This window comes from Aptenodytes patagonicus, chromosome 3 (assembly GCF_965638725.1).
Source record: "Aptenodytes patagonicus chromosome 3, bAptPat1.pri.cur, whole genome shotgun sequence".
In the NCBI taxonomy this organism is placed as follows: domain Eukaryota; kingdom Metazoa; phylum Chordata; class Aves; order Sphenisciformes; family Spheniscidae; genus Aptenodytes; species Aptenodytes patagonicus.
In genome coordinates, this window is record NC_134951.1 from 81534108 (window position 1) to 81606196 (window position 72089).

General features: G+C 42.3%; 1 protein-coding gene and 1 long non-coding RNA gene across 5 annotated transcripts; both read right to left on the reverse strand.

Moving 5' to 3' along the window:
- Positions 1 to 4691: 4691 nt before the first annotated feature.
- Positions 4692 to 12084, reverse strand: TBXT (T-box transcription factor T). 4 transcript variants are annotated; one of them, XM_076335527.1, is made up of 8 exons: positions 11879 to 12084; positions 11440 to 11704; positions 10667 to 10801; positions 9861 to 9922; positions 9706 to 9767; positions 8581 to 8754; positions 6859 to 6988; positions 4692 to 4959 (listed from the first exon to the last, which is right to left on the reverse strand). In XM_076335527.1, the coding sequence occupies exons 1-8, from the start codon at positions 12082 to 12084 to the stop codon at positions 4692 to 4694; spliced, it is 1302 nt and encodes a 433-aa protein (XP_076191642.1). The 4 variants fall into 4 exon arrangements, with proteins under 4 accessions (XP_076191642.1, XP_076191641.1, XP_076191640.1 ...); XM_076335526.1 differs by having other exon boundaries at positions 8581 to 8757; XM_076335525.1 differs by having other exon boundaries at positions 6859 to 6991; positions 8581 to 8757.
- A 20114-nt stretch (positions 12085 to 32198) lies between these two features.
- LOC143159052 (uncharacterized) lies at positions 32199 to 56879 on the reverse strand. Its single transcript, XR_012995096.1, has 5 exons — positions 56814 to 56879; positions 50266 to 50365; positions 33755 to 33933; positions 32844 to 32943; positions 32199 to 32303 (listed from the first exon to the last, which is right to left on the reverse strand). It is a non-coding gene; the product is annotated as an uncharacterized LOC143159052 (long non-coding RNA).
- Between the last annotated feature and the right edge of the window lie 15210 nt (positions 56880 to 72089).

A 72089-nucleotide genomic window follows, 5' to 3' on the forward strand; every position in this document is an offset into this window, starting at 1 on the left:
TTTAGAAAAGCAACTGCTCTAGCCAGTCATATAACCTTGGGCTTTAAAGCCCGCAATGTCCCGATCCTTGATATCACAGTGATGTGTGCAGTGGGAGAACCTGGGTTTGGGTTTATTCTTATCTTCTCAAGGAATTTTTGATGTCAGAAATAAAGGCATCTGTAAGATGCTATTAGACACTATGAGAAATACTGGAACTGCACCATGCGCCACTCAGATTGGCTCCCTCGTTTTCTTCATCTCAGTTTCCAAAGCAGCTAAAGCCAGATTCCCTGAAGAAGAAATTATTTTCTCTGCAGATCTAAGCCACTGGAATGGGTCTGTGTGTGATTTAAAAAACATACAGGTTTCTGCTTATTGTCTTCCTTACACCTGCCTAAGAATATGTGTGGGGTTTTTAATTTTTTATTTTAGTTAGTTTTAATTACTTTTTACTGCTCAGACTATTGACATCAGTGATGCAGTACCTTAATGTGCATTATCTCACTTACCTAGCAAATCTCATTGACATCTATGGGGAAGAGTCAGGCTGGAGACAAGTGTGGGAATACCCAGTCTCACGTTCTACTCCCGTGTGGGACTGAGTATTCACATGGCTTTTGCAGACAGAGCAAGACATCTCTGTGCAATTGGGCTGAGGGGTCTACATAGATTTTTTGCAACCGGCAACTATTCATTACCCAAAGGAAAATTAAAAAAGGAAAAAAAGCATTAACATGCTGAGACAGTAAACAATATAGGTTTCCTAAGAGTCCTGATCATTTGCTGATGGCTTAGTCCCTGAGCATTTAGACCTCCCCCAGCCTCGCAGTCATCTCTAGCCCCAGTGTTTGTCTAGCATGCGGCACGGTGACAGGAGCAGCGAAGAGCCGCGGTGGAGCTGGTGCAGGGAAACCACAGAGCCCCACTCGCTGGTGGGCCAGCCCAAGTGAGCCGCCTCACACAAGCTTTCCTCAGCATTTGGAAACATCGGGTATGTTTGTGCCTCCGCCTCGCCTCCGCCATCAGCCCCAGGGGTGCACCGGTAGGCGGCCAGGGTGGGAGCACAGCACGGTGCTGCTGTCACGAGCCCATGGGTGAGAAAAGCAGACTCCAGATGAGTCACACGGAATTCAGCTTGAGTATTTGTAGAGTTGTCTGGGTCTGATGGCCCAGCTCCTCCAGCAACTACAACCCCAACGGTATTTGTAAGGTGAGTCTGAGGTGCCTTTGATGGCTGCTTGGCCACATGAACCCAGTAAGAGAAAAAGCACAGTTCAGGAAGAAGATGGTGGCAGAGCAGGTGTGAAAAGACAGATGTTGAAATGCTCAGTCTGCTTTAAAGCGGCGTGCAACTTGCATTCAATGGCATGAAAGGTTTCGGTTTCTTTATTTTGAAAGGATGGGAGAGAAAAAAAAACCCACACCAAAAAAGCCAATTAGGTAAGATCCATCTGATACCAGCATTAAGCTGCCTGAAGATGTACAATGCTGCATCTACGAGGGCCTTGTGTGTGTGCATGTGTGTGCGCGTGTGTTTTCTTATTCTTCAGGCTCAGAAATCTTTTAATGGTAATTAATTTATTTTAATGGCAAACTGCTTTTGACTCAAGACCTAAAACAAGCATGCAAGTATTGACCAGCAGAGAAGTTACCTGTGTGACATTGCCAAGGTTGCTCACCAGGCAGAACAGTTCTCACGCTAAGAACTGAACTCTTTCAGAACCCAGATTTCAGCTCCCAGGTTAGCATCACATGGTTTTCCAGGCATCGGAAAGTTCCTGCCAGCTTTAAGTGCACATCAAAAGTGTCACGGAGGCCTCCAAGGCCACGCAATGCATCAGGCTACAGCAGGAAATGGGGACAGGGCTCCTCCACTTCACAGCCAGAAGGCCCTAGCTGCAGGCAGGTTAGTTCAGCAAGCCCCAGCTAAATCAACAGGTGGCGAAACTGTTTTTGTCCACATGGACATGGCAATTGTTTCTTCAGTACAAGCCCTGCAAGAACCTGAGAAACCGCTGACCTCTGTGCTGAGCAGCAGTTGTGGGCTGTCCTCCATGCAAGCCTCTGGAGCATAGACAGCCCCACAGTGGGCTGCCTGCCAGGGGCCATGCAAAGGGACATCTTGCAGCCCTGGACCTAGCACCTCTCTCACACTTTACAGGTCCCTGTCCCTTTCCCTTTCAGTGCATGGCAGATTGATCATGCTCTTCCCCTGACATGTCTGCTTTGAGGGCTTAGCTCTGGGGCAAAGGATAAAGCTGGCTCCCTCCACGACATGAGCTGGGCTCCCCCACTGACCGTGTCAGGTCTCAGAAGTGACAGTTGCATGCTCAGCTACATGCACAGTCACTGTAGTGCTAGATCAGCCTACAACATAGACGCCTTCAGTAGCCGAGTATACCAGGCAGCAGTTAGGCATTTGCCTGTATTACTGGAGGGTGTGTGTGTGTGTGTTTTTGTTCAGAAACACACTTGAAAATCTGGTTATCAAGGTAGAACACAGCAGCTGCCAGGCTTGCATCCAGCTCCAGCATTTAGCCTACAAATTGGTCACTGTGGGAAAAGAGCTTTCACCCAACACCAGTTGCAGCTACCACCTCTGACCACCAGTCAGTCAAGGATTTACCAAAAGGAGGGAGAAACAAGGGCGGGGATGGGAGAAGCAGATGAGGAGAATGTAGCATCTCAAGAGATCTTTAAGTTCTTTGTGACTAAATAATCATTAATTTGGTTATGAAGAACTCTGACTCTTCGCCCACGGCTGGAAGCTGCTGTGCAGCAGGAACTATTTGTGAAACCTCCGTGGAAGATCAACATACTGTAGGTTCAATATGTCTGAGGTGCATTTGTTTCATCTTTCCCACCACCCCCAACAAACTGAAAATTAAGCATTGAGTTTATTTAAGAATCTTTACTCTTTTTTTTTCCCCAATTTAAATTATACTTCCGAAATACAAGTAAAAACCTCACAATGAAATGTTGCTAACTTCTACAAAATAGTCTAAATAATAATGCACTTACATCATTTACACAATTTACCTTCACAATAAAATAGGAGCACTTAGATCAATATTTACATATTGACAGAGAACACGGTCGTGCAGCCACCTTCTTCTGGTGCTGTCTCCTGCTGGAGTACCTCTGGGAGACCACAGCCTGCAGTTGCACGCAAATCCTTCTGCAGGGAGAAAGCCCTGCCAAAGTCTTTCTAGGTGCAGGGACCTGCCCATAGGGTGCCAAAGAGACCAAAATGGTGGCAAATACTTGCTTTTTCATCTTAAAGCTGCCACTGTAGCACATGAGCACACATCGATGTGTTATTTAAGGAATTCCCTGATACAGAATCTCGCTTCGCTATATTAGGCACTTCATTATAACAGTTATTTATTATGGCTTATGCAAAACAATTCACTTTCCTCAGGATACATACTTGCCAGAGTCAGTGGGAGAAAGACATGTCCAAGGGCACACTTTGAACCAATATTTTGGGTTAGCCTGCATTAGAAATTTGGATCATATTACTTATAATACCAGTCCTGAGGAAGTACTTTATCAAGGCCTGATCTTTCCAGCAAGTCAAGCAGTCAGTGTATTTTAAAGCTTAGTATATCTGCACTTTTTCCCCCAAGTTACTGGTAACTAGAGCTTTCCCTCTTACAATAAGTTAACTACTTACATCCATGCTGTTCAATGTGCCATTGGGTGACATATCCCACGTATGATTGTCTTAAAAGAGTACACCATAGGTTGAGGGATTATTTACATATCTTAACATGCAGAAAATAAAGTTGTAACTTACCAAATAATAAATATAGATCAACAGAGTACAATATTGAAATAAAATAAATTAGAATGATTCTCCAGGTGTTGAATTCCCTCCCTTAAGGCCTGAGCCAGAGACCATAAAAAAAAAAACCCAGTGTTGTTTTTTCAATGGCTCAAAAAGGTTTTGGATAGGGCTCCCTATTAGACACTGGCTGTTTGAAATTAGATGTTTAGCTAAGCTGACAGGTATTTGAAATCTGTATGATCAAACAGCAAAACTTATCTCTAAAAGGAGTCTTTTGGGTAAAACAATTTAGACCAAACATTAATACTGCATTTATTAGTAAGAATATAGTTCTTGCAGATTGTCTCAACATTAATTCAGCAGCAAGGAAATAAGCATACAGTTAAGAACACAACGTATTTGTGAGGCAAATACGTGTTAGTGCACATGATTTTCCAAAAACTTCACTCCTCAGCTACATTTGTGCATATTTCAGAATGCTTCTAACTAGACAGTTAATAAAAGTCTTCTCATGACTATAGCTAAGTTTGCCATTAAAAAAATTAACTGAAAAACAGTTAGGAGTAACTTAGTCAAGAATGATGCCAAACTTCAGGTCCAAATATATCAGGACACTGAGAAATTTGGAATCTAAGTAAAAATCTTAAAACTTAGGTCTATCAAACTTAAGAAAAAAAAAAAGAAAGATTAAAAGCAGTGAATCTGCTCTCAGAATTGCACGCTCACCAGGTTTGTAAACTCTACATGAAGTCAATGATGCACTGTTCACTATAAGAGGTATAATGTAGATGCTCTGTGCAAAGCAGTGCAGATGCTTTGTCTGTAATTTACTTCATGTCTCCTTGTTCTCTTCCTTGAGGATTAAGCATTTAAAGTAATTCAGTAGCTAAGAGTCTGTCTTATAGGAAAAGGTCTGGGTTTACATGGAAGGGGGGGTGACTGGCGTCCATGTGGATGCTAGCCTGGCATGTGCGGAGGCATCGTACTGGCTGTCGGGCAGGTCCGTGGGTGCCCCGCCGTCATACAGGGGGGAGGCGGAGGAGGCGGCAGTGACCGGGTGCGGAAGCGCAGTGTAGTGCGCTGGAGAGCCACGTAAAAACTGGGAGCTCAGGCCGTTGGACATCCCGCTTGACTGAGACACCGGTGTGATGGTGCTGTTGCTCACAGACCATAAGTTAGGATACTGACTGAAAGAGGGAAAGTGGTAAATAAAATAGGTTATTAGTGACTCTAGTGCCTGCTGGCAGTAGCTCGGGTTACAACACAGCTCCCAAGCTGGGTTCATTTGCTGGAGACAGTGAATTTAGCTCCCAGCCACTGCAAGGTAGGAAGGACTCCCAGGCAGGAGGTCATGTTCATGGCACCCCACCAATAAATCTAACCTCCCTGTTTTCCCAACAGCAGGTCCAGCAGTGCGTATGCTAGCAAATCTTAAGCAAAGCTGAGGAATGAACAGGCTGGCCTGAAAAATGCAGAGGTTTGAGAGCCGATTCCTGAGCCATGCCATACCCTTTCCTCAGGGGAAAGCCACATGATGGAGGTGGCTGGACACAGCAGCTGTTGGCCCCGGACAGGTTTGAATCCATTGCCATGAGTCTGTCAAAGCCCTAACCCCCCTTGAGTGCCTCTGTAGTCAGAGAGGGGCAGATGCCTCCAGACAGCAATTCAGCCCTCCTAGGACCTTGTTTGACACCTCATGTTAGAAGGGGAGGAGCTAGATTGATGGCTGCAGATTGCACGGATACTACAGAAAGGGCTGCTTAAAAGGAAAAAAGCCTTGTCAGGACACTACAGCCTCCATTCTCTCTCTTCTGGGTATGTATCTACACACATGTGTCAACACGCAGATGAATTAAAAGAAACAAGCTGATTCAAGATAAACACTATGAGAGAAAGTTCAGTCCTGCTGTGTAATACTACACAGTGCTTTCTACCTATCCATCCCAAGCAGTTTAGCAAAAGAGGTAAGTATTATTCTTGCTTTACAAATAGGGGCTTAGACAAAAGGGATGGCAGAAATGCCTTCCTTGAGGTCCCACAGTTCCAGTTCTACTGGTTTTATCTACTGGACAACTCTTAGTGCAGCAACTGATACTCAGTGGACTTTGAAACTTTCCAAACATGTATCCTGGGGGCCAGACATGGAAAGAAGTGCGAGGAGGACCTGTTTACTTCATTAACATACGTTCAGAACTAAACTTAGATTCAGTAATACAGTTATTTTACACTGGGTAGTAGTACATACTCTGATTAATAGCTAAGTGTCTACGTGCATGATTCAAATAAAAATGCTTTCCACAGTGGTAGATCTGAATTGCCAAGAAAGATGCCCAAACCTCAGCCCTCTGTGGTTAATAGCAAATATTTTACCACCTTATCTGCATTTCTTTGAATTTGCAAATTTAGCTCCAAGAGACTGACTGTAAGCTAAATCTCTGCTAAAGGATTCAAAAGTTTAATTAAGATAAAAAGTATGAAGAGGAGAAAAGATACATTTATATGATCACAAAATGGCAAAGGTTTTCACCAAGTGTATTATCCCACGCTATGCTGACTTCTGTGGCAACGCTCAAGTAAAGAATTACTGCCCCAACCGCTTGCTCCTTCTCCACAGTATGGTTCACTGCCCCTTTGTTTGTAGCAGAACAAGGCTTTGTGGAGATGGATGGGAAAGCGGTGGCTGGCTAAAATGAAACAGATCAAAAAAACTTTTTAAAACACCATTTTGCTTAAAAGCAAAGTGGAGATGAAGCTTAAAAGAGCATCCTCAAATTCAATGGACGTTTGTCTAAGTGATTTGCAATCCTTCATCTACCAAATATTGCTGTCACAAGTATCTACATTTCCAAAACCAAAACATTAAAAAAAATAGTTTATCTGTTTATTCAATCTTTTCCCTGTAAATAGCCCTTCTCAGTGTGCCCGCCCCCCCCCCCCCCCCCCAAGCCCTCCCAGATGGCCAATGAGTCACACGTGGCCATAAGGATTTCTAGTTTGCTGGTGACTCTCTACCTCCTTTTTCAGCCTTCTCTTCCTAGAAAGTATCAATACAGTGATTTGAGGGCTGCTGAGGGATGGACTCCTACCTGGAGCTGGTAGCTGTGCCAGTGCTGTGACTCATGGGCAGCATCGTCGTGTGTGTGGGAACTCCTAGAGAAGACCAGTTGTCATGGGACTGCAGCATAGAAAGGCAGGCAGAGGAGTTATCGGCATAGGCTGCTGAGAAAACAAGCAAGCACTTAAACACACTAGAATCAGACCAAATAACAATCTTGTATTCAAATGCAATGTATACCTTTAAACCACCCTCCCCATTACTGCCTTGCAAAAAGCCAGACTTCACACACACGCAGAAAAATGAAGTCAGCTACCAGTTGTGTCAAGTTTACACCCTCACTGGCATGCCCCTGCTGAGGTGTTGTTTTACTCAACTTACAACTGCAAAGTCTTATTTCTATGAAGGATCTACAGCCAAAAAGCTGTCTTCAAACCACCTGCTGCTAGTTCAGCCCATGCTTCCTTAGTCTGTCAGTGGGAAGAGGCGGGCTCCCTACTTACACTATCCCAATCACTCTTCCAGGGCACCTTCTTTATCTTCGTCATCTACATTGGCAATAACAGTCTGGCAGCCCTGGATAACAAGCATATCGCTGGATCACACATCCCAGTTTTGGAGCTGAGCATGCCACCACGGGCTCTGAAGTCTGCCTTAGGCACCAACAGGAGTGTGGCTTAAACTACTCAGCTTGTGACCAAAACTGGCTGGCCAACACAGCAGAGGCACTAGGAAGCTATAAAGGGAATCCTATACAGCCCTCTATAGCGAGAAAGAGGTTCCTGTGGCAGCTGGCTGAGGAAAGGAGAAGAGGTTCCTTGCTGAGGACCAGGGAACAAGAAGGAACACCGGAGGTGGTTTGTTCTTTTATTCTGTTTCAAGTCACAAAACTTGCATAAAATTTCCAAGATGCAAGAAAAGTCCACAGAAAGCTAGTTTTCCACTTTAAAATGAACTACAAAGCTACATACAAGATTGGTCAGGCTGCATCTAGAAGCCTGTGTATTGCTTCACAATTCAAAATATTCAATGTTTTTTTTTAAATGGAAACCTTCACTATCCATACAGGCTGAAGGGCAAAAATCATTAACAGACCTTTGCCAGACAAAAAAATGCCCCCCTTTTTTTTTCAACAGCGATTTTTTTTTTATCTCCTCTCCCTTAAGTACCTGTGGCTTAAGGCACTAAGCCTTAAGCTATTTGGCTATTTCTGAGCACAACTTTTAAATAGCTCTGCAGTTTACTCAGCTCCATATTGTTTCTGCATATCCAGTTGTGACACATTCATTGAGAACAACTTTAATGCACTGAATAAAACTGACAGAATCAGGCCCTCAATTATGTGTTAATAACAAGTGACGCTAACAGAACCAGACATACTTCTTCATTTCATTGTATTACCTATAACTAATGATTAAAGTCCTCACTTTCAAACTTAACTTAAAAAAAGTCAAAGTAAGTTTAAGCTCACTGGTTACAAGAATTTAAGAGCACAAGGCAAAGCCAGCACGATATAATCTAATCTATTAGCAGGAGACAGTTCTGCACACCTTCAGTTTTTCCGTCATAAAGAGGCTGGGGACACATACTCATCACCCCTATTTCTTTGCAATGCTGGCCCCAAGCCCTCTGCGAAAACTGAGCTAGATAGCGACCTCAATTTCTGCGGCATCGCTCGAGACGCCCACCGCTCAAAGCTCGCATCCCTCGGCTCATTTCCCATCTTTTTAGAGAGCTGCAACGTCAGACTTACTTGGCGAGTTGTTTCTATGGGTGTAGGGGTTGGGGTAGGGGGCAGGACGGTGGTTCCTCAGCGATGAGTACCTTTCACAGCTGTGAGCAGGGGAGAGCGACAGGGGGGCTCCAAACTGAGGGTGAGGATTGGCAGGTGGGCACAGAGTCCCAGACCCAGGAATAAGCCAACTACCTACTGTGGGGAACAAGAGGTTTGTAAGATGGGTACGTAATGCAGCCAGGCAGGGAAAGAATCACAGAGCAACGAGATAAATAATCAGTCAGCGAGGAAATGCACGCTCAGGAAAGGAAACAGAGTTTCAACATGGCTGAAAATTCTGAATCTTTACAACTTTCTTAAATGATCTTCTGAAGGAAATTAGACAACAGCTTAGAAAAAGCCCCGTGTCAAGCTAATGTTTTTTTAAGTTACCATTTAATTACAATCACAGTAAGGAAACACTGAAATGGTTAAACCCTCCCTTACATAGGTAGTGCGTGCTCAGTAATTGTTAGTGTTCAAATTGCTCTTTGGGGGTCTCAATCTATAGCTAAGCTCTCAAGTTTCTCAGACTGCTAAGAAGAACTCTTAAAAATTAAGTATTTTCACAGAAACAAAATAATTCCTACTGCAACTCAACGTCCCCCCTTTATAGGCTGCAGACATTTTCTGGCAATAATCTGTTAAAACAGAAATTATTAAAACACTAATGCTTTTTCTTCATCTGAAAAAACTTAAGCAAGAGCCCCTAATTTTCTTAAAGTACATAAAACATAAGTACCATTTCAATAATTTTCTGCTGTATTTTGAAATAAACTTTTGCCTCCGTATCCATATGAATATCGCTGTCCTTGTATACAAAGGCGGCTGTCTTTCTGCACATGAAGGTAACTGCAAGAGCCTATTAAAGGATTTTGAATGTAATACAGAAGTCTTAGCCACACACACATAGATCATAATGTTTATACATTCTGTTTATACATAAGCCTGCATGAACCGCAACCATAAGGATTGGTAATATTATTCTCCCTATGAACTCACAAGCCAGCCAGCAAACACCGCTCTCGAAGTTTTGCTTAACTTAACAGATGAGATGGAAGAAATCAAAGTTATGTTCATGATGCAGAATGAAAGGAAACGTACGCTGCGAATAGCCAGACTGCTGGTTGTCTCCCACTTCCTCCATCATGTCTTTGTGATCGCTTCTATAGAAGAAACCGTGTTGTGTTAGTTAAGAATATGCTTTTACAAATCTATGTTAAAAATCCACACTTTAGAATTGAGTTAAGAGCTCTCACCTTTCTTTTGCATCAAGAAATGCCTTTGCAAACGGATTGTATTTAATTTTTAAAGCTGTGATCTAAAAACAACAACAAATATCTTTATTTGCAAGTATCACCATTCATTATCACACAGATAGTAGGATTTGAATTGGAACTATCCACTGAAGTTAGTGAAACCACAGATTTTTGAAGAAATAAGATTAGGCCCATAATACCAACCTATGGACATCAAATAAACAGCCCCTAAGGTCTGAAGTATTAGCAGAGGGCTAGGAATTAGTCCCTCTGCCAAATTCTAAGGGACTGAATTGCCTGGGTTTATTGATCAGCTAAGGAAACAGCTAAGAAAGGTAGTATACTAGGGAGTGATAAAAAGCTTCACATTTCAAGCCAGAGCAGAATGGGCATCAAAAAAACCTCAAAAACATTGGCAATTTACAGATTCATTAAACGTGGACATGCATTTTGGCTAACAGAGAAGGAGCAGTTTTGAAAATGGCACGTCCAGTTACTTCACCGTGTAGCTGAAAGTGACAACTGTGTTTCTTACCATACTTGTTTGCCCCACAGACTCTTTTAAGAATTACTCTCCTGCAACGAGTTTGCGGTACATATTGAGACAAGCAGTGATCAGAACTTTGTGCTATTATACATTCATAGGACTTTTACATATCTTAATTTCATTTCTTATATTTAGCCTCAAACAAAGCACAGAAAGAACTGAAAGACGTGAAATGAGATCCATTATTTCGCTCTGTAACATGCACTTTGCTACTTGAAACCTCCTGGTACTTGCATCCTTTCCTCCCTGCTGGGCATACCTCCTCGTTCTGGTAGGCCGTCACGGCTATAAACTGGGTCTCTGGGAAGGAATGGCTGGTGATCATCCGCTGTGGGCCACCCACTCGCACTATATGGATCCTTGGCTCATACTTGTGCAGGGAGTTCAACATGATCTGTGAGCAAGCGGATAGAGCAGGTAAGCAGTGACAGAGGGGTGACAGAGGCTGGCAGGCACAGAAGACACTCAGGTTTTAAAGTATCTAATGAGCCATCTTTCCAGCAGAGGAGAAAGAGGCAACAGGTACCGATAAACTCTAAAGCCGAAGCCGTAAGAGAAAGAATGGAACACTGCAGTCAGACACCTCAACTTTTTGCCCGGTTGTCCTCATCCCTGTTACTTGACAGGGCAGCTTGCACAGCCGCAAACACTTGGCGACAAGTAGCCAGAAAGACATCGACTACACCGCTGGCGTTATCAGACATTCGGACCAGAGGGACATTAAATAAAAGAAAGTCAAAATATCAAGGCACCCATCCTCGGCCGCAAGACCAGTTCTGCCAAAAAAAAATGCGGTTCTTGGGGGGGATGGGGGGGGAGGGGGGAGGCAAGAGGGGAAAAAAGCGCGACCCACCCCACGCCAGCACGTTTGGTAACAGCAGTATAAAAACGAGGATTAAGGAGGGCGTGAGCGGTGGCTCGGCCGGACCCCGCCGCCCCGCAGGGACGGGACGGGACGGGACGGGACGGGTCGGTCCAGCCCCGCTCCGCTGAGCGGGGCGAGGGCGGAGCGGTGCCGGTCCCGGCGCTTACCTGCCCGCCGCCGTTGAGCTTGTTGGTGAGTTTGACTTTGCTGAAGGAGACGGGCGCCTTCATCCAGTGCGCGCCGAAGTTGGGCGAGTCGGGGTGGATGTAGACGCAGCTGGGCGCCTGCGGCTCCGGCTTCCCGCCCGGCACCCACTCCCCGTTCACGTACTTCCAGCGGTGCCCGTCGGCCGCCACGAAGTCCAGCAGGAAGGAGTACATGGCGTTGGGGTCCAGCCCCGACACGCTCACCTTCAGCACCGGGAACATCCTCCTGCGGGGCGACACGGAGGCGCGAGGCACGGCGGGGGGCAGCCCCCGGTCCCCCCCGGGCGCAGCCGGGCGGCCGCCGCCGCCGCCGGGACCCCCTCGCCCGCCGCCCCCGCGGAGGCGTGCGCGGGCCGGGGGCGGAGGCGGCGGGAGGGCGCGGGGCCCGCGGCACCCCTACCTGCCGTTTTTGGTGACGATCATCTCGTTGGTGAGCTCCTTGAAGCGCAGCCACAGGTCGTTGTCCTCCAGCGTGACCCGCAGCTCCCGCTCCGTGGGGTCGCCCTTCTCGCTGCCCGCCTGCAGCTCGCTCTCCACGGCGCTCAGCAGGTGGTCCACGCGGTACTGCAGGGGCTTGCCCGCGCCCTCCGAGCCCGGGGAGCTCATCCTGGCCCCGCGCCCGCCTGGCGGGGCAGGCGCCCTGGCAGAGCCCCGAGCGGCGGCGGGGCCGGGGCCGACTCCACTTGACCTCCGCGGCCCCAGCGAGCGGGAGCGGGGAAGGGGCCGCTGTTATACCCCGTCATAAACACCCCCCCCGGTGACATCACAATGCCGGCGGGGGGGCCCCGCTGATTGGCGGACGGCCGCTTTGATCTGTCCGGCCGGCCTTTCCGATTGGCTGCCCGCGGCCATATCACAACGGTGCCCGGGGAAGCCTGTGATGTTAATTGCAGCCCGCGGCATTAAACGCGGCTATTTTATGTAAATCTGCCCCCAAATGTTTGCACCTCTATCAAAGCCGCCGGGGCCGGGGCTCCGGCAGCCGCGGAGGAAATGGCCCATCGCGGCAACAGCCTCATAACCCGCGCGCGGCACCCTCCCGCCTCCCCGCCGCTCTCAGTAACGGGGCCACCGACGCCCGCCACAGCAAGGCCCCGAGGGCTGGTTTCAGGCAGCCGGTCCTGGACGGGAGACTCCCGGGCCGCGGATTCGCGTGTAGGGAAAACACGGGGAAGTCCGTCTCCCCAGGCCCCCGCAGGCTGCCCGCGCCCCCCCCCCCCCCCCCCCCCGCGCCCGCCCCGCCGCTTCCCACGCTCCCTTGCCGCAAGCCGTGGCGCTCCGGCTGAAGTGAAGGTGGCAGTCAGCGGCGACAAACCTGGCTGGAAAGTTCAACCAAAAAGCTGAAACCGCCCCGTAGAGCAGCCGACCAGACACCCGGCACAGTAAGCGCACCCCCCGCCACCCTCTCCCCGTCTCTTGGGGATCGCGAGAGCCCACCCGTGAGAAAAGGCGCGGAGTTTGCCTCCCATCGGTTTGCCGGTACTGAGGCAGCCGAGATGCTCGACCACGGTGGTTTCGAGCCATCCCACCCAAGTTAAAAAATACTTCTAAAAATCGGATCGATGGTTACGAGCCAACCCCCCCCCCCCCAAAAAAAAAAAAAAAAAAAAAAAGCAAGCTTCTAAAAACCAGACCGACAGCTAAAGGCTTCGTTTCGTGTAACAAGGAGAACCCCCCGCGAGTTTCTGCGGGCAGGAGTGGAGCCTGAGCCTCGCGGGGGAAACTTTGCAGCGGGCTGGATTTCTTGTAAAGTCGTTTGGCGCAAAAGCAAGAGATGGGGCGAGGGAGGGGAGGGCTGGTTCGAAACACTCCCGCCCGCCGGTGTTTTAATAGTTTGCATTCTCCGGGGCTGCGGCGGTCTGTGGTGTGAGGGAAACAGTTTATTACCTTTCCGTGAGAATCCCTGGATAGAGGGCGAGGGGGAGAGAGGTGACAATGAGCAGGAAATAGTTCCATGGGGTCTCTTTAAACAATAACAAGTTCTTTAAACGGGAGCACAGGAGAGGGGAAAGGAGCGGCGCCGTGCAAAAATAAGGGTTTCTTTTAAAATAGGCATCTCCCCACTCTCCGAACACCGCGCGGCATCGCTGCCGGGGGTTTTGAGATTTTAGGAGAAAGCGCCCGGGGTACACGGGCAAGCTGCCTGGCGGCAGGAGGAGCTGGAAGTCGGGGCTACCAGGGGAAGGCAGGCTGAAGGGGTCCCTCTTGCAGGGTCCAGACGGCGCTTCAGTCCGGGCACCGGCTCCTTCTGCGGGCGGGCACACCCCGCCCGCAGCCCCCGCCCGCAGCCCCCGCCCGCAGCCCCTGCCTCTCCACGCTCCGCACGCAGCGGAGCAGCAGCCCCAGCGCGTCTGCCTTCATCCAACTTCAAATAAACCCAACGCTTCCGCTATCATTTTCGGTTTCTTTTTGGTTTAGGAGTTAGGACTTACGGCTGTATTTTCATTACACAGCACCGCCGGGCTCACATATCCTTAACTTACTCAACTCCGCAGAGCTTTTTTTCCCCTTCAGCCTGACGTGTTAAATTCCGCATGGCAGCTCGCTTCAGCTGCTGTCCAGAAACACAGGAAAAATTGTTATCCCTTCAGACTAAGTCCCGCGTTAAAGTTTCTTCAAGCTCTTTCTGCCCGAGCATCTACCGCCCGCTTTTTGTCCTCTTCGGAAGGGGAAAGCAGCATTTGCAAAGAAATTATGGGCGAGGCTTACTAAGTTGACACCTAGACGCTACCACAGATATTTTGAGATGGTCTTTTCGCTATCAGGTATTTATTTCACTTGAGGTGCTCCACTCAAAACAAACAAACACGTCCTAGCAGAAGCCGTGAGCATTCGAACCCCGAAAGACCGGGCACGCTGTCCCTCGGTTGGGTTGGCAGCACCACCTTACTTTGGGTCTGTGCTTTGACAGAGACATTTCAAAGACCTTAATCCTGACAAAGCCGAGCACCAGGAGAAGTTAACCCCAGAGAAGGACTCGCACGGACAGTCACTCGCTCCGCGCAGGGGAAGGGGAGAGAAGGGGCTTCCCCCCCCCCTCGCAGAAGTCGCGTCCCTTTTAGGGTACGGTCCCCGGGGGGGGGGGGGGGAGCGGGGGCGAGAGTGGTGGTGGTGGGTCTCGTGTAGGGCAAAATCGTCTCAGTTCTTCCTCAACCCGACCTCACCTGACAAGGAACATCTTGAAGAGCCGAAAGCAGCAGAACCAGCCGGAATTGAAAGCGACGGACGGGGCCGTTTCGATGGAAAATGAACGGTTCCGAAAACGAATAAATAAAATAAACGGAGCCGATCTAAATGTGTATTTAGGCGGTCCCAGTTTTAAAAACATTACTTAATTCTTCCGAATGGATGCTTCAAGGAAGAGCTAATTCTTAATGCGTATATATATATGCGCACAGAAGGAATGGGAAGCAACCTCAAGCTCTTTGGCAGCAGGCACTTATCTATACGGTTACTACTTTTTGCGTCGACCGCTCTCTTCAGGCAAAGGGAGGAGAGTTGAAGTTGAATTTAATTTGATGTATTTCGCGTTTTACTCAATACTTAGCAAATGACCGCGCGGCTCATCCCAGACAAATAATGTAGGCACTCAAATTTAGTTGGTCTTTCAAAAAGAAGTCTATCCAGCTTTACATTTTTAAATGACCGTAACAAAAGTTTCCAGAAGTTACACACAATCTTTGGAACGGGGGGGGGGGGGGGGAACCCAAACCCTGAAGTTTTTCCTCGGCTTGGATTCCTGCCGTCTTTATTTTATTTCCTTCTCCCTCTTTCTGATCTTAATTGCACTTCGGTTCTCAGGAGAGAGGACTCCCCACTTCATAGCCTTTTCACCGGGAGCCGCAGTGCATGACAGTTTACAGCCAAAAAACTTCCTCCAGCCCGACAGCTATAAAGATTCCCGATTTAGAGCAATACTGTCCTTCTCGCATGGGGCGAGTAGTAGCCTCCAGCCGTTACTCCGGGTTCGTAAGACCTGTCCCTCATTCCCCGCCTTATTCCCCCGGGACAGCGCAAGTCCCCAGACACTTTCCCCGCGGGAACTAGCCCCTGGCCGCTCCCGCAGCTCTCGGGCACCAGCTGACCCATGTGCAGCTTTAATCGCCTGGGGACGCCGTGCGAAAATGAGAGTGTGGTTGGGTATTGCAGGTATTTGTTTAATGATCTTTCAACTTGCAGTTCGGGGGGGGGGGACGCACACGCAGTTAACGCCGCCCGTGGTGCCGGAGCCGCGTCCCTGCAGCCCCCGCCTCCCGCCGCCGCCCCGGGGAGCAGCGCCGAGCCGGGCCGGCACCCTCCGAACCCGGGGGTGAAACCCACCTTTCGAAGGTCAGAACGTCCCACCCCTAAAGAATAAACACCTACTTTCCCATGACCTGCCTTTTTCTTTTTTTTCCCCCTTTTTTCCCTCTTAAGAAAAATGAGCGCATTTGATGGGATATATATGTAATAGAGAAGCGTATCTCTATCTCTGCTTGTCAGCTGCTTTCTCCTGGACGCTGGGGCGGAATGTCCTACCGATACTACTGTTGAGGCATTGATTGAGGACGTACGTGCCATTTTCGTAAGAAGCTTCTGGGTTTTGTTTTAATCTGGCACATCGTTTTCCTCATACACAAGGCTGAAACAAGAAAAAGCCTACAGATGGTTCTGGGAGAGCTCTTTATAAGAACTCACCGCTTCGTAACCCCAACGTACTAACATATAACTTCCTACAGAGGAAACGACAATGTGTGAAAAGATGCAGTGGTCTTACCCATTTTAAGTTCATACATTGTCAGCGTTAAGCCTCTGGAATAATTATGTGTCAGGTTTTCTACTTTTAGTATTTAAGAAATAGGACTGTTTTTCTCCAGGGGTTTTAATGCACACACATTTTGAAAAACATTTGCTTTTCAAGTAGTCTGAACGGAGCACAACATGTTGATTTTGATTTGTTTTGCTTCCCCCCCTTAGCATTTGGGCGGGCAAGGCGAAGGCGGAGTGCCATCCTGCATTTTTTGAAGGTGGCAAAACTCCCGTTGATTTAGTCAGATCTTTGCTTGAGTACTGCTAAGTACCCTCTCCGTCTCAAATGCTCAGATCCTGAGGTTTCCCTCATGAAAGTCAATGATCAAACTTCCAATGACTTCAGGCCTGCCGCACTAGACAGCACCGACCGGGGAAAAACAACAAAATAAACTGACGCTCCCATGAAAGCCCTTAAGAGGGAGAGTCTGGCTCAAAGATGGATGAAATCAGCAAACTTGAGAGCAGAGTACTTTTGATCCAAACTCAAAATTTTGAGCTAGAATATCCCTTTCAACATCTTAATGATATTGCTTAGAAGACTAGAGCTATTTAAACCAAGTTGCGGTGAGTGAGCTAGTGGGAGCAAGTAGATGACACAAAAAAAAGCCATCCACCATTCTTAACGGGCCGTTTCTTTAAAAACTGCAAAGAGGGACAGGCACAATGGACCACTGGGGCTGCAAAGAGAAGTGGTAGAATAATAGATACTGTTTACTGCTTTATCCTGGCCTAAAGGATAATCTTAAAAACCCAAACAAACAAAAACCCGAACAACAACAAAACAAAAAAACCCCACGCACCAAAGATGTATTCTGCTTCAAACAGGGACCATAGGAGTCTGATGGCAGAAAGTACTTGCCTCATCATAAACATCCTAGCAGGAGTCCTGTAGAGAGACCCTACCATAAACAAACACCACCTTTTCTTATCCTTCAGGCCACACAGTTCTCAAAGGGCACTAATGTAAATGTGACTTTTCGTGCTGAGATATGTCAGGGTAAGTTAAAAAGTTAATGTTCAAGTCTCAAATACAGAAGTCCTCAGATTTTCTGACATTATCATTAATAACCAAAACAACATACTTTTACTGGGAATATTCATCTTTGCCCTGAGCATCATCGCTCTTTATAAAAGTTTGCGGTGCTAAGAATCAAACAGGCCATATTCCTCTTGCAGTTCTTTTAATATCAATAAAAGCTTTAAGGCAGTCGGGAATCCATAGTCTCTCCTTTCCCCCTCCTTTGAACATTTCATGGAGATTACTGTAAGGCTTAAGACAAACTGGGTGCTTCGCAGCTACGTAATATTATCACCTCTAGAAAAAAAGGTACAAGTCCTAATTTGTAATTGCAGAATTTTTTAAAACAAATCAACTTCTTTTCCGTTGTTTTTTTTCTCCTTCTTTACTGGTTTAACACTTTTCTTCCTCCTCCTCACTGCTCCACAGGAAAGGTAAATATACAGTGTTAATGAGTACTATTTTATATTTTATAGATGAGGGTAGTGTTTTTAGTATTCACCTGGCAACTCGTGCCAAAATCTAGATTATCTCACGTTCTGGAATTAGCAAGTGCCTTGAATGCAGCCTCAAAGCTTACAGCCTCTTCTGAGCTCTCTACTGCCAAGATTATTTCCTGATTTCTTGCTCTAGGTAACTCCCTCATCCGTAGGAAATAAAAGCACTTGGACAGCTGTAGCAACGAGGGGTTACCGAAAGCAAATTCTCTGCCTCTCATCAGCAGGGAACCTACCTGGTAGAAAACTGTTTTCTTCTTTACCTCATTTGAGTTAATATCTCCACTGACTGATAGCAACAGTTTTGCATAACTCTGATGCTGTTTTTCATCATCTTGATGCAGCTGGCTCATAGGAAAGAACTGGAACTTAACTCAATCTAGATATTATTTGCACTCACAGGGAGCCTACTTTTACAGCTACGAGCCACTTTTTAGCCCCCTCCATTGTCTCCTCTCTTACACTGCTCTGAACCCAATTAACTTCTTTCTTCCAAGCTGTATGCGACCTACCTCTACTCTATATACCCAACCCTTCATCTTACCCGCACTTGCTTCACCAGGAAGGACTTCTCCACATCTGATAGAAAGATTTTCATATTACTACTTTTAAGAAAGTGAAAAACTCCCGAACTGATCAAGTCACCCCCATATTTTCCTCTAAGTCTTTTTTCCGTTTTGTACACGCCATGTGTGTTGTGCACCATCCTGGACAGGTCTGCTCAGAGGAACATACACGGTAGAAGGACCACACAGAGCAGAAGAACAGGTCTGTGTTGCCAGCAACTTTAAAACTGGACAAGGAATAAATCAGCAAAGCAACATTCACTGGAAAGCGGCAAACGCAGAGAAAAGAGAAACTACTGACACAACAGCTCCTTAAAGAAGCTCCCGTTGGTCTTCTCAGGGAGACAGTGGGCAAACTAATGCCAGCTTCTTCCTGTCATACAGGGCTCAGACCTGGAGAGCAGCTTCTGGGACGTACAGACATGCTTGTGGTCCTCTGTTTCATGACCAGGAGTGTAAAATGTTTTGCAAACTTCAGCCTTTCTGCGTTAAACATACCCATCAAGCTCTGACAAACACAAATGTTTCCTACAGTTTCCTGTTTTGAATTCAGCAAAGGTTAATTTGGTCTTGGACGCTTTTTCCTGCCTTATGCCACCTAACAAGTTTAGCTGTGGGAAGATGGTTGATATAATGTACAGCACAAGAGACTGGAAGCCAGGAGAGCTGATTCTGAGCCCCACTGACTCACTGTCTCACTTTGGGCAAGTCTTCAGGATCTCCATCTTGGTAAGCTGCTCTACTTCACGGTGCAAATATTACACAGAAATTTTCCTTGGTAGTATCCCATCCTTATTTTCTCTGGAACCATTTGTAATGAAAGTAAGCATCCGATAAGCTAATAATGCATAATGAAAAGTAATTACATGTCAAAAGAAAAATTCACAATCTTTGTTCTCTGGTAATGCAAATCCAGCCTGATTCTCTCACAAGGGTGCATTTTGTCTGCTGGATGCTTTTTGAACACTTGCATTTTTACCAAACTGCTCGTTTTAGTCCCACTTAGTTCCAGCATGCTGCAGACATCAGTTCATTTTGCACTTCCAATTTGTTTAAAAAAAAAAAGTCCGCATAGTAAAAAGGGACTCTTTAAGCCTTATCTTTTTGTCTAGCAGTCCATGCTGCCACTACCACATGCAGATACCACAGAGATGACGACTGAGCAGCAAATGATGAATGTGTGGGGACCGCATCATGTAATAACCACCAGTGCACGTGCCACGGGAGGCAGTGCCAGGAGTGCCTAGGAGACACTGCAGACACCCGAGCCCATCTTTGAAATCTCTGCACATTTGACGCTTTCCCAGGGCCAGAAAATATTTCTTGCCCTCGCTAAGAAAATGTCAGCTGTGACCTAGCACTACTGGTCCATGTAGTTTGATGTCCTGTCTAACAGTGGTTAGTCGTTACGTCGGAAGACGTGATCCTTCACTCCTGATTATGCAGATTATTTTGTAATGTGTCCCATCAGAGAGGCATCACCTTTGTGGTTCTGTTGACTCACTTATTCCCCAAAGCATGATGACTAATAGCTGGATTTTTTGTAAGCCACTTTAACTTTAGATGTTTTTCTTATTCACCTTGCGTCTGACCTTTATCCTAATTAAAGTTGCTCATTCCTATGAAACTACTTTTTATGTCTAGCTCAGATCAGGAGATGTTCACTGCATTCCTGAATTATCATAAATATTCTTGCAGGTTGATAGGAAAAGTTATAGCTCCCTTGCCTAGAAAATCTGCGCTATCTTTTCATGTTAAACACCGGTGGCCTCAATTAGTGGTTAACTAGTTCAAAACACTCTGCAGAGGCACAATTTTGGTAATGTGGTACACGAAGTCTCCTACTTTCGACGCTGATTCCAACAGCCTAACATCAAATTCTCAGATCAGACCAACTAAACAGCAGTGGATCTAACTGGGATAGCTATTTCTTTTTATTCCCTTGGACCTGAGAAAACTTCTTCCCCAAGTTTCCTCTCATCATCTCGTAAGAGCTCGTACATTCCCCTGTATATATAAGATAATTGAAGAAGGTGAATAATTTATTTTAAAAGTTAATGATAGAACCACAGGCTAATTCACCCAGGTCTCTAAAAGACAGAATATGAATTCAGGGATACCCAACTTTATTATTGCTAGGAATTTAGTTGTACAAAATCCTTCAGTGATAATATCTTTGTCCCCTCCTCAGCAAGTACAAACTTACAGTTTGTGATAGCTGGCTAGTCAATGTTGTGCTACACACTTGCACCAAGATAACTGTCCAGCGTGCTCACGTCAGCATTCTTGCTGTAGAAAACGCTGAACCTTCAAGCCTTGTCCTTTTCTTTACAAATCTGTGTGCCTAACTTCTGTGTGGGAACAGAAAGAGAGATTGATCCCAATCCTGTCTACCTGCATTAGTGCTTTTGATAGCTCCTAATTCAAGAGGTATTTTGTCGTTTGTCCTTAATGTTGTTCCACACCATGCTATGGAAATTTTCTCCCAGTGAGCACTGGAAACTTCTGACCCGATTGCAGTGGTATTTCAGAGTATCACACTCAGTATCCCAGATACACGGGTGAGAAAACAACGGCCATCACGTAAGAGGTACCAAGCATTTTAAATCTGAATTACACTTCTGTTCTTTCAGAGGTACTCTCATACCTGGGAACTTCTCAAACCTGAAATCTGCTGATGCTGCCAGCTGTGCTCATTTAAGCTGGCAGGTTACTTTCAATCATGGACTTTCCACTTGCATCCTTGTTAATGTAATACACTAATAGTCTTGCAGGCACATTGCAAGCATTTATTCGCCTTCTTCAGCTTTTTTGAACAAGTTGTTAATCTTCAGTTGAATCAAAACAAATCTCAACCATGTTATATTTATTGCTGTTTTATACTAGTAAAAAACCCACAAACACCACTCATTGAAGCCTTCTCCAATTCTGTCCCTTAGACAGCTTGTTATTTGTGTTTAACACTGGCTTGGCAAAAATTTTGTTTCAGAAACCAGAGGGAAAATTTCAGTATTGTCCAAGTCTGTAATTTAACATGCATTTCACTTTCAGAATCTTGTGGCAGATGCCACGTATCCCCAGGAATTCAATCCTGATTCTGTCTGTCCAGATGTCAAGGACAGGGACAATCTGAGCAGTAGAAAAAGAACTGCTTTACCTTCAAGGCACCTTCCTTTAGGAAAAAAAAACAAAAAACCTTCACTTCAAGCCCCAACACATTGACAGCTTTGATAAGAATAGAATTTAATTCAAGACTTAATCTTCAGCAGATGTCTTGTCTCACACATTGTTGCGTACTCTTATAGTAAATATATTTCTATTCAAATAGCAACTGCTGTCATGCACTGAAAAGTTTTCTCCCCATTTTACATCTAGAAATAGAAGATTACAGTGTGCAAAACTGAAACAATATTAAGTTAATAGGTCAGGTATACATTTCTGATCAGGAAATTAGAAAATCCACAAACTCATTTTATTAGTGAACTCTTACGCTAAAAAAGTTCTTAAACATTAGCTAGATTCTATAGATTTTACCCGGAAAAAATTTGTGTTGAAAGCATAGGAAGTTTTTCCATGAGTAACCCATACGAGAATAAAACTGGATGAAGTATGAATGCCTCCATAATTCTTAAGATTTTTGTTCTCAGAGCAACCACTGGAAGCTGAAAACTCTTGTATTTGCAAGACTGGGTAATGACTTGTGCCCCTATTTTCTTTTTGTTTACATTTTTTTAATTTTTCAGATTTGCACCCTGAATAACAGTGAAGAAGAGGTGTAACATGATAGAGTGTACACATTACAAGTCTTCCTTCCAGAAAAGAAAGGACTGAAATTAACCCACTCTCCAAAACTCTTTCTTTGGTCCTGACTTTTCTTTAAAAACCCTTGCTTTGCCACAGGAGGTTTTGGCAAAGCATCCCTTTTGGGAAGGGGGGAGGAGAAGGAAAAGCAGGGGGAGGAACCTAAAAATCTCCACCTTTTGGCTGTCTCAAGTACTTGTCTGCCTGGAAGCTCAATATGATGCAATTAATGAACAGCAATCCTCCACCTTCAGCGCTTCCTTCCCTTTCTCGAGACAGATGTGCTGACAGCATGGCACCTTCTTTAAAGGAACTCAGTTTTATGGAAGCTGATCTCTCAGCGAGGCACGAGTGGCTACAAGCTTTTGGCCGCCCCACGTATTTTCAAGCAAAATCACTGTGTTTCATGCCAAATATCCAGAGACGATAGCAGAGATGAAACCCATTTCTATGCAGGGTCCAGCAAATGCCTCCTTTAATCCAGACCCCTTTCAAATGTCCACACATGCTAAAATTTCCTTTGCTTGTCTTGGAAAACACTCTTATAGACAAATGTATCTATCTCACTTGCAAGCTATCTTTTTTCTCATATGCTGCATATGTATTACTCTGCTTAGCTTTCATCCTATTCCTCCTAGACATATCTTCATATGCGACTTCCAACCAGTTCTCTCCCTCCGTGCTTTTACATCGTACAAGATATACAACGCCACCCTCTCCTCACTTATATCCAAACTCAAGAAACAAACCAACCCAAAACTCAACCTATCTGGGTGCCTAAAGTTAAACACCTAAATAAGTTGCCTGTTAATCAGTGGAGATAAATACCTGCGATTCCTACCAAAGCCAAGAACTTTTGAAAAGTAGGATAATTCAGCCCCCACAACCGCCATTTCCCCCCTGCCCCCAGACACGGAGAGGCATGCATATTCTCAGCTTTACTCACCAAACTAATTGTATCAGGCTCAATCACACTGAATAAAGCAATTGCAGAAATTAAGTTATTGGATTGGAGTCACATGCCTAAATTTAGCCACAGAAGTTTGATACATTTTTTGGCTTAAACATTAAAGAAAAAGAAAACAAGAAGACAGAAGAAAACAACTAGATAGGTACACAGAATCCCAGTCTTTCAGGAGGAAGCACAGCTCCAGGAAACCTTATGGATATCAAGCAGCTCTCCTGAGAGACAGAGGCATGGCATGACTGCCTTCTCCAGGCGTCATGCTTCACAGTGCCTTGCGAAAGCCATCTGAAGGATGGCACAAAATCTTTCCCTTTAGTCTTTCCCAAAGACTTTAGCAAAACTTCATTTTCCTAATATTGCCAATGTTCTGACTCAGGAAGATCAGAGGAAAACAGTGATCCCCAGCATATTTGAAGTATTCGTGGACGTAATTTGTTGCCTGTCCCTGTAAAAATTTGGGTTAAGCTTCAATCGTAATTCAAAACAAGATCCACATTTTAAAAATGTTTTTCAAAAAAGACAAACATTTCTATAAATTGTCTCAGAGTTAACAAAGCAACATGAACTTCTACACAAAAGAAATCATTTATAGAGTATACACTTTTTTTTTAATTAGTATTGAACTCTGGAAAGTGAAGTTTCAACAGCTTTAGACCAACTAATACATCATTTGAACAGAAATACTGAACGGTAACTGAAGAGTAACAGTAAAGGGTAGGAGGGTGTTTTCCATGGATATATTTGAGATGCCTCAGTTGAGAAACTTTGACACTAAATACCAAGTATTTCTAACTATTTTTACTTCAGTGTTTTGTTACTAGGCTTCCAAGTAGAAATCCTGAGGTGGATGCAAAGGCATTATCTTCCCTTCCACTTGTAGCTGAAGAGCTTTGCGCATTGCACTGGAGCAATTCCTTCTGTTGCTGAAAGTCATGGTGACAATCTCCTTCAAGAGGACAAACCCATGGAAACCTCAGGAAGGGAAAGGCAGTTGCCCGCTTCATAGCTGTTTTGAAATTACTTTCTTCACTCTACATGAATTAAAAGCTCTAAAAGACTTTGTAAGAAAAGGCGATTCTTTTTACAGGTTGCTGGAAGCTGCACTTTTCATGGAGAATAGGCTGAATACATCTTGCATAAAAAGGCAGTCAGCAGAAATATGCCATTCGGGAAAGGGATGCTGATTACGCAGTACACTTTAAAGCACACTTATCACACTTAACATACTGAAAAATTTCACTTTTTCAGTATTTCTTCTGCCGTTTTCAATCCACTGGTCATAAAGAGAGAAGAGCGGGGGGAAAAAGGAAAAGAAAAGATACAGAATCCTATTTTGGGAATGCTTTCACCCTCAAGAACTGTGAGAGTAGATGGCTTAAGTCTTGCCTCAAGAACAGCTACTGTCATTTAGTAGTACTTCTCTTGTCGAAGGTGTCTGGATTAAAGATTATGGTCTTTGCTATAACTTTTTATATATAATAAAACCAAAATATTTTGATTTTGATTTTTTGAGCTGTCTTTACTTAAGACTGAGCTTCAGGTTTATACCACCATCACTTGCAACAGACTTCCAGTTAAAGCTTGGAGACTGAGTCAATTCCCATCACCATTCACCAGTGGCCAGCCAGCTATGTGACTGCGGTACAGTGGAAGGAAATGGGGTCTTTTCCTTCTCATGGTTCCCCTGCCTGGCTTTGTGCATACACTCTGTTAGCCTAAGGAAAGAAGAACGTGAATATTAAGGTCTAGTCCTCTGCTTAGACTTCATTTGACCTGAAGAAAGAGGTTGTATTCTGAACCTCAGCCAAGCAAACCAATCAAAATCAGTGCTTTTCAGATTTAAATTAGACTCCCCATAGTTTTCCGTCCAACCACAAATTCATGAATGAAGTATGATCTTTTTCTATTTTTTATTTTTTTTTAACTCAAGTTAGCTGTTAGGTAAGTCTTTCTTCTCCTTCAAAATTCACTGTGAATGATTCCTACCGTACTCATCATTTCTAAGTCATTTCACAGGAGCATAACGGAGGCGAATGTGACGAATCTAGATACAGCAACGTGCCATGTCCTGGTTTGCACTGTGGCATTACATTTCTTACTCTCCATCCTTGACTTCCAATCATTGGCTTATAGCTGGTAAATATTCATTTTCATACACTTCAGAATAGTGAAATAATCTGCGAGAAATTTTTAAATAGTCTACCTCATTTTTTTGCTTGTTGATTCTTGTGAGCGACATATTTTTATTTTCAGTAACACCTTGGACCAAGCCAAATTTGGAGGAGCAAAGTTTGCTGCCCTGCAGGGCTTCTTGAGGGCAAGGAAGATGATATGTAGAAGCTCAATATATGCTTGCATGAGTTCAGAAATTAGTTTCACATTTGTAAGGAGAGTAGAGTCATGGCTTCAATAACATTATTAATTAAATGTAACAATTACTACCCTAATAGCAGTTAGCAACCAGATTTAGAAATCCTCCTGCACAAAACCAAATCATATATACACCAGACAAGTATTGCGTGTATATCAAAAAAAAGGAAAAAATTATATGTATATATAACAACATCTCCCACATAGTGAGACATAACTCCTTAGTTAACACAGTTGCTCTCATTTACGCCAGTTGCAGTACAGTAAATCAACCTGTCCTTTTGCAAGTAGACTGGTATTAGCTATTTACCCAGATTTTCCCAGTCTTTAAGCATGAAAGCACACAGCAGTATCTCACAAACTACGTTATCAATCGACATGTTCAACACCTGAACAGTGTAACACACTATCATCATTAGGTGACACTACAAGTCCTCTCAGGGGAAGATTCTCAACCTGTGGTCACGAATGTAAGTAAGTAAGTGGACTGTTGTCATACTTGCCTCTTTAGGGAAGATCTGTCAAAAAAGGTGAGAAAGGTAGGTATCCTCCAAAAGTTTAGCTAACAGAGTGTGCTGTTGCACTTTGGTTTTTATGTTCTTTTTTTTAAAACTCTAGCAACAGGCATTAGTAAAGTCTCTCAAGCAGTTGTCTCCAGCAGCTCTCTATGAAATGGTTGCATCCGGTAACAAGGTAAATCGAATGTATATATACATATACGTTCAGAAGTAGCGGGACTGTAAGTGACCTGTTTGCTGGATGGCTGCAGTAAGGATCCCTTCTGGTCAGCAGCACTGTGTTAGATGATTAACGTATAAAACCATCACACAGAATTTCCAGTTATTTAAGCATCTTAGAGGAAGGATGCTAAGATTCAAATACCCAACGTTTGAAGACTGCGGTGGTAATGACAAAGCAGGGATTGATTTGAGAGACAGTAGCTGCAACCTATGAGGGTCATAAGAATTACAATATTTCAAAAATCACCCTCAAATATGTACACTTTGTTTCTTTGTGGTGCTTAACGGAGGTTGGCAATTTCTTTGTTTTGTTTTGGAACATAATTTGAAACAATGATTTGGGTTTGGCACTTGCTGATATACCAGCAAACAATAAGTTGTTAGAAACATCACAATCTTTTGAAGACAGGATTGATCCGTGAAGTATTTTTTTGGCCTTTACACTACCTGCCTTCTCCTTACATTTTAAATTACCTTTAATTACGTGCAGATAATAAAAACATGCCTTTATTTGACTCTATTTAACCTACCACTGACAGTCCAACAAAATCTCTACATTTGAGCAATTGCTTAGCAGGAAATCAGCCCAGCAATGACTTAAAAGAACAAACCTTAACCCCTTCTTTAGGTCTTCTTTGCTTTGGGAAGTTCTCTCTGAAGTCCCTCAGCTCTTTCCCAAGTTTCTAATTATGCATTTCCTTTTTAACAGGCTAAAACAATTGCTAGACTTGGCGCAGCCTAGATCTGAGGAAGGGGGTTCCAGTACCTCCCAGGGAAAAGCTGCCCAGCAATGCAATTTCTGTCTTACACGCAGGAAGGAAGCCCCTTTTGGGGAGCAGTCCAAACCACAGTTCAGCTGGAGTGAGCGATTTTAGGTTGCCCCTATAATAAAAACTCTTAAGCTCCTATTGCAGCCTAATGGGGCTGCTGGTGTGCATTCACACAGTCCTACTGAAATGCCCTCCTCATTAAATGGGTTATTCAGAAACCGAAGCCTGCACTGACTTTGGCTTCTGAACAACTTTAGATACAACGTCAGGGTCGAAATGTAGCTCCCGAATGGCAGAGGAACTGGTGATCACTAGGATTTCTTTAACATTGCAAGGGCAGGGGAATCAGAAGATGAAGATCTGGTTATCTAGTCAGGTTTCTTCGCAACGCAAGGTCTCCTCCTGTTACACTGGTGTACCGTAATTTGCTAGGGAATTGCCAGCAAGGATGACAGCATTTTGTCACAGTCGTGATTAAGAGACTGAATCCTTAGGGCCCCTTTAAATTGCCTCTCCCGTTGTCCTAATTCAAGTAGAATTTCATTGTTTTCAACGTGTGGGAGGAGGATTCAGGTGGAAACACTAGCAAATTTCTCTTCTGTTCCAGAGAGGTATGCAAACAAACAGCAGAAGTGAACTTCTAGAGAAATTATTTTACTGCCCATTAGCGTCTGCCAGTTTTCATAGGTTCATCAGGATGCATGAGAATTCCCCTATAAAGTAATTTATGTGCTGTGCTGCAGAGCAACACTTGACTCGTTTGATCTTTGATATTAGGGATAATGAATTTGTAGGCACCTTCAGCTTCCTCAGCATTGCCATGCAACCTAAGTGGACTACTGGACTGGTCTGACTGCTCTTTGTTCCATTTACTCGGTGGTAAGTAACACGTTGTGATTATCTCAAGCATAAACTGGAAGCAGCCGGGATTTTTAAAACTGTTAGAAGAACCTGATTAGAAAAGCAAAGGTGCTTCATTTGCAATCGTACCTTTCTTAAATAAGGTGAATAGATAAGAGAGACATATCGCTTTATAAGCATTTTTTCTTGGTTGCTTAAACTTGTTTTGGCCGTTATTCTCATAATCATGATATGGTGGTGATGAAAGTTGGTTTTTATGGTTTTAACGAAAAATTCGGGATACGCCCTTCCAAAGCTGGGATAATTGTGCTTGCTCTTCCCCTTTAAAGAGACCGTACTTCTCTTACCCAGACCACCACCACACGAGCAGGTTAATACTATGCACCTGAGGGCTTTCTGTACTCTAGTACAGGCAGCTAGTTCATTGCTAAATGTTCTTACACGGATTTGAAAATATATTCATTATTTCTATGTGTAAAAGCTTTCCGAAAACTTTATGAGGCAACTTCAGCCCAAATGGACTGTTTAACTTAATTTCTCTTCACTTTCCTTCACAGGTATAAATGTGCTTCTAAAAATGTTAAGCGTGTTACGAAGGAAAGACCTTAATTCTGTACAAACTACTTAAACAGCAGTCTGTCATAATTGCACACAAGTTGCATGCAGTCTTTCTTGGAACTTGTAGATCTCCTTCTGAAGGAAAACATGGCTGTGTTTTATGATAGCATTTTCTTGAGGCATATGACAGTTCCTTCTTTTCTCTGCTATCTTCTTGTCTGCTGTCAATGGGACTTCAAATGTTCCAGGTTTCCCCCCTGAGGAAAAGAAAAAAGAAAAAAAAAGAGAGAGCTGGGCTCCTGCTGCACATCTCCAGAGTGCTGTGGGAACAAAGAGCCAGAAGCGCTGGGAAGGAGGACGGAAAACCAGTGGGAACGGGCAGGAGACGGGCAAGGCGGTGGGGGAAGGGGCCGTGGGGGAATGGGAGCAGAAAGGAGCCAGATCTGGTAAGCTGAGGAGAAGCCCAGTAGGAGAAACTTCTTTGTTCGGAGGAGAGAACAAAGGGGAAGGGGAAGGAGAGAAGATGGAGGAAGCATAGCTGTCAGGTTAGAAGAAACTCGTGATTCCTATCCACTCAGTCTGCACCCACGAAGGGGCAAACCTAAACACACAGAGGGAACTGATTAGCATGTGCAAAGAAACACGCTGCTTTTGCTCTGGTTGTGACAATTAACATTATCTATCTCTTCCCCCCCCCCCCCCCCCTCTTCTTTTGGCACTTAATTCACTTTGGACAATCAGATATGAAAACGTAAAGCTGAAAATCTAATACGGCAAGGCTACAGATACTGACTTCATTGATCTTGACACATTAATCTAAATGTATATACTTTTAGCAGCTCACAAGTACTGGTTTCTCTTAGATGGGGTTGACTGCTGCAAAGAAAACTAACCTGACCCACAGTGATTTGAATTTCCTCTAAATCTAAAACTTAAATCTGTGATGTATCCTGCTCCACTTCTCCTGGGGTACGAGGGATTTAGCAGGAAGAAGTTGGCATTCATGTCAAAGCTTTTGTAGTGTTTGTATATGTAACTGCTTTGTTTTAGGTTAACAGCTCCTGGTGGAAACCATTTATTTGTGGAAAGCAGAAATGCCAAATCTTCATGGGAAATTAACATATATCTTCAGTCATCAAGCAGACCATCTAAAATATCAAAAACAGAGCAATACTTACCTTTTCTAAGTTAACTAATATCAATTCTTTGCTGTAGGACTGAATGTTTTCCTCCTAGCAATATTACAGCAGAGTAGTCAGCATTTCAATGTAATCTGCACTACAATGCCCTATGTTAATGCAGACAGATACTTCAAAAACAGAACAACATGTTAATGGTCCCTCCCATATAACTCTTGGGCCTAACAATTAGTAGCCACTTTTATTAGCAGTTAAGTGCAGAAATATACCATTTAAAAATCTTACAACCTTTGTTCTGGATTTTAGGTGACTTCCAACAAAATGTGTCTTTACTAATCCCTTTTGTAAGCTCGCATGTCTGTTGTAAATTGCATTTTTATCCCCCAGCTTGTTGCCTGGAGCATAAGGCAAAGAAACAGGACACCTTGTTTTGCTAAAACTGTTGGTGTCTCTTTAAAATTTATTTTAAGATATGAGTAAGGTCTGGCAAGCTTTCTTTAGTGGTCATGGATGAGTTTTTTTTCCCAGTTCTGTACCTGATGTACTTGGAACTCTGAAACTGGTTGTTGGATTGGCGTGAATGGGGTTAAACTCTGAATTTTCATTGGATTAAACATAAATTTATTGCTCAACCCTGAAAAAACGGCTCAAAAGAGAGCACTGTCAACTTCAGGAAGATTCTTCCTGTGAACGTGAATTGTTTATCAGAACAGCCGTGCTCTTGCAAAGCAGGCTGGCCAGTCCCGCTTTTGTTGTTTTGTAAAGTGTCATCACTGGCTTCACCTTTCACACATTTACCATTTCAGTTGCTTCTGTTTTAAGACATGTTGCTTGTGTTCTGTGCAAGATATACAAAGCCGGCAGCCATTTCTGGAAGTAAGAAATGAACTTATTATCTAGGTTCCTTTTTCTGCATTGAAGTTTACACTGCCCTTACATATGCATCCCTGGGCCTGCTAGTAACTACGGTGTTCGAGCCTTAAAACCAATCTCTTTTGCATGGGTGCAGCGTGATAAATATCCTCCAAAGGCTTGCTTGCTTAGCAGTGGCCACTAATACATGGTCTTGTAATACCTGCCGTAGGGCTTTTCTTCCAACGGCTGTGTGGGGGAGTTGCTGGCACTTTGACTTCATCCATGTTTAAACGAACTGAGAGTTGGCCAGTCAGTTCTCAGGGATCAGGAGGGCAGCTTACGTACCTGGCTAAATTCACCTTGCAATTTCCAGCTATGACAGGAAAACCGATTTGCCTGAAAACCCTTTCATGTTCTAAAGAGTGAGGGAACCAATTTCTACATATATAAAAATTTGGGGGTTTTATCTACACACAACTTTCTGGGGTTTACATATTTCCCTCTCCATCATAAATGATTAAGTTTTTTGTTTTGTTGAAACTCCTAGCTCTCAGTGAGTATTTCCAGTTTAAAATAGTCTGTGATCCATCTATGAGAGGTTTTTTCTTCTCCGCTGACCTTTTTTGATTCTTTTAAGTGTTCTCATCTCTCCCGTTGGAAGAGTTGTGCTCTCGCATACAGCCAAGTGTCTTGTCTCTGCTACATGAATCTGTGGTCTGTTTACTTCTATAAGCAGTTACTGACAGAGTGTAAGACAGCCCGCTCATATGTGAGGTACAAAGTCTTTCATAAAATGAAACTGAAAACCGTTTTCTTCAACATACCGAGAATATGAACAGACTTCTGAACATGCTTATTAAACTCTTTCCTGGGAAGCTTAATTTATTGTTTTATATTCAGTTTTGTTGCTTGTACGTACTGGTACAGGTAAGGTCTTACACTGGAAAACATTTTCTTCCAACTTAGTTGTAGCACAAAATAAAAAAAATCACTGGTATTGTGATTTTCAGTACTGTAACTGTGTTAGCTCAAATGGAGAAATTCATGTTTCATGATACCAGTATAAGCTTTCAGTTGCAGTAATACCAACCATTCTGAAAAATTACTTTGCAGATTTGTTACAGAAGAGGAAGATAAAAGAGCGACAAAAATTCTTATCTTCATGCAGGGCCAGGATGATCGTTAATACCGAGACTTCCAAGTATTTATACATAGTCTGTACCTGATGTAGCTTTTTGAGAAATTATAAAAAGGCAATTTCTAGCTTCTACATTTTAGTCATTCTTTTCCAGTTTAGGAGATTTCTTCTTTATCTGCATGATTAGTCCAATGAGTAAGTCTTGATTTAGCTTCCTAAAGTTAAAAAACAAAAAAAAGTTCACCACTGTGTTGAAGAATTAAGCCATGTACATTAATAGTATCAGTCCTGAACAAGAGATTTATCATCATTGTAGTTATAGTAGCTTCTTAAAAAATACTTTAGTAATTTGCTACTTACTTAAGGAGGAAGAAAACCGCAGTATTTGCAGAAGTAAGCATTTTCACAGAACACGTATAACTTGAACTGGAAAAATCGATACAAAAAAAAAAAAATCTGGTTTTAAGTCAAATCTGAGTCCTAATACTACTGTTTGTTAAACCAGTCTAAATGTTTGGAGCCAAGGACAACACCCGCCTGCCTCTGAGCCAGATTCCACATAAGGATGGTGGCTTATTTCCACAGGGGCTCCCTTGACCAGACTGCATATCCTATATTTATGTCTGATGCAAGGAGGGCTCCCCTCTGGTAACGCTCCGGAGGTTTCATGAGTGAGTGTCGCACAGGAGGCTGGTTTGATGTGGGAGTCTGGCAGAGGCAGTCTGTGCTTCTCTCTTCATGTGAGTTACAGCCCCTGTGAGTCAGAAGGACATAGTAAGAATACAGGTTAACACTGAGCTGACCCAGAGCGCTCTGTGTTATTTCGGTTTGTTGCAATGACACCATCTGAGCCAAGAACCTCAGTGTTTTAGTTGAGGGAGTTGTTTGGGTTTTCAAGTCAAAACGCAGCTTTCCTATTGCCAGACTGAGTCTTGAGATTTCTTCTTTGGGGGGGACCAAAATATTTTGCTTTTTTTTGTTCAGGAAAGAGAAAGTGTTTCAAAATTCATGCATTCTCATTTTTCATCAGATCTAATTCTAAACAGATCCCTAAAACCTCTATTTTTAAAGTTCCTAATACTATCTTTTAGGGAAAAGGCATTAATACCAATATGTGCATGCCTATACACAGGTAGAGTTGGAGTCTCTGTGTGTTGCTGCGTTCAGACTTGAGTGCAAAGTCAAATCCAAATCTCTCTTCAGTTGATCAGAAATTGGACAAAGCCTCCAAACTTGGTACAACAGACTTACGGAACTGAACATGATGACGTAGAATAAATGAGGACCAACATACCAGCACCGGATGCTTCAGAGACACCTCTTGAAGAGTCAGAGGCACGGGGTTTTTTTCTTGTGGGGCTAAAGCACTGGCACTGGATTTCTGATGCTCTGAACTGCAAGATACATCAAAAACTCCTCTGAAAAGGCTTACTATAAACAATTAATTTAATAGATCTAATTTAAATGCCTACAGCATAGTGCTATGTTTGCATAATAATTATATTAGATATAAATTTTCTATTATAATAAATTCATTTCTGTCTCTTCATTTATTTAGAACATGTCTTCTTTAGTAGTACAATATCAAACCTTCTCCGCCTCAACTGAAACTAAACTATTAGTAAAATGTTACTCCAGAACACCTAAACAAATTTATCTAAAAATGAGCTGTGAAAATTGTATTTGCATGCATTTTGGCATTCAAGGAAACTCAAAATCAGTCTTTTAAGGGTACCAAAGTTGGCACAAATGGCACAAATCCCTGGAAGGTAAATATGTGCCTTGGTCTGTTTGAAGAAATCTGGCTTCAAAATAACAAAGTTATAGACTTTTCAAAACATGCATCCTGGTTTGCACAGCAGGTTTTTCTTAACATCAGAAGCAAACACCAGGATGTGATGTTCTGAATATTCACTTTCAGTATATTTGAAAGCTCACACCTACTTGTATTTGAATGTGTGATTACTTTAAGAACTGCCTGGTTCTGAATCACAGTTACAAAAGGAAAAAGGCGTCGGAGACCTTATTGTTTATTATAAATCAGGTTTCTGCTTTCAGTCAGAGAATGAGAGAATATAGGCATTTTACTCACAGGAACCACTATTATTCCTGTAGAAATAAACTTTAGATAGGGCTTCCTGCAAGAATGGCTGTGATCTAGGAAATATGTTGATTCAAATCATTATGCTGAGAAAATATACTCACATTTCTGTGACTCCATTATCTTCATTTGTCAATTCATCGAAAACTTGGCATGCTTTGGAAGATCTCTTGCAGCGCTGTCCCTGCTGCTACTTTCTGGCCAAAACTGGAAATGTGTTTTCCTCCATCTCTTTCTCAGTGGCACCTGGTGATTTATGTTCTCTCGGAAATAAATAATTCACCTTGGGATAGGACAAACACAAAATTGTTTTGAGTAACGAAAAGGAACTCTGCACCCTCACAGCGGAATACTGCACACAGCTAAAAGGCATCAAATCAACAACATGCTCAGAACTGAATGCATCTTTACCTCAAGCTTTGGATAACATCTGTTAGTTACTAGAACTACTCACCACCTTTGAGCCTCGATAATAGTTTTAGACTGAATTTTGGAATGAGTAAGAAAGTATGTTCCTGCCAGTTAGCATGGTGGGTGAGATTCATGGCTAACTCAGTTCTGAGTTAGCCAGCCCTGATTCCTCCTCAGTGACAGAGGGTGGACAGGCGAGATAGGCAGAAGGGTTAAACATTTAAAGTAGGTGCTTAAAAATAGGTAAGATAAATGCTGTCAAAATTAACTACTGTTTTATGTGGGTTTCCTCTACCAGCGTAACACTTATAGTTAATACCTCTACACACACTGCTTGTTAAGTACACAGTATAAAGAAATAATTGGAGGAATCATGCAAAAGAAGCCTGTGAAAGAACAGTGTTTAAAGGTTTTGTTTCTTAAGAAGAGCCATACATCCCTGAATTCAGTAAGACTGTCCCACAGTCTGAGACTACCGTAACCCATTCATGGGTTTTGCTGGTTTTGATACTTTTCAGTAAAATATTAGCTAAACGAGGGAAATATTTATTTATTTATTTATTACTTAATTTTATTTTATTGCTTGAAATAATGGTTCTTATTTTAGTCAAATGTCTGTTGTTCATATATCAAAAAAATCAGAAATTCATTTCAAACAAAATGGGTCTTTACTCTCAGATTTTCCCTTTGGCTTTCATATATCTTATTAGTAGTAAATATCCAGCATTCCCTTTTCTGGTGTACTATAAAAATAAGAGCTTACTCCTGGTCTTACTACAGTTCTGGACTCATACATGCAAACTGGTGTTCTGTTAGGAACCTAAGCTTAACTTTTAGTTTACCATTTTTCAAAGGCACATAGTACCCACAGCTCATTTTCTGCTACCTAGGATCCTGGTATCATTTGCTTGAAAGGCTTATCTGTGGATATTAGATATCAGTAGATATTAAAACCCAGTTTTAAAGCCTAAAAGATCTGAAAAAAATTAGTCTGGTTTTTTTTTTTTAGTTAATACTTGAGAATACAATATTTCTAACCTGTAGGGTAACAAAAATATGAAATTTACATCCAAGAACTATTTAAAATGTATTACTTTATGCTTTCAGGCAATTTCTTTTAATTTAATTTCTTTTAATTAAAATTCATGCAGAACAGGGAGAGGTTGAAAACAGAAGATGCAAACTCCTGCCCCTCCTGGTAGGGGGAGTCTGCCCTATCTTCTGGGCAGATTTACCATTGACTCTACCAGCGGCGCAATTTTTCAAAAAATCTTTAAAATAAAAACTTTGGTTAGTTTTAGCTCTCACAAAAACAAGAAGTTACAAGTGCTAGAGGGCATTCAGCCTACAGTCCTTGTCTGCTCACAAACCACCACTCGGTATTACCAGATTTCTGCTACCTCAGTCCTGAACTCAACTTTACGCCAGTTATACCAGACTTCGTAGTGGTTTCGAAGGTTTCCATGTGCAAACTCCCTGCCTCTGGTACCTACCATCCATCTGTCTGCTACAAGCTTTCACTGTGAAGCAACTAGTTTTAGTTTAGACCCGCACACGCCCCCTATAGCAATACTCTAGAAAGGTGCTTTAGTCCTTACTTTGCCTTGCAAGCTCTTCATTTAAAAAAAACAGAGCAGAGACGAAAGCTGGGATCATTTGATTACTAACCAGATCGTGGCTGCTGTACGTGTTTTCAACAGCTGCAAACTGGTTGTTTTGCTCCAGCCTCCTGCTCCAAGTAGCACCAAATAGAGAAACGCATTTGGAGGAAAGCAATAAAGTTCATCGGTCTTTGAATATATAGCAGGTATTATCACTACTGCTGAAGCACCGTCCCTTATGCAATACAGCATGCCTGGGATCTAACTGTGGAGCTACCCCGAAAAACCGCACCTCTGCATACCTCGTCTGTAATGGTTCTCCCTCAACGTTACAAATGGTCTGCTGCTTTTCTGGAGGACTGAGAGCCTTTTGTCATAAAAGCAAGTGCTTCATCAGAGCTCAGGTACAGAAACAGGTTTTCTTGCACAGGGAAGAATACGTGGATAAGGCGTAAATTTTAAATAACTTAGCTTCCTATCTAAGATGGAACCTCACTGTGACTTTGTCCTTGAGAAAAACATTAACAAGCGTGAGGGACCATCAAAACACTATTGATGTTCACTATATATGCTCACCATCTTAAGGAGACAATATTACAGTCAGGACAGCCATTTGTATTCATAAGTGTTTCTGAGAATCTTGAGCAAGATGTTTGTAAGGAGGTCCATCAGCTTCCTAAACAAGCTTGGGGTTCCAGGAGGAGAGGACTTTTTTTTAACAACAACAAATGCAGGTTGCCACTCTGATCCTCCAGTTCACATTCCTAGATCAAGATGCGTTACATTTCTATTTTATTGCTCTGCTAGTTGAAAAAGGACTTTGAAATGGGAATACGGTGATCTGGTCTTAATGCAACTGGGATTTTCTTTGAGTGTTGATCTGGTCCTCTGTCTCTAAGGCCTTTTGGTCCAACAGAAATGTATTCATTCATGCAACACAGAGCATGAAACACAGCAAATTTATAACCTTGCTTTGCCAAAATTTGGTGTTATACATGGGGAAATGAAGTTTAATCAGCTTTTCAGGTACTTACTGGCTGGTCTCTTTCTTTTTTTGAGCACATGGTTAACATGGGAGCAGTAGAGTCATCTTATTTTAATGATTTTTAATGTTTGCGACTTTTTTTTGCTCTATCATTTTGGTATTCATTGATTTAACAACTGTGAATAAAACCCTGCCATCATTTCAGCAAATGGGGAAACAAAAAGAAATGCTTGTAAAACGAACGTTAGTATAATAACATCTTCTAAAATTCAACAGAAATCTGTTAAATGGTGGAGCTATTTGCTATCTTAGGTAAAACTCAGAAGACCTGAAAATGTCTTCATATAAGTTAAAATTAAATATCTTCATATATAATGATAGTAACTGACCTCCTGGACGATGCCATATTAACAAAGGCAAGATGATATACATGATGCAAGTAAAAAAGGCGCCTTTCATGTTGGAAATATTTCTTACTCCTTTTAGGAGTTCTGACTGTAGGTAAAAAATATTAGAAACTGTGATTATTATAAACTGTCATTATTATAAACATTATTATAAACTGTGAGCTTACTTAAAGGAATGTTCATATTTGGATCAACTAGGAGATAAACATTGTCTTTATAATCCTGTATAACACTCGATATTTAATGACCTCCTGAAATTCCTATTCACTTAATTCATTTGATAAAGCCTTGAATTAGACTCAGAAATACTATAACAAAAAAAATATCCAAAGTAAAAAACCTATGGTTAAATTGCAGTTTTCTACCATATTGGGATAGCTCTAGAGAGATTTAATATTCCTTATAAAATACAATTTTTATATTATGTATATGAAAATATATAGTGTTTAACTTCCCCTATTCTGCTGACTGGTCCAGCAAGCAAACATAACTTGTCACTAACACTCTCTGCTTTTCATTATTTCACTGTGTGACTGTGTCACTCTTATACATGTAATGTTCAGCTTGTAATTTGCAACAAATAGATAAACTGTCATTAATGGCTTTGACTAGCAATTTTTAATTGCAGCAATATTTAATTTTTACATGTGTATGCTGGCAAATTCATCAAGTTCTTAATTTTGCTTTTCTGTATGAATTCAGCAGCTTTCTTGCCTCCTGAAGGAAGCAAATCTGGTAAAAAAATCAACCAGGTATTTTACTTCTAAGGAGAGTTATTTGATCTCGAAAATTCTTGAGTGACTTGAGGACCAACTGTAAGCTAAGGCTCTGGAGTTGGGCTTCAGAAGACTTCAGGAATCATTCTTAATGCAGGATCCACTTTTAATATATCAATTGCTGGTGTAGGTGACTCATTATACACCACCTTCAGCATTATGTCTTCCACTAGAGTGAGGCTAACGCAACTGTACAGAAACAAGAGCAGGGCCATATGCTTGGTGGGCTGCTCAGCCACGCACTGAAAGCAACTGGTAATAGTACTGTGTGGGCTGGCTTTTCTGTCCCGTATGCAACACTAGGCAAGAAGTTATACTGAATAAAACTCTTGAAATAGCAAATGAAATCAGACACAATAGTGTAGCCTGATGTCATCTTTGGAAATAATCTATGGAACCAATAGGCTGGTGTATCTAAAATAATGTTTAAGAAGAACAGACATGACATCCTATGGCCCTGACCCTCCAATATGCCTGCCCCTCCGTGGAATCTTTGGGGTTTCAGTGACTTGTTTATGCAGAACTCCTTGCAGAGCCTGGTAAAAATAAATCCCTGCTATGAAGAACAACAGAGATGGAAAGTGCTACTTAACTTTCATCTGGTACTTCTGTCCTCAGGACTTTTAAAGTTGTGTTTGGCAAGTTGCATGTCATAACCACTTGTAGCACCTACAGATTTAAATACATACAGCACTAGTTCTGTGAGTAATCATGCAAACTTGGTAAGACTGCTCATGTGCACTGTGTCTTTGGATGACTGGGATTTAAAGAGCAAATGCTCCCGTATCTGCTTACTGGAATATTTGTCCCTTCACCTTTGAATCTAAATCAATACTTTTTTTTAAAGGGTCACCAAAATCCTCCCACACTTAGCTAAATTATTTTGCCTTCTGCAGTAACAGAGCATGTCCACTGTTACTAGAAGCTCCTCTGCTTTTTCATAATTTTGTCCTTCAAACATCTGAAAAAACACCAAGGTGGGGAGGATCAGGGCTCCTGGGAAACATGGAGTTAACGTAACCCAGGCTTGTTGCCCTGAATAGGAAATAGCTTACCCCTGCAGTCAATTTGCCTAATTGATTAGAAGCCCGATTGCATCCCTGAAGGGCTAGATGCCCTGTGGGGATATGCATGCACAGAGGCAGGGAGCTTACGTGGCAGCTTCACAGAAAGGGAATCTCCTGTGCTGCTGGAGCCTGGGCTGAGAAATCATTTTCCGCTGACCACTTCTGGATCAGAGCTCACGCCCAGCTCCCAAGCACAACGTCAGCTCGTAGACTTGAAGAGAGGGGGCAGCAAGAGAAACCTGAGTGCTACCTCCTACAGGTAGCTGATGGGCCCAGCTGGCACAGAAAGCAGCCAGTATGTGAGGACACTCAACCCCCTGTGGCGAGGGTCTCCAGCAGCAGCAATGTTGTTTTGCCCACCCAAACGCTCCACACCCATAAACAGTAAGCAGTTTGCTTCTTTAGTCTTTCCTGCTCCTTCACTTCTCAGGAGTCAGAACCAGACATGCCCGAATGACAGAAGTCCCAAGGCTTGGCAAGCTTCCCAAGGGCCAGAAACAACCCGAGTGGCTCCGTGGTTCCCTAATCAGCTCGGTAAAGTTGCCTTGTGAAGCCCAGTGGCAGGAAGCAGTTTATAGTACAGTAACTCAGCCCATTGTCGGGGCTTTTTCAGCTTGGCTTCATTACTATTACCATGATAAAGACCAGCATTTTTTTCCTACTTCCCTTTTGCCCCTTCAAGTCTCTACTTGCTCTTGACTTTTCTGAATTTCACTTTGATACTTTGACACCTCGGTTGTTCTCCCAGACAGATATAATTACAAGAGTTCAAATAAACCTTGTTTTTGTCGGAGCGGGGGGGTGAGGGAATGAGGAGAAAGCATGGGTAGCAGAGAGATGCTGTGAAGATTTGCTGGGACAACTCGCCTCCTCTCCAGTTTGGAGCAGCTCTTCAAGTCTTTTCTGCAATTCAGAGGGCCCAGAAAGCTGCAACTGTGGGACATAATCCAACATTCAGGTTTAGCATAAAACAGAAATAGCAAAAAGTGAGCCCAACGGGACAAACAGGGATTGCAGACTGCCAACTGTGTTTCAGTGTGCAACACTCCACCTTCTTCCAATGAGACTTCACCGTTCTTACCTTGAGAAAGAATCTGACAACAGTTCAAATTTTAAAAAGAAGAAAATCCCACGTGAAGGCTCATTCAAAGCATCACATTGAGAAACAGCATGGTGGTTTACAGTCTGCTACAGCACTCATTCAGTGCTGATGTGAAGGAAAATGCCTTTTATTCCCCCCCACCCCCACCCCCGCCGTATCTCCACCAGTCGCTGGAATTCCTGGACAGTCCCCAAACCCAATACAACCTGCTCCCCTTAACTTGTGGGACTTAGCGACCCCATGTTGCTAGGGCTGCAAGGTACCAAAAGAATAATAAATGTATTTCTGGGGCCCCTTATGAGAAGTAATCTCTCTGATCCAGACATCACAGAACTCAGTTCTACGTTCCTGAGAGCAGAAAATGAGTCACGACTTCAGTTATGGTTCACCTGGGAGTGGCTTACAGAGATTCTCCTTTGTGTCAGTACAAAAAAGGCAGTCAGCTGGTGAGGCAGCACAGCCATCATCCGATCTCTAATGCAGTGTGAAAAGGAGAACTATGGCGGGGTTAGACTTCTACTCTGGTGACATTCATAAACCACCTGGAACAAAGACATATGGGAAAAGCGAGCCTAGCCTCAACAGAAGAATTATTTCTCTTATCTCCAGTTCAACGTCTGCTACATTATTAGGAAACGGGGCTGTATTTCTACAGGAAGATGGATCTTGTTGCTTTTTATCCTATTACTTCCCAACTCCTTTTTTTCTAGCCCGTAAGTCCTTGTACATCCATACACTTCACCACTGCAGCTCCTGATTTAGTATTCTGAGGACCACTGTTAGAACCACTAGACACAGCTTTAATCCTTTTGACAAAATATATTTATATTCCTCCTGTATTAATCTTAGAGTCCATAATACATCATGCAGTGACCTGGATGACAGAGTAGTGGATGCATTTATTAAACCTGTGGACGACACCAAGTGGAAGAGACTACCAGGAAGCTTGGGCTTAGAATATAAAGTGATTTTGACAAATTGAAAGTGTGGTCTGAAGAAGCGGTAGGCTACCCAGCACAGACACATGCAAGACAGTGCACACAGGCAAGAATAATCCACTACATGAAGACAGGCTGCAAAACAGCTGGTTAGAGAGTGAGCTCTACAGAAATGAAAGCTGAGAGGCTAGAGAGGATTGCAAGCTTAGCAAACCCAAACACTGCAAGAGGAGCTATAAGTCTAAGTCCAGCCTGGCAATCACAAAACAGAATCATTCCATTATATGCTGCATCGCAGCTTCAAGGGAAGTACTGCGTCCAGGTGTGTGTGAGGTGCCTCAAGAGGGACACAGAACAGTTGAAGAGAACAATGAAGATGAACAGAGGTCTAGAAAATGCAATCAATTAAAATGGTGTTAGCTTAAAAAGAAAAAACTGAAGACACTACGGTCTGCAAACCTGTGGAAAGGAAATTACAGAGTTTTTTCTCTTTATTTAGTTATTCCTTGGGGAAAAATGCAGAAAGGAATGGTCTTAAGTTGCAGGAAGAAGGTTAAGTTTCATAATATTTTATTGTAATATGATAACAGGAAACAATTTTTGTCTTATGCTTAACTAAGTAAAGAATGCAACAACTCGTAAACACTAGATAGGCTTTTTTAAGGCCATTAGTCTATAGAAATGACTTCTGAAAACACCATGAAGTCTATCAACAGCACCTGATCTTAAAAAATAAAATTAACACTCCTATATTGTGAGATGTATCACCTAGAGGGAACCATCTGCCTGCATGCTCTCTTGTATGCTTTTCTGTTAATTCGTATGTCCAAAGACAAAAAAACAAACACCAAGGAATGACAGGCAGATTTATTATACTAGAGTATTAAAAAAAGATTCTGTAAAAATAAAATAATAGCTTAAACTAATTTACAAAAATGTTTTTCTTTACCTATGATGTATAAAATTATGTATTTCAACTACAGTTTATAAGCATGAGTTAAAACATTCTTTTTAATTTTCTGTTTAAAAATATTGTATGAAAAACATCACATGAAAAGAATGACTCCAAAATATTTTTTAAATTATATGAACCAGCTGTGTATAACACGATACACAGTTTGGTGCCCCCTTTTGCCCTTTTCTGAAGCTTTTAAAACACACTGGCACGCTGGACCAGATTCAACTCCTGTATAAAGCTGAAACATTTTTACCTGGATTCAGTGGATTTATACCAATATCCCACGGTACTTCTTTTTTTCTCTCAAGCAGAGAACAGACTCAGGCCTACTGCAGTTACAAATCACAATGAAGTTTTATGTCATTGATATTGCACCCTTGGACTTTACTGTGAGAGCACTCTGTACTTTACAGCAGGACAGTAGATAATTTTGTTGATTTTTTTCTTCCCCTCCAGTCTGAAGGATTTTTTGCATCTCTAATAAATTCCCAAATGAATTTTCCCAGGCTTGAGCAATACCCACTGAATGTATTCAGGACTTAACTGTATTATCCTTTAATTGCCTCCCAGAAATTCTAAGCCTGGTAGATAGCTCATTCAGTTCTGACTTATTAGTGTTATATTTATAATTAAAATTATAAGTTAGGGCATATTTTGCATCTGCTTTCTTAGAGGATCTGTAGGACTTCAAAATATGTTTGGTTTCCTTTTTTCTTTCCAGTTACAGTCTTCCATCTGGAGAATGCCTTTGCCAAATTTGCAGCAGGAGAAATGGAAAATGGTTTGAGTGTTTAGGTCGCTTAACACCTACTGTGAAGTATCACTATCATTGCATAGGCAAGAATATGCAAGTAATTTGAATCCCCCCTACAAGAAATACTTGTTTTAATATCAAAAATTGTACATCCTTATATGGGCACAAATAGATTTCCTTATCCTTAAAGCATGTTTAAGTGTAAAGCTTTTCAGTCAAAAAGGACATCTGAGAAAAAACACTCCCATGTATAAGAATCTGACCCTAACATAGACTTTTAATATCAATGTGCTTTTGATTTACAGTCTCGTAAGCTAAATGCGTGTCGTTCCGACATGGATGACAACTACGGTTTGTATTTTCTCCTTATCCATTTCCCTGAACACACTTTAACGTGCATAGAAAGTACAAAGAACATACTGGTCCAAAATGAACTTCTGGCCTCTTGAGGACACAGGAAAGTTTGGTTCCTGCAGAGACTGCAATTCCTCTACAAGATCCCTCAAATTCGGCTTTCAGCTATAGTAAAGCAAGTTAAAAGCAACCTCCTGGTGCTACCGTGGATATTGACCAAAAGTTAACACGATATACATTTATAAAAAAATTCTACCCGTGTACCCCAGAGGTGTGTTCTGGTTGCTATGGGAATGGTAATCGTGAATTTCCTGGCTAGAGTGTGATCAAAATCCTAACTTTCAACACTGCATTAATGTTGTTTTTCACACTTGCAAGGTAGAGATTTTAGCTGTAGTTCAGGCGTTCCCAAATGGAATAAGCTCTTTTCCCTGACATTGTGCTAGGATGTTAAACTTAACAAAAAAACCCCCAAAACAAAAAAACAAAACAAAACTCAAAACAACAACAACAAAAAAATTAGGTTAAAAAAATAAGTCACACACAGATGAAACCTTTACAGTATTGCCTTCAGCATTTCCAACAAACCCCCACCAGTTTCCATTCAAACTGGTGGCTCAATGTACCTGAGACAGCTAATTAAAAAAGGAAGTGGTCAAAGTCATGCTTTTTTTGTAAACTTCAAAGGTGATCCCTCTCCTTCCTCCTCTTTACATTTTACTGTCTGGCTTTCTGCCCATCCTGCAGCTGTTAGCTGAGCCTGTGTTTCATGGCGTCAAACCTGCCTCCTCACGGTCCATAAAGTTACAGCAGGGATCGTGGTACGCAGGTGTGGAAAAGCCAGAAGTGCAAGATGGGCCCGTTAATGATTTTTCTGGCACCCCATGCTGAGCTGCTGAAAAAAGAGAGCAGCTCGCAGAAGGCAAGTGACTCTTTGTTTGCGAAGGTATTCGAGATCGTATTACTTCTCCCACAGCAAAGGTGTTGGGTTTTCACTTTAAGGGCTGTTTACAGAAATGATTCACCTTTTATACAGCTTTTAAAAAATGCTTTGAGGCTTTAATTGGACACAGGATTTGCATCACACCAGTATGAAAACTCTTACTTTTCATTTAACCGCCCATTAAATCATTCAATGATCTTACTCAATGATAAGCAGCCAGCTCCCATTATGTGGACTTAACAGAGGAAAACAAAAATCAAATCATTAGCGGTTCATTTATGTCATAAGCTTTAATTTGGAATTTCTGCACCCATTTACATTTGGGCAATGAAGGCAGAGGGGACCAACTGCTGAAAAAAAACAGAAAAAAGCACAACAATTCACTATTCTTCTCAAAATAACTGAACAACGTAGTAACCAATATCTAAAACTCTTAACTTATAAAAATCACTTAGAAGTCTGCTTTATTTTAAACATTGCTCAAGCCGTGGTCTGAACTGTGCCCAAAGAACAAGTTTAAACAACTCCAGCTCAAGATTATTAGCAATGGGTACCTGAAACTAATGGCCTACAGGAATAATTTTCCAGAACACACAAGTAACACATGATATTCTCTGCCACTCAGAATCAGTGGGACTTAAATTTGCAGATCATCCAAACACTGAGGCATGGCCCAGATTTCACAAAATATTTAGCACCCAACTTCAACTACTGTCCCTGTCTCCACTAGGAGATAGAGCCTGAACAGTTGCATTTGGGCTTTAAATTCCATCCTCAAGCCCGTGGTTAGTCGTGGGACGCTAGCACTTCTGCAACCTCTAGGTCCTAGATCCCCTAGCACCCCAATCTTTAGGCATCTATATTTTAACCCTGGCCCTTTGCATCAGTGATTTAAAGCTGGGCAGTATTTTGGTGCTAACAAAGGGTGAGCAGATAAGGACTGAGAGAAGCAGCTAGTGTGGAACAAATTGTGAAGGGATGGGAGGTTAAGAGGAGCTACTGAGGCAGAAAAGTGCCGGCTGCACTGTCATCTCTGCTGTTCGTCCATACATCATTTACTTACATCAAACGTTTAGCAAAGTAGGGATTTGCCTACACATAATTCTGTAAGAGAGTTACAATTTCTATTGCTACAACTCCTAAAGATACAGTGCTGCTGGGCACTGCCCAAAGCTCAAAGATGCATGTTCAGTTCTGGAACTGCATATCCATCTAGATCCACATGATGGATATGCTCCCTCTGGCAAGCAGCGGTAGATGAATTTCAGGCTCTTGACCTGCTCATGTATTTTTTTCCTAATACTTTATTTCCCTGAACAACCATTTCTGATGCAGCAGTTCCTAAAAACTCAAACTAGGACTGGGAGCAATCACAAACCTGAAGAAAAGCAGTGCCAACCGTAAATGAGCTGGAACCAGGAGCATTATGCTCCTGCTACCGCTTCAGCATTTGGTTGTGTTACTGAGTGGCATCTGAAGTTGTGAGATAGCAGGACATCTCTTTAAGAAAGGCCAAGGGAAGTTTAAGGGAAGTTTAAGAAAGTTTAAGGGAACCAGAATGGACTTTGTTGTCTGCAACAGTGGAGAACGCGGTGTGGTTTTCTCCATGCCTGCAGTTACAACTTGCTCAGAACTGGCATGGCATGGCTTTGCCGACAAACAAATGGATCAGGTGCCCTTTCTAAGGACATTAGGGAATGATGTGCACGTGTTTCATGCTGCTCCTAAGTCCAGTTCTGACAACAGAATTTCAAGGGAGCTCGGTACACGTAAGACACTGTCTCTCCTCTCTTCCAGTGACTGCTGTGGAAACTGTGCCAGTACCTTCAGCACGGAAATATAACACAAACTGCTCACCCCAGGGCTCCACAAAGATGGTCTGTATCCAAGAAAAGCAATCAAAGCTCAAAAACCGAACTCAGGAACTGAGCTGTCAGAGTATCCACGTACAGCAGAGAAATAGAGGGAGAGATATAGAGAAGGTAACAACTCTCTATATTTTTTCTAGAAACTTATTTCCCAGCTGTCAGAAGGAAGAGTAAAGTGAGTTCATGAATAATTGCTTTTGCTGGTTCCCTTGACCGCCAGACTAATCTTTAGCTATCCCTCCTGCAGCAGTCTGTAATAACCTCCCCATCTGTGTTAGCAGATACATTTTAACCGCAAAGCCCAAGAAACAAAATCTTCTTTTAAACTAAACAAATCTCAATAGCCTTTCCGCTGCACCCAGAAGCCACCTAAATTACATGAACTGGCGTGTCTCATTATGTTTGTGATGCCCAAAAATGTCTTGCCAACCATATGTTATATAGTTAATGAAAAACTACTCTGCCATCAGCTTTTCAAGAAAGAACCTCTGACCTTGCAGCTCTGGAGGGTGGTGAGTCAGTCTTCTGTGCTCTCACAAGAAAATAAATTTAAAAAAAAAGCATGTTAGAAGCTGAAAAGCTGAGGGAGACTGCGCATGGCAGGTGGGTGTTGCAGAACACTATGGTAAATTATTGGCTCTGCCACGGGACTCTTCAATGGCCACATGCATGCTGTACAGTCTTTTTGCACCACAACTCCTTTCTCTGGTGGTGATGGCAGCACAACCCTCATCTCACAATGAGGGGTTGCAATGAAACAAGGAAACAATCTTAAGGGTTGTGAGGTGCTCAAATATCAAAATAAGTGAGGCGATAGATTTATCTCAGACTGATTTTTAGGTTCTGCCTTTCTCTAGACTTCTGTAGGATTCTTCATTCCAAGATTCCCAAGCTTCTTTTTTCATGGATACTGCCAGCAACAGTGAGTGTCACGAGCAGCATCCTCATTTTTGCTGCATTACCGCCCCTTTTGAAATGCCTCAAATACAATTTGGTAAAGCCAGCTATAAGCCTCAAGAAGTAAGCATCTCGCCTCCAGGCATGCTCACCTGTTCTCCACGGGCAATTAAGGACTCTGTCTGGGTTCAGCTGCTGAGCACCCTACCGGGACTGCGCTACGGGGTTTTCTCTGCCAGCTTCAGCTCTGCCCTCCCCAGCACAGCTGGGGCAGTGGCAACTGCAGCTCCCAGCCACATGCTACACTGAGATGACTTGTATGCTGCAAGTGACACGTACCGCAGCAGGGCATCCCCTGCTTTACTAAATCCTATAGGCTACTTAAAACATGTAATGGTTATCAACGTCGCACACTGGCAAACTAGTTTTTGCAGACCACTGTTGCCATCTCTGCTCTGTATCAGTGTACTTGTGGGATGTATTTTGATTTAAACAAGCACCTTTGTGATATCAAACGCTGATTTCTACCAGCTTATTTGTCCAACATTTAATCAGTTATGTTATTATGACATGGTCCCTCTTAGTTTGAAATCAAAGGCTTCAACCCTAAGGCTGGATGAGGCACAACACAATGCAGTGCAAGGTTAAATCTCCTATTTGAACCTGGATGGAGAACCAGGCTAGCAGGGGTATCCTGCTTCTTATAACCCTGCTAGCTTCCTCAGAGAATAAGAAGTTTCTAGTACACCTTGATTTTCCTGAACTTGTTTGCAAACTTTTTCAATTAAAAATATTCAGGCAATTTTTCTTGAATTCTGATTGACCAGCTTATAAGAACTGAAACAAGTATAAGCTATAGCCAAGTCTATGTGCTTTTATTTTTAAACTGAAATACTGTTTTCAAACTGTAACAATTTCAAACCTATCAAAATGCTGAAAGTGTGTGAAATTTAAACCCAATAAAACACATTGTGAAAACTAGTGGAGTTCAACCATATAAATATTTCCCATTTCTTCATTTCTCTCTTTTTCAGTCAATTCTAATCGAAGAAATGCTAAAGAACATTAAAACTCGATAAATCCATGTTAATATGACAAGGGCTAAACCTTGTCTGATCTGGCAAGCGAGAGGAAGGTGGGAGGAATTCCGAGGGAGTGGCTGGAGTGAGAAGTGAAACTGCAAGACCGTGAGATGGTGATCAAAGGGAACAAGGACTCCCAGGCACAGTGAGAAAAAGCGTTACTGTCCTGGAGAGATGAATGAAGAAAATCTGTAAAAACCAGGGTCCTCTTTGTGCTGCAATTCCCCCAATGCTGTTCCGAAGAGTTGATTTTTAGCTGTTACGTTAGCCCAGCTCAGATAATTTCATCAGCTTCCTTAAATTCGCCTTGTTATCCCAAATAATGACCCAAGCTCTAGAGTGCATTTCACGATGCACTGGGTGCAAATACACCACCAGATATGACCACATTTCAGGGACTATCCACCCAACTGGATGTCCAAAGGCTTAACGAGCTGATGTTTGAAAAATGTTTCATCTAAGAATCTTGAAAGGCAAATAGTAAAGCACCATGTTAGTAAGAAACAAATTAACCAGCTAAGTTTTTCTTTTTATTGCTGTTGTCAACAACAGTCTCTATACATCAAGCAAACAACTTTCAGACTCAGAAGATCATTGTGTTTTAAAGCAATAATTAATGCTGTTGATTTTTCTCCTAGATAAAAACCAAACTTTTCTCTGTTGCAACGGGAAGGGTTTTTTTGAGGCATTTTCTACTGTAAGTTGGAGCATAAAGATCCTTCAGGTATGGTATAGATAGATGTCAAAGCGATGGGAGGGAAACCATGTAAATTAAAAAACAAACAAACAAACAAAAAACCACACAAAAAAACCCCCAAAAACCAAAACAGCAGAACAGTCTGCTCCTTAATTCTGAAGTCCTGATACTGACCATTTTTTCAAGCTGGCATACCTCAGTGCTGCCCCATAGCTCTCATTCATATAATTTTTTTACGGTGCTGAATGGAGCAGAGACACAATTTCTGAGCACATACAGTATTTCAGATGATAGAACAAGATCATGGTGGGGAAGGGGGGAAGCAGTGTTTTTCGGTAAAGAATTAGAAGGCATTTTGGAAGGCTTTACCACTTCCAGCTAGAGCTGAAATTTAAAACACTGTCTTAAGATTCTATTTTCTTTTCTGCTCCTGAATAAAGTTAGCCACCTGCTTCTATGAGTAGCATCTATGGTTTGTTTATAGGAGTTTCTATGTAGCAATAATTGTTTTTAATGTTCAAGAAGGAGCTGTACTTCTCAAGTTGGTCAAGAGATGGACACACAGAAAAAAAAATCAGTGAAGGGAAAGAAAGAACTTATACAGGGCTTCAAGACCCACTCCAGTCGGGACAGTGTGGTGGGCTATTAGGATGACCATAATCTGGGCACTCCGGATGAGCCCAGAGAACTTGTGCAATGCTTAGGCAGCAACATACAGGCAGCGGTGGAGAAGACGACAATAGCTGAGGATATTAGAAAAGCAAGGCAATATGAGGTACTGCAATGGAGAAGAAAAGCTTTAAGGAGCTTTGAAGATAAGAAAAGATGGGGATCCAGTGAGACGTCCTCCCACGGGAATGGCACAACTCAAGCAATAGGCCAAGAAATTATTTTAGCTCTTATGCTCTGAAGAATGGAAGTATCTGTCCTGGAAGAGGGGGAGGGCTAAACGTCATTGTATTATCAAGGTGGGACTAAATGTAGGCCTGAACAATGGTCCAGTGCAACAAAGAGATGACATTCAGACAAAGTTCTCTCAGAATCTACTAACTGGAGGGAAAAATACAATTTTAAAATGTACTGTTTCATCCTCAGCAGCAAGGAAGAAGGAGGACAGCCACGCTTGTTTAAAACCAGTATTTGCATAACATTTAGAACTAGTGATATATATTTTTTATTGAGAGCGTTAGAATGGGGAATTTCATTGGAAAGCATGGAGGAGAGGGAACAGTGTAGTCATTGCTTGAAATCCCTTCCTATGTGCAAAGCACAGGCAAGACCTTCACAACTCAAGTGATACATTAGCCTCATGTTGTGCAAGGCTGGACTACTCCTCTTGCACCTTATGAACGTATGAATAAAGTATGATTAAAACCAAAAAATATGCCTTGAATGACTTGGTAAGATTTTTTTTTTATTATTATTTTTAACAGACACATCAGAGAGTTATTAAAATTAGAATTAAAAAAAAGGGATGGTTATAACATAACTGCCTCTTCAACAGGATTGATAAGTTACAAATATTTTCCTTTTTAGTTCAGATAAGTTTTTACAGCAATGAAATGAGCTCTCGAGTGCTTTGAAGCCAAGTGTAACCAAACCACCCACTGACTTATGAGTAACTCTGTAGAAATGGCTACCAAGTGCAACTCCGGTAAGGCCACTGGAAAAAACTGCCGACAAACATGGCCTTTATTTCATACACTCAAGCTTAGTAATTATAGAGCGAAATTCAGCTGAAAGGACCCAGCGAGGGCTGGGATTTTCACACTTACCTTAGGAAATATTTGCTCAGTTTCTGTTTTGGGCCTTCGTGTGTTTATGACGGCAAGGCAGATGTTGGCAGCGTGCTGATCCCCACAGTCTGGCTGGGTGCTGTGGGCAGAAGAAAGAAAACAAAACGCAAAGGATGCATTTTCTAAATGGGATATTGGACTCATGATGGTGTATTTGCCCCTTGATGTGCTATCCTAAAGTGCATCTTCACCTGGAAAAAAGTAACCAACATAACAAGCAGGACTGCTTTAGAGATTATATTTTCCTTATTCAAGTCAATCTCCATTTCTCTGAAAGAAAAGAAGACTTCTGAACAGGACCACATTCTGTTTTTTCCATACTTCACTTTCTTTTTAGCCTACATATTTGATTTCCATTGTATTCTGCTCTCATTTACCTTCAGTGGAAGTAGAGAGTAAATGCTCTAGTGTAAGCGAAATGGGTCCAGTTTTACATGGGCATAGCTTAAGTAGCCTTTCCACGCTCTCTCTCAGCCAAAACAAGTGGAAGTTGCCGGCTAAAGGAGGTCCTGTACCCTCTTTCTAGTATTTGTACAGCTACGTAGTAAGCCATATCAGGAAACCAGCTCAAAACTAACCTGAAGAAAAACTAGGGAGCGGAGTGGGGAGATGATTTTCCTCCAGGTCAGCACCAAGGTCTGCCTCCCAACATGGGTGGCGTGAGTTCCAGCAGGAGTACAAGCAGGGGAGAGCTGGGGGCGACATCTTCGCTTTACACAGCAGAAAATTGATTTACACAATCAATCCAAAATTATAGTGAAACTACAGTCCTGGCCTAGTTCACAATTAAGGGAGGCAAATCAGTAGAAAGAACAAAGAAACACTCAAAAAAAAAAAAAAAAGGAATATTTTTTTCTTTTTGTTTGAGCTCTGTGAACTGGCTCACTTTGGTGTCAAACACTAGCAGGAGACCAAGGACAGGAAGGGGAGGGGAGCAGGACTATTATATCAGCTTAGCTGTAGCACCACCATCGCTTACAGCATCTGTGGTAAGCTGACTGTTAACAACAGCAAAACCTCAAAACTCTTGAAATGATTTTTTTTTTTCCTTACTGGCTAGGAAATTAGAGCGGTTCTTTCTGAGATCTTTCATAAAAGGCAGGTATACATGAAGATACAAGATCTGGCTCAGAGACCAAGAATTGAAACACTAGGGCTTGGAAACAGAGATTTAAAGCCTTGTTCAGGCCACCTTACCCCTCTTTCAGTAGGAAAAGGAGAGGACCCTGTTAATCTTTGCACAAAGGCTGTTCTGGTAAAACTTTAAACACAGTGATTTTACTCCAGGTGGTTATTATACTTCCATGAGACTTACAGTAGTGCAATTGCATTGGTTCACTGTTCCCACAGCTTCCTCCATCTGCCTCAAATCACCATTGATCAAGTGGCTGCTACCTGCAGCTCTCAGGAGCGGCATACGAGGAGCACTGCACTGGTGTTCCAGGAATGCCTGGATCTGGCTCGGTGGAAGCAGCATAAGAGTAAGGTATTTGCACATTTTCACTTCTAGGCATGAGCCAGAGGTGCAAAGCTTCACGACTGAGGCAGCAAAGGAAGCCTCAGCCACAAGGTAGGTTTGATTTGGATCAGTTGATGGCAAGTTTCATGCAAAAGTTTGTGTCAATGCCTCGAACAATTTACAAACCCTTAAATGAAAGAATTTATTACAATGATTTACTGAATAAAAACATAATGAATGCAGTATTTTTTCACTATTTGACAAGTTAGGTTGGCAATAACAACTGTGTGGATGCAATACACTTTGATTTTGTAATGGACCTGATTTAAAACTTCCCTGTGAAATTCTGATTGAAATTGAAATTCTGCACTTGGCAGCAGGCAGATTCAGAATGGGTATGTCTAGACAGGCCAAGTTCAACTAGAAAAGATCCTGAGCAACCTGATCTAGTGTCCTGGTTTTGGCAGGGATAGAATTAATGTCCTTCCTAGTAGCTGGTACAGTGCTGTGTTTTGGATTTAGGACAAGAACAATGTTGATAACACACCGATGTTTTAGTTGTTGCTAGGTAATGCTTACACTAGCCAAGGACTTTTTAGTTTCCCATGCTCTACTGACTGAGAAGGCTGGAGGTGCACAAGAAGCTGGGAGGGGGCACAGCCAAACTGACCAAAGGGACATTCCATACCATGTGACGTCATGCTCAGTACATAAACTGGGGAAAGCTGGCCGGGGGGGCCGCTGCTCGGGGACTGGCTGGGCATCGGTTGGCGGGTGGTGAGCAATTGTACTGTGCATCACTTGCTTTGTGTATTATTATTATTACTACATTATTATTATTGTTGTTGTTATTATTTTATTTCAATTATTAAACTGTTTTTACCTCAACCCACGAGTTTTTCTCACTTCTACTCTTCCAATTCTCTCCCCCATGCCACCAGGGGTGGCGGGGGGGGAGGAGTGGGCGAGTGGCTGTGTGGTACTCAGTTGCCGACTGAGGTTAAACCACAACATCTAGATTTGAAGTTGGGGCAGAAGTTGGATGAGAAACCTCCAGAGGTCCCTTGCAACCACTATCTTTTCAATGCTTTTAAGTGCACATAGCAGAAGATTTGATCCAGTCACTTTAACAGAGGCACTCTGCTTCACTTGAGTACTTTACCAAGAGCACTTACAACTAGTAATGGCTGAAGTCATTACCAAAACCAAATGCCTCTCTGGACTACCTGCTTTGGCCAAACACAAGTCACTGGCCTGTCTATGTGACAGCTGGGGGAAATATAATGGACCCTTGAACAGGAGACAGGGTCAATAATTAGTTAAGCCCTCCTGGCCTTAAAACATAATGAAAAAAGACAGGATTAGATGAAGAGACATCAGGGGGAAAACACCCTTTGAAGTTTGGTTAGCGTTCTTCAAACACCAAGATTGTTAGTCTTAGCCGGGAGAAGAGTTTGCGTGCCTCAGAGACTATCTCCTTTTTCCAGCTGGTCTAATTAAGGAAACCTACAAACAATCTTGTCTGTGTCTTTCTGACCATACAGTACAACACAAGCTGCTACTGAGAGGGAAAGTAACTGCAAACATCCCAGTTACAGCAGGCAGGTGAGGCAGGAGGCCAGCTGAGCAAAGAGAGAAGGCAGCGGACCAGACTCCCAGACCCAGTGCCAGAGGTTAGCTGTATATTCTACTTTATAAACAACAAAATCATCGTAGCGCTCTTCCTGCAGAAACCCCGCACAGCCTGCAAACGAGCTACAGCAAGGAAGAGGAGTTATTTCCAGCAACCTCCACAAGTGTGTGCATCCCATCATTCTCTGTCAGATGCACACTTGGCCTTAACTCTGAGACATTCATTGCTTTAACTGGGCATGTTTGTTTTGACAAAAGTTAAGGAAGGGTCAGTCTCAGAGCAAAGATATTCATTATTACTCCCCTAAGTCTTTGCTAATGTATTAAACATAGGAGCTCTGCTTTAATTTCAGTCCTGTGAAAAAAATAAAAAGCAAAATCTTGCCACGATGCATAACTATTATGCTCTAAAAAAAGAAAATTGCTAAGTGCTTGTAAGACAAGTAACACTTGCATTTCCTGCATGCAGGAAACGGGGGGAAAAAGAAGACATCCAAAGAGGGAAAGGATCAGGCATTCTGTCTAGTCTCCTGAAAAAGAAGAGTATGAGTGAGAATTGATTTTTATGCTGCTTGCTGCATGGTCCTGTAAGGCAATGCAGATCCCCACTTCTTGCTTCAGATCTGTTTCAGGAGAGATTTTGCACTCAGCAGGCAAAGTGTGCCAGCACTGGAGTGAGCAGTGTTATCGGGTGTTAGCTGCAGCACTCTGATACATCCTTGAGAACTAGCACATCATTAGGGATACTTTCACAATGGAATGGGTGGGTCTTAGGTCCATATGTCAGACAAAACTGAGGATCCTTCTAAGGAGGAATTAAAAAAAAAAAACTTAGCAACAAATAACTTCTATAACTGTTCCTTTAAGTGCTGCTTTTACATTTGATTTCAGCACTATTACTGAGATTCTCAAAAAACAGTTTGGATAAAGCGACTCTGTATGCTCTTCTGTGGGGAAAAAAAAAAAAAAACAAGCCAACCAACCAACCAACCACAAAAAAACCACCACAAGATGTAGCTATTTGTTTGAAAAGTGCTCTGGAAGAGAAATTGACAGGGAACATATTTTGCAGTGCAATACTGGGTATTACAGATACAAAGTCTGATTCTCTTGTCTCTGCACCTTGGGCAGTCATTGCCACCTCCCTGAATTAGCAGCAGTTTACACCTACTTGCACTGATATAAATGACAACACAAGAGCAAGGTGATAGAAAACAGGTCTGCGATGTATAGCCTCAGCCAAACACACCTGCGACCCTTTTACAGATCAAACTATATATTGCTCTATGTCTAACTCTCTGTATATGACAGTAATACTAATAAGCTATATGGAACTACATACAACATAAATGACACATTTTATATACTGGACTTAATAAGAGATTTGGTAATGACCAATATATACACAAACAGTAAAACGCCCCTGTTCACATGTTACATTCTAAGCGCATTTGAAAATAAATTAGGATTTGTTCTCTGGCACAGCTGAAGCAGGACCTGCTCCCCCAGCAGCCACATCGATGAAGAAAACAGTGAGAGTTCACACCGATCGAGGACTTGGCAGCACAAGGCATCACAGTTCCTGGAGAGCACTTCCAATTCCCACAGGCAAGTACCTGTCCCAGTGACACAGCTTCAAGAACACACCACAGATGACTGCGAGATCAAATATGAAACTCCCTGGCCACGCTGGCACGTGACCTCAGCAGTTACTATTTGTAAACTACATGGCTGAATAACCCCAGATTTTCTAAGAAAGAAGTGACGCTATGGTTTGCTTTTTCACTGTGAGGTTGCTGAAAGCATGAAGACCAGCCTTCCCTACTTATGCTCCTAAAAATGAACTGGCACAGTTCTCCCGTTCTCCACTCCTGCTTCGCTTTCCCAGAAATTATGCACCATACCTGATTTTTATGCAGATTCTCTGGCATCTGCTGCTGCACATCTAACTCCATTTGCTGCTAAGGTTAACAGTAACCTTAGACTGAATCGAGTATCAATACATACAGCTTCAGATAACAGAATTTCATGTTAATCTTGGCTGCTGTTAAAATAGGAGTGGCTGGTGTTCAGGAGGCTCTGGTTTGGGAATTACAGGTGCGCGTGGAAGACGGACTGGAAAGGGAAGGAAGCTTGTTTATACAACTGATGACAATTTCTTGGCTGTCAGTGGCTGCTGTTTTGAAATTTCTATACCAAAAAGTGAAAGAGTATTTGGGTGGGGATGGCAAGGCTGGTCAGAAAATGCAGTTCCTCAAAAGCTATTCCACATCAAGAGGGGCAGCCTCTCCTCCTGTCCCTGTACAGAGGGGCCAGACCCCACCGTCCACAAACTGCCTCCTCCTCCTAAGGCAAGTGCATTTCAGTGATGCCTGAGAGGAGGAAAAGCCAGAGGCTTTTTCAGGACAAGAGGCACTGGACACATGTAAAGTGGGAAAGGAAGGCTGCCTGAAGCATGAAGTGGAGAAGTTTGGGGTTTTATTTTGTTGTGATTAGAAACAGGAGTGGGAGGGAAGAGAGGGGAGCCGTAGTCTTCACCTACTAACATTCAAACACACTATAGTAGCCACCAGACACACACACAAAAAAAACCCCCAGGTCCCAGGCCTTCCTTGGTATTTGAACTTCTGCCTCTTCACTCTGAAGCCTAATATCCCTGCTGACAATCAACACCTCTTCCTTGACTCATCCTGGCTTCTTCCTTTTCACCTCTGTGGATCAGCTGTGCTGAACACCACATGCATCTCACTCAGTTTTGTCCCCTCTTCAGCTCTGTCACAGCCTGCGCTATATTTCTCCTTCCTGACTCCCACCCTTCCTTGTCACCCTTTTTCTCCTTTAAAGCTGACTTTGGCTTTGGCCCCCAGTTTTGAAGTTATGTCTATACTGTAAGGTAGAGACATCTGATTTATTTTTAACAGGCAAGCTCAAACACCGGTAAGTCTGATCTAGGCTGCATGGAGCAAGCCATGGGCACTTCTGATGCCCCCCCAGTTCGAACAAAGCTCACTCCCTGTTACATTGCAGCCCAGCACATATATGGATTTCTCGCCCCCCTCTAATGGCTCTTCATTCTCCTCTGTCTCTTGTCTCCTGTCTGCGAGAGCTCTTCAAAGCTCTATCCTGGGTCTCATCTTCTGTATCTTATCCTCAGGGAGCCTCCTCTCTTCACACTGATATAACTATTACCTTTAGGTAAATGGCTCGCAAATCTACATCTCAATACCAAACTGATCTCCCTCAGTTTAGCCCTACACATCTAATAACACTTTTGATCTGCTGCCCTGGAAGGATTACTATTTGCCTAATGCTAAACTTTGCAGTTGTTACCGAACAGCTTGTATTTTTCCTTTTATGTTATCTCCTTTTCTCCATTGCTGTTAGCAGCAATATCCTTCCCATTTCTAAAACTTTAATTTTTACTATGTCTACTTACCAATGCTGGAATATTTCCTGCCTTTCAGGTCCTCCTCCACAATAAAACAAATAAATCCAGACAATGTGCTTGTCCACATCTTGGTCATCTTGATCTACTATAAATATTTCTGTCTTCAGCTCTTCACTGCTCCTGTCTTTCTGGATCTGCGATGAACTGAATGATGAATATGCATCATGCTCCCAGGACCTGGTGCACTTAGATATACCAAGGTGATCAGTCCACAGCAACTTTAATTACATTAAAAATAAAATACAGCAGGAATAACAAAAATAGTTGTTCCATATCCTCTGTGACTTCCCTGCCCTTACTGTTGAATTTCCATTTCCTGGCTGTTATCCATAAATTCTATACCAAGAGCTGGGCAAAAGGTCTCACTTGCTGGTTCCTCGCAGTGCCCATACTGAACATGCCCTCAAAGTGACATTAAAAAAAAAAAAGACAAGGCAACTTGAACTTGCACTGAAATCTGTCCTTCAAATTTGTGCCTGACTCACACGCCTGTTCCTAGATACCAATTTTCACAAACCTTTTCAGAACCTTGAGATGAAACTGGCAGGTGTGCTCAAAAGTGGGGGCAGAAAGAGGGACAGACAGCAGAATTACAAACAAACCTAATTTCCTTAGAATAAGAGTGAGAGTGAAGAAATTATTTACTTACACATTTACATAATTTACTTACACATTTAGTTCCTCCTGTTTATTTTCAGTTAAAACGATTCCAGTGCAAGAGGCGACAATTATTATGTTTAAACTGTCGTCTTTGTATTTCAGACGTAACTGTCTTTCGAGAGGCATGAAACGAAGGGAGGAATGAAACGAAGGCTACTGATTCAGGAGACCCCGCTGTTTCAGAAAGCCAGCGCACACCTGTTTGCGCCCAGCGTTTTCACTGCTTTCTTCACAAACCAGACTACAAACCATTTTTAGGGGCTGCTGATGCTCTGCCAACACTAGTAAATCAAGCGTGCTGAGGGAAGCTTTCTAGCACAGAAGCTAAGCGGCATGAAGGAGCCGGTACTTATGCCAGGAAAGTCTCTTAGCCTTCAAACCAATGTGACTGCGTGCAAAGCTGTCGATTGGCAGCCGTCCCTGGAGCACGGCAACCGCCACTCTCTGCAGCAGGACTACCTGGCACTGCCCAGAGCGCGTTAACGTTACAGCCAGTTTGACAGCACGTTCCAGTCTCCATGAATGTATAGATTAATGTAGGTGTCTTTACCTAAACAAAGATTACAGACTGCAGTTCTGTGCCTGAGATGGATTCTGTTAAAACTCCAGCTTTCAACTGTTAAATACATGCAGTTCTGCTTAGACATAAACAATGTTCTAAGTGTAAGTAACATCTGAAAATGGGATCTATTTTCTTGCTATTCAGCTAAACGTCATTCACTCCCAGAGTTTATTATGCGTAGTGGCATCATCCAAGAAAAAAAAACTAAACATCTCCTTGCCTACATTTTAATTGTTTTAATAACTACAATTTGGGACAAGTTTGCAAGAATGACAGTTTATTTGTAAAATATTTTGCATATTGATTTTTTTTTTTTTTTTGCATACCGATAAGCAGTTGGACTAGATGGTCATTGTAGGTCCCTTCCAACTGAACTATTCTATTTTCTCTTCTATTTTAACATTCAGGAGAAGTATTAAAATGTTATAACTAAATTTTGAAAATAAATGACATAATGCATTAAATACTCTGGATCTGGTCCTCGTCTATTCTAGGGCTGTTCCCTGCAGCAAGACAATAAAAATGCTCCTTTCTCAGAGTAACAATAAGTAGGCCTTGCTGTAAACAAAAGTCAGAGCTGGAGAACAAGAACTGCAGAGGAGAATTATTTTAAAGATTTTTTATTAACTTCATGAGGTTGAGGATCTTCATTTAACCTATAGCTGAAGTGCACAGTTGAATCAAATGAAAATTGAAAGAAGACTTGTGCGTGTTTGTATGATGGGCGCAGGGAATTTAAGGAAAGTGAAATGGCACTAACATTTATAAGTTTGCCCTGTGAACATAAGCACCTAAGAATACAAGCAAATCTTAATACAGGGGCTGAATATATATCTGTAACCCTGGTGGGCAGGAATACAAAACTAGGAGATGCTCTAGGCGACGTCTATGTAAAACCCTACATCAATTGCCTGTATCAGTTAAAAAACGCAGATACATTTAAATTAGTGCCAGTTTGTGAGCAGGCAAGGCCTTTGATTGAAAACCATTTGCATTTCATGGAGAAAACCAAAAAGGGCCCTGATTTCTGGGCCCGATTCTCCACAGACTTGCAGCCAGGTACTCATATACTTGCATTGCACAGGTATACTGTTACCGCTATAGAATTGCTCAGTATTATAACTACTTGCAACTCCTTGTGTGACTAGAAATATATTCCTAAAATGCAAAATACCGGGGGGAAAGAAAGCAAGCATCCAGAAGCCAATCTGCACACATGACATTTTCCCCTCTTGCTTTTCTTTCCCCACCCTTGGGAACACTGTTAAGCTGCCCCAAGCTGGGCACGCCAAAACGAGCCAACTCATTTCAACCAGCCCCTCTAAACTCCTGGCCTCAACTTTCTGTTTTCCATAGAGTATAATTCTTCTAAAAATACCTTGACTGCAACTTCATTTTCTCTTCTTGTCATTCTGCCAATATAATAGCCTGAAAAGTTTGGGGTTTTTCAAGTCATTTTCAGGTGGCCTTTTCCCCTTTTCACGCATAAAAGGCTGCCCCTTCATTTCTCCGCTTTATTTTTCTCTCACCTATTCGTGAACAATCACTTCTGCTTCAGTCAAGCATATAGAAACAAGCACTGAGCCAAGACATATTTGCCTTAGGTCAGGCAAACAGGGCCCATGTGGCCCACCCTTAGCCTGGGGCAGGATGAAAGGCCAACCAGGCCTCCTCACGGTTTGGTGACATCTGAGCTAATCCTCCCTTCGTTTGGGAACAATTACAGAAAGTCACCTGAAAGTGTCTACAAATAAACCTCTTTCCAAAAGCTAAGAGAGGGTGCTTTTTCACCTCCAGCACTTACGACCCATTTTCTGCTGTCACTTACACTGGTGGGAACCCACGGGGCTTTCACAGAGGGAAATCATTTAGGGCTTTCTCTGGGCGCACGACTTGGCTTCCCTGCAGCTAATCCAGACTAGACAGTAGTTCATGCATCCTTTTTCTTCCTTAAATAAAGAATGAGACAAATGATAATTGTGTGTTTTCACTTTTGCTCTGTTTATAAGGGTAAAATTCACCTTTCTTTCAATGCTGCTTTTTGCCAGATCTGCACACTGCATAACAGTTAATCTAAATCCTCCTAAAGGCCTCAGCTGGTGGCTTAATTGTATGGAAAAGTAATTTTAAGAATAGACAAAACTGCAGTTTATAAAGGCAACATCTACCCAGACAGTAAAGATGGAAACGAACGTGGCCTCAAAGCTACTTTTAATGGCAATGGAATAAATAGGTTTTAGTCATATATGGCTGTCCAAGTAAGCCTTCCTGTCAGCCTACACAAAAGCATGAAGCAGTCCCTAGTCCCACTGTTCTGCGTAGGATGTCCACTCATCAGAGCAGTTCACTGCAAACTACTCCTGGGTTCAGCTTGGAGACTGTAGCTGTCAGATGTAAAAAGAGAAAGCAGAGTGAAATTTGCTTACTCAAGCCGTTTTCCAGCCTACAGCCGAAAGATACCATTTGGTATTGTCCAGCGTACAGTGAGCCAAAGGCAAGAAGTCCACGTTTGAGTCAAAGCAAAGCTCTCACAAGCCCTGTGCTCCAATGCTAAATCCTACCCAGAGCTCAAGTAACTCTTCATTTATTTATTAAAGTTCGTTTATATAAAGTTCATTTATTATTATCCAGGGCATGTTGTTGCCCTCATGGGGCAAAGCCTGCTATAACCAGTTATTTTCCCATCTTGTAATGAGTTGCAGTGCTACTCAGGAAAGGCAGAGATGATACTAGGGGAGAGGACGGATGGTCAGAAGAGGTAACTGGGTCATTGCACTTTCCCTCATCCACGGACACCCGCTTTCCAACAACTGAGGCAGTGCTTCACTCTGAAGTGCCCCATTACCGCTGTGGCGGTGGCCATGCAGGCAGCCAGGGTGGCAGTGGGATGGCTGGGGGATCCTCCATGCCAGGTGATGCTATAGAGGAGATCCTGCCACAGGGGCCAATTGGGCCCAGGTGCTATAGAGGAGATCCTGCCCCTACACCTGGGAGGGGTGTAAGAGGCATCTTCAGTTTAACAGAGGAGACCTGCACAACTTCAGGTCTATCGAGGATTCACTTGTAGAGTTCACACAGCACATTTTTCTCTAGTCTATCTGGGAGGAGAGAGGCTGGGTCTTAAGCTGGACAAGAGGCTGAAGCCCTCTTTTGATCAAAAGAAAAGCATTCATCATATCTAATGAGTCAGCTCTTGCTCTCGCATTAGAGGCCACCTTCAAGGCCTCAGCCTTATAGTTTAAACCCTTTAACTAAAATCTGTCTTGTCACCTGCATCCTTGCCACAGGAAGAACGTGCTGCCTTGACAATGACAGCAGCTGCAAGAGACCCAGTTGTAGTTGTGCAAGCAAATAGCTGGGCATTGGCAGGCCCATTCTTCACCACTGGAGATGAGGACATTGGACCAGTGCCATGGCTCTGTGGGTCTGCCACTGCTCTGGGATGGGGGCATAACTTTGTAGCTTCTCTCTTCAGTCAAAACGGAAAGCAACCAACACTGTATGGGTGAGTGGTAGGGAGGAGAAAAGTCCTCTATACAAACACTATTACCATTGCTGATGTTGTAACCATCACCTGGATAACAGTGATGAATACACTAGAAGTCCGGAGATAGAGAAAAAGTTGTTCTGATGATCAGTTACTACAGTGTTTGGTTTCAGCTGTTCTGAGAAGAGAAAAAAAAAAGCTGCATCGCATGACAACATCAAATGGGGTATCACTTAAGAACATCTGCCTCATGTTAAGGAGACCCAGAAAAGTATTTTAAAATTAAACCAAAAGATGGTTAAAGTTCCATCTCAAAACATTCCCTAGCCTTTTTTTTTTTTTTCTTTCTTCTTTCAAGCCAAATACCCTTATTTGAAAGAAAATTCACTTCTGCTTCCTGTTCCATCATGGGAATCAAGAAAAAACAGGGGGGGGGGGGGGATAAAAGGAGAGAAATAAGATCAAAATCTCATCTTCTCTTACTGCAAAATGGCCTTAGCAGACCAGATATGCCACCCCTCAGTTTCCTCATTTACACAACTACTTCTTTACCTTGTAGTAACATTGCCAGAATTCGCCAATGGTGATTCCTTCCAAGTTGTTCAAAGGTTAGAAGTCGTGTAATACACTTTTTGTATTTACAAATAAAACTTTAAGCCATATAGTCAAATATACGGGATAAAACTCCTAAATTTCTATTCTAGAATTCTCAAACCAAAACAATACATCTTCTCTTGTCTTTCAAACTCTTTCATTGTCCAGGTTACCATTTGGTAAATAGGCTCCAAATTTGTAAAATACATTAAATAGAAAATTCTAGTATGGAACCATGTACCTAGTTTATATTGCAAACATAGCAATTTATGCAGCAAATTATATGCCCAAAACAGGTAAATTCAGGCACAAAATGACCACATGTATATCTATATGCAATAAAAAAATCTGGATTTAAGATTAGAGTATTTAATTTGGCAGGAAGAGACTGAAGCTCACCACATTTTTCATTGCTCTAGAAACAGGATGTTATTTTTGTCCCTTGCAATATAAATGAGCTTAGTGTGCCCAACATGTGAAATACCTTTTGGACAGCACTGACTTTATTAAAAGATAGATGGATGGAACCATTGAGCTCATAATCATGCGACTGCTTTTGACTTCCCTCCAGAGCATGCAGTACTTAGGAAAAGAATGCAAACTACAAATTAAACCCTCAGTTATCCTCAGCAACCTGACAGTCTGGCCCAAGAAATACTGCTAAGTCTGGCAGATTGGGAGAGCAATGTGTGCATTGCACAGAGGTGTGAGGAACGCGGCCCACCCCAGCTCATCTCTCAGGGCACAGCTGGTGAACTGTACACAAAGAGGGGAAACAAGCGGGTTTGAGGGGAGGAGGTGAGAAGGGGCCTGAAGTAAAAATGGAAGATATTTTTTGCTTTCCTTCATATCCTGCTACTGTTTCAGCCAAGCAGTTTTCATTGCCAGCTTATTTGAAAAGTGTTTTCTACCCGAACGGTTTTCGGACACAGAGTCAATCTCCCCAATTAATATAATTGGAACTGGGAGTGGTATTGAGTCTCTTCAAGCGTTCTTCATCACCATCCCTTAAACATGCCCTTTTTGCATTTTCAGTCTACAGCACCTTTGCACAGGACACCTGGCAATAATGAGCTGGAAGGGAAGATGTTCTACCAAGAAGACAGGGGCAAACACCAATAAAGCTTCTTCTAAGCATTTGCACCCTCCCTATCTCCATGTCACTCCTCTTCTACTTGTCTACCCTCACTCTCCCTGCTTCCATGTCATTTAGTTTTTGTGTGGAGCATCGAAAACTTGGATACCTTCACCAAGGCTCTTTTCTTTCTCTCTCTCTCGTTTCCACCTAACAGCAGCATCAGGTCCCTGAATCTGACAAAGAACTTCCCTAGTCTGAAAACATTGCCTGAGTAATTAATATTTTTCTCCTCTAACTTCCTACAGTCCCTTCTCACCATACGGCACAGTATTATTCCTGTGGTATGCAGGTGGACATGAGTTCACCCTCAAATTTACAGTAAAATGAAAGGATCATCCCAAGCCCTCCAAGGAAAAGACAAGGGTGTTAGTTCTCATTCTTCACAACTGGGAAGTTACAAGGAACTGAGAAGCCCAATAAGCATGTTCCTAAAGCTAGGTCCACATTTTAAACCTTGCCAGGCAGCCGTAAGACTTAAGAATACTGTGGGGAAGGCAGGGAGCAATTCCACCACTGTGGGACACAACTACTCTAGCAAAACCACAGTGAAGACACAGCTTGACAGGCAAAAATGCTGTTCTACTGGAAGAACTTATTCTTTTCAGGGAACATCTATCAGCAAAAGAATTATTTTGCCTGTATAAGCATTTGAAGTACGGAGGCAGGTCCTTGACAAGGACTGAGGCAGTGAGTCTCCTGCCAGAGCAGACTGGCTCATGGTAGCTGCCTCCACTGTTCTCCCGTACCAAGCACAGCTTAGACACAGGGAGAAATGACTTTGGATGACATAATTCGAGTCTGAGTAGCACTGTTTGAAAGCACAAGTGTTTTGTTTAACTATAATATAAATTGCTTACTTTTTTCAGCTGCCCACACCTTTGGCTTAGAGAAACAACAGCTGGCTGCTCCCTGCTGGTTCTTCCAAAGGTACAGGAAGGCAAACTTCTGGAAGCAGTCACTGTAGAGTCAAAGCAAAACCATAATCAGAATTTTACTGCTGGCTTGTGAACGGAATAAAAATGGTTCAATTCTAACAGCTTCCCAACACTTGGGTACTCAGTTTCTAGACTAGCATTTCTCTTTGTTATTTTTTTTAATTTCTTAATATCATAGTACTCATAGATGTGTAAGACAAGATATTTTATACTATAAGCACAGTGTAAGTGCAGAGTAATCTATGCTCCAGATCTACTGATGGAGATTGAGACATCTCTATATAAATCAAGGGATCAGTTTTAATCAAGTAATACTCTTTTCCCTTAATTCATAGATCCGGCAGTCTTGATTCAACAGGCAAGTTTAGATTAATGGAATAGCTGCAGTGAGCCAAATACGTGTTTGCAGAATTATAGCAAAAATTAGGGTACAAAACAGCATAAGGGCATAAAATAAATAGGGAAAGGTTAAGAGAGGAGCAAGGTAACAAAGACTCAGAACACAATCTGCATATTACAATGACTTTTAAGAGGATCAAAATGAGCAAGTGATATATAAATTATCACAACCAAAAGTCAAGGTATTTCTCATCCTAACCCAAAGATTACTGTATATGAATAATCAGTTTAATACTGTATTACAGCCAATCATGAAAACCACTTGTTCAAAAAACATGTTGGGCAAACTAATCAGACTTTCTACATACTCTGGCATACAGGCTTCTTTTTTATTAAAATAATTGAAAGAAGATTACTTCGGATTTTGATGTTTCGTATCTCTGTTTGAAATGTACTTCAGTTTTCCTTTTTCTAGAGCCTGGGACATTTTTTGTTTAACAAGCTTAAAAAAAAGTGATAAACAAGAATTAATCTAAAGGGATAACACCATATTGCTGGGCTTGATTCTCAGGTGACACAAATCAGCACAGTTGCATTGATTTTAATGTTACACACTCCTACAGCACTTAAAGTTCAGGCTTCTTTTCTTGCTGCCTTGTTGCTGCCATTTTTTGCAATCAGTTTAGGTTTGGGGCTTTTTTTTTTTTTTTTTTTTTTTTAATCTAAACTGCTTAAGTATTCAGATATGACCAAGGGTGTAAGAAACCCAACATTTTGATTTTATATCCTCAGGTTTTTCTTTGAGCTGTGAACTGTGACAGCCCTGTGGAATCAGCATCCAAAAGTCTTCACAGTCCTCTTGGTTCTTTAAGACTCCACACTTAATTAGTCTATTCTGTAGTCCTCTAACCTGAGAGAGAGAGAGAGAACGTAAAAATACTAGATTATTTAATATTCAAGAACAACAACAAAACAAATTAAAAAAATAGCAAATACCTTGGCTAAATGCCAGGAGGTGTGTTAGAAATATACTTAGGAATGAGAATAGCCTAAAATATACTAAGCTTCTCTTTGAAGATGGGGCAAATCTGTTTACTCCTCGCTCCATTTTTTGGATCACCATCCTCCTGCTCAGGGGAAGCAGCTTAGATGCTGGGTGAAATTTCCTTCAGCTCTTAGTAGCTTCTAGACTCGATGCCTGATAAAGGAGATCTCCAGACGGTGTTATCTGGAGTGGTAACACAAAATAGCTTGATACTTTGATATATCATAGCATGATAGCACTCTGTGGACAGTGCATCTGCAAGGTGTACAAGCCAAATGCATACGGAAGTGATACACATGTGAAACAGAGCTGAAATGACAATGGTAATCAAGGAATTATATTTACGTCCCCAGGCAAAATGCTCCATAATTCATTGAAACCTTCTCCCACATTGTCTGGTTTGCTTCTGAGGGCGTCTCAAACACTGACTGAAATCTAACACATTACTGCTATAGAAGTGGCTCTCAGACATAACCTTATCACTAACAAACTGATTCAGTTCTTTGCAATTGTATTACGTTTCCATATACCAAGTTGTATAACCCTGTGAACAGAGGGCAAATATCTAAAAGTTCTTCTTCAAGCAGAGATACGCAGGGTAAGAATCAGTTGCTCAACTGAGATATAGGTATTTTTTCTCAGAAGTCTGCGTTCCTCTTTAGGATTACTGAAACTAAATCTCCTTCAACACCACTCAAAAAAACCCCAACCGCACAACCCAGTGTAGGAGATGCAGATGACTCAAGATTATGGGATTAGGATGTTTTCACTAGTTCTAATTCTTTCTTGAACAGCAATGTGTGTACACGGTTATTCACCACAAACTATTCAGTGGCCTAGTTAAAAATAGCAGTTTCACTCCTTTTTCCCAGCAGGGAGGTGTTCACACCATAGCTGGCACTAACAGGCCATCTTGTTAGGGAGACCAAGGACAGAGCAAGCAAAGGGTCTGAAACATTGACCTGGATAGGTTTTTTTCTTTAGTCCCTTTGGATTTGAACAGAAAAAAATACCACTAAACCCGACGGCAGCTGCATCACATGCGGGAACTCTTTTGTAAGTAAGTTCTGAGCATGCAAAGTTTCATTCTTCCTCATCTTCCACAGCCTACTCACAGGTATACCACAAAAATTGAGATTTATGGAAGAAATGGACATTTTAGGAAAACAGATGCTTAAAAATAGACTGGTATTGCCAGAGGTATTTTTTAAATGTCTAACCATGCAAGGTCTTGCAGTAGGCAAAGGCCCAGACATTTATATTGCATATTTTTCTCAGTTATATAATTAATATATTGTAATAAATCAGGTAATTTTCCAAATCCAAAAACAATATCCAAAACAAATGTAACATTTGAAGCATACCAGATAATTACAGGACTGAGGAATAGACTTGAGGTACTTAGCGTCGTGAGACAATTTGCAGCACGGCACTTGATGTCTAGGGATGTCCACTTAAAAGCAAAATAAAGTTTTGCTCAGGTTTTTTTTTTTCCTTCCAGTAGCTGGGAAACAAAGCACAAAACAAATGACAAGTAAACATTCAGCCACAGGAAGCCATTAACAACAGTGGGCACCAATTAGGACCCAGCAGGTATCCTTTACACCGCCTGGTGCTCTAGCTCCTCCTCAAATACTTTGGCATAACACTCACAAACTCAGGCTTAGGAAACAACAGGCTGTTTCATTTACTCAGCAATTTGTAGCCACATATTCCTGCTGATAGGCCCATAAACCTGTTTGTAGTCTTCTTCTGTTTCCCTTCAAGTTTGTGTCATTAGAAACTACAATTACTGTCTGTCCAAAGAGAATACTTTTCAGGAAAGAAAATAAAATTGAGATACTGTGATCCCTTTCCTCTTTGTCTCTCTCTCCTTTTCAACTTCTCTTTTGGAGGAGAATGCACAACACAATGGCTGATGTCAGCAAAATCAGCTCACGGAGGAAATATTTGTGAATTCTCAGATTTTGCGACAAGGACGTTATTTTTCAAAGCACAGCCTTTTTGGTAGAACAGAGTGAAAAGGGTATTGTTCTTAAAATTAAGCCAAGGCCTTAAATAATTAATAAAGAACCACATAAAAATACATTCTATTTCAGCCAAAAACATTCAACAAAATATATGCAATTTTGAGATCCTTATATCAGCTATAAGATATTTTGTATCTGCTATCCGAAGAACCTCAATAAATTATCCAAGCCTTTTAAAGTCAATCACAGGTTGTGTCTCACATTATTAGGGTAAAAGTACAGAGTTTTATTAAAATGTGACACAAACTAGATTCTTATTTTTGCATCTTAAGATTGTAAAATAAAAAAAAAGCAGGTTGGAATCTCCCAAACCAAGATTTTGCCACTTTACCACTGTTTTGCCAAAACGAAGAAGTACTTTCGCAGCATTATACCACTGCAAAAATCAGAGGCAAGCCAGAATCCAGCCCAGAGAACCAAGAGCTCTTCCCAGCGTGTGTCACGATATAATGTGATATGGGTGGAACAATCCACTCGGCCCCACTAAACTAACCTTGCCTTTTCAACCACCAACAGCCAAGATGCTCTCACATGCCACTTCGCTTCCATCATCGCTGCTAGATGAAAGTTAACCAAAACATCATCAGCTGATGTTTGATCATTTCTTGATGCTTTTGGCATTACACGAATATAAGGAAAGCAGACCATGACTGTGCTAATTCAGAGCTCTCCATGTCAGGTCAGACTCCCTGCCTTCAAGACATGCTTCTCTCTCTTTAATTTTCCTTCATTTTTAATAATTTCATATTTTTTTCCCCCGTCCCTGCCATTTCAAAAAAATCAAAGCGAACATCAGCAGATTAGCGAGTTATTTTCCAGTAGCACTTTATGTTAAATCACCACTGGCTGTTGGCAAAGGTGTGCCCAGCTAGCTATCCTCTAGCTCCCTACACCGCCTCTGCCGACAGTTCTTATCAAAGCTCCCAACTCCTGCTCCTCCGACAGCCTGCCAGAGCTGTTCATGTGCAGTCTCTGCATGCAGCAACCCCCACAACCCACACTGAAAAACATCAGCGACAGCGGGATAAACTCTGCAACAGAGTTCCCAAGACGCCTCTCTGATGAGTTTCAAAGAATAACCAGCTATATGCCTTCAGCCTCGTGACATGCATCTCGGTACTGCCGTACAGGTGTGCGGTATAGAGGTGTCCTTATGATTCCCAGATAATGGCAGCCTAGAATTCAGAAAGCTAATTCAGAAAAACCCCGCAGTCCCTGTGTGTATCCGCAGCTCACCTGGCCAGTGCTCATGTCATGGGAAGTGGCTGGCAACCACCGACTACTGCGACAGCACTGAGTTCTCACTGCTGCTGCTTTGCAGCTCAGCACTTCAAGGAGAACACGTAGCCACCAAGGTACAGAAATTCAGTACCTGGCCTGTTCTTCTCAGCTCAGCAGGGAACCAAGTGCTGAGGGGTCTGCATCGCTGTTGCCTGGCATGCTGGAGGACAGGAGGGCTCCGTAACTGAGGTTCCTCGGCAATACAGAAAAACACTACAGATGGGGAAACCTAGGTACAGCCAGCTTGCCCATTGCCCCAGGTCTAGACCTCTCACAGCACTGAATCGAGCTGGGCGCAGCTCCATGAATGCATGCGAGCTCAGACATCCTCCTTCGTAGCCAAAAGGATACAGCTAGGATGGACACTTACTGAATCTTCATAATGAGGATTATTTATTCCATTTGAGATTAGCATAGATTGGCCCTTCCCATGTACCAAACTGGCGGGAGTTTCACCCATTGCAGTGAGAGCTGCCCTGTTCCTCTGCGGGAAGGACGCTGCTGTGTCTGCATAACTGTATCTGCATACACGCATTTCAGTTTTGTCTTACTACTTCTCAAAAAGAAATTGGGGACACAAAATTATACACTTAAGTACTGATCACTTAAGTGTACACAAATCCATACGCAAAACACCAACTAATAAGAAAGGCAGTATTATTTGTATGACTATGTGCATATATATATGAAAGCAACCCTTTCAGCACTAAGAAAACAACTTTGAAAACCACAGCTTATACACTGAGATCAAAAGGGTTAGTCTCCCCTGTCTATAGCCACCTACGAACCAGGTGGCTCGTTGAAGCCAGTCATCTAGGCTCCTTCTGTAGTCAAGCGAGAGAGAGATAAGTGCCTCCAGATTGCCATTTATCCCATTCTAGGATAGGTGAGTAAAACAGGTGAGATGAATCACCCTGGCATTGCTATCAGCCATATGGGGGAGGGGGTGTCTTGGACGACTAGCTTAGGAGAGGTACTTAACTTTTAGCAGCTAATATTAAGAGGAATCCCATGCTACGAGATTAGGGAGAATTATATGGACTCACACACTTGTGAAAAATTCACATTATATTTGGGCTCATGAAGAAAGTAAAACTTTAAATTCCCCATGAAAAAAAAACATCATACAGTCTCCATCATTCAAGCTGTAGGTCACTGAATGTATTCTAGTCAGAGGGTCTGGGGTTTTTTTGCATCTTTTCCTAAAGAAATAAGTTTCACACTGTTCTGTTTTCCCAAGCAAATGAGGTTCACATTCTGGGTGTTAAGAAATTATTTCTTGCAAACCTGTTTCATTTAAATATGACAGAGATATATAAAAAAAAAACTTACATATTTTGTGGGAACGCGTTACCAAGTAAAGGACAGATCTGTCAGTGCTGGCCAAAGGCGAAAGGTGGGAACATGGCATCACCCCAGAGACGAAGCCGTAAGAGCCATCTTGAGGCACAAACCCAGAGGAGGAACTTGTTTAGCTCACTGCCCCCATTCATCTGACACCACAGTGTCAATTAGAGACAACAGTTTTTCACATCAGTTGTTCTTCAGCAGTGCAAGGTTTCTGTTTAGATTTAGCATAATATTCATGCAAACAGTAAGAACAGCTTTTGTTAGTAGTAACTGTCAACAGTACCTCTTGCACTACTAAAACAGATAGCATTGGTTCTTTTTCTCCATGCTGGCTAAGTGGAGTGTATATATAACATATATGTTAGCATTTACTCCTTATAAATGTAGGTAAGTCCACACAAACAAAAACCTTAGAACAAAAAACTGCTCACATCAACTGGACACTGATTTTCTTCTACTTCTTTTAGTTTGCAAGTTGCTTTAAACCACTAATATTTACTTTAAATGGGGAACGATATTTAATACTTTGATGAGATTCACACCTGGCATTCTTGCAAGGCTAGCTGTCGAAGGAATTGAAAAATTCAGGTAACATACATAATCCTCAGTCACCAGGTGCCCAGTTTCTCCCTGTGTGGGAAAGACAATGTGCTACTTCACAAGCCCCGAATAAAATAAACTCAAAAATAGGTTGAGAAAGGGGCAGACAGTGCATTTACTTTTTTCCTCTGTTCATTTCCTACCAACTTCCCCTTTAGGGTTTTCCCTTCTCATTGCCAATTATTTGCAAAATGGGGAGAGAGCATAAAAATGTGATTAAGTGAGCACCTGACTGAAAGTGGCTATAAATTCTAGAAGTCAGAGCCTGGTCTCACAAAGCAAGTAAAACGTAGGCATGAGATTTGCCTTTCACTGCATTGCTGTGGCCAGTTGAAAAGGTTCACAGATACCTACCGGCACCATATTGATATTCAGGTGTTAATAAGTAACTGTCATGGTCACAACTGAAACATCAGCCTACACGTGGTATTTCACATTTCATGTTCCTTCAAATACAGCTATAACCCTGTCATGCTAATAATCCTACTGAAATCCAAAATGGTTGAGGAGAAAAAAGCTTTAATTTCCTTGTTGGTTTACAACCATTTCACCTGCCTTATCCCGGAGTTCGGTGCTGCATTCCAGTAATTCAAGCACCGAGAAGGCTAGAGAGATGTAAAAGGACCGTAAAACAGAAACACCGGGAGACACCACGGAGATCAACAGGTCACACGCACTACGTTTTTACAGCCCCAGTTTCCAACAATGCTAGCTCACAGACAGTCGAAGCCTGGGCATCTGCAGGCAACAAGCAGAGCAAAGCAGCATCTACGCTGTATACGCCCACTTGCTTTCACTCTCCATAATCTATTGGATATATACATTCCTGCACAGAGCAACTGCAAGATTTGGGTTCAGAAAAGCAGTGAACTTGAAGCATTGAAGCACGTGTTTAAATGCCCTGCTTCACAGCAAACATATTTTGTGGGGTTTTTCTTGTAATACCCATGACATCCAGCAGAGAAACAGATATTAGCAGGTCCTCTGCTAGAGCAGAACCCTGCTCTCAGTTCCCCTGCAGTCAGTTTTTCCCCCTTCCTCCTCAATATTCTCCAAAATTTATTCTTCTGAAGAAAGCACCTGAGGAAAAATTCCAAAGTTGCCATCCTTTGCTCCTACAGACTTTTAATTTTTTACACAGACTGGCACAACCAGGCCTGCAGTCTGTAGGTTATTTTATTTGCTAAAAATAAATAGCTGTCAAGATTAAAAATGAGTTGTTATTTGCTCACGTATCGATGCA

What these genes read in the sequence shown, in the direction of transcription:
- TBXT (XM_076335525.1), bottom strand. Translation starts at nt 12,084, where the DNA reads ATGAGCTCCCCGGGCTCGGAGGGCGCGGGCAAGCCCCTGCAGTACCGC. An exon ending in ATCGTCACCAAAAACGGCAG is followed by an intron (nt 11,705 to 11,878) that starts GTAGGGGTGCCG and finishes GTCGCCCCGCAG; the next exon opens with GAGGATGTTCCCGGTGCTGA. An exon ending in TTTCTTGATGCAAAAGAAAG is followed by an intron (nt 9,768 to 9,860) that starts GTGAGAGCTCTT and finishes TTTCTTCTATAG; the next exon opens with AAGCGATCACAAAGACATGA.